Source organism: Cyprinodon tularosa, unplaced genomic scaffold (genome assembly GCF_016077235.1).
Source record: "Cyprinodon tularosa strain WSP-4 unplaced genomic scaffold, ASM1607723v1 ctg783, whole genome shotgun sequence".
Taxonomy (NCBI): Eukaryota; Metazoa; Chordata; class Actinopteri; order Cyprinodontiformes; family Cyprinodontidae; genus Cyprinodon; species Cyprinodon tularosa.
Genome location: NW_024039544.1, coordinates 172315 through 236241, shown reverse-complemented (window position 1 = coordinate 236241; position 63927 = coordinate 172315). Strand labels below are relative to the sequence as shown.

Sequence of the window (63927 nt, the reverse complement as noted above, 5' to 3'; positions counted from 1 at the left end):
AAAAAAAATTAAACAACCAAAACCAAGACTGCTTAAATTGAAAAAAATAAATAATAATTTAAATTATTATTAATAATAATTTATATTAATAATTTTTTACATTAAATTTATTTTTAAAATTTCCCAGAAAAAAAGTGACCAAATTTCATTTCCAAACGGCAAATTATGAACATGGAAATGTATTAACAAAAAAAAAAAACACAGTTTGGATGATTTATAGGTCATTTTATTCACAAGTTAAAAAGAAATCTATGATTTTGAAAAGAAACAGCATTTCTGTTAATAAATTCCAATTTTCAAACATTTGCGTTCGAAAATGAAACACGACTGAAACAAGCTTTATTGTTGTTTTGTACACACAGAGGGTATACAAAACGAAATTTTGTTGCATACAGCTCACAACAGTGTAAAGATATTGCAGATAAAGTAGATAAACATAATACATTTTGCAGGGAAATGTTTTAAACATTTAATCTAAAACATTATTTAATTGATCATTTTAATTAATTCACAAACTGAGCAGTTCTCAAAGAGGAAACCAAAACTTCAGCTTGGGTGATTTATTATTTTATTTGATTAATTATTATTATTATTATTATAAGTCTAAAAATGCAGATTTCTTTTTTTTTTTTTTATGAAAAAGCATTTCTAATAATCCATTTAAATCAGAAAACTTGGACAGATTTGCTTCAATTATCCTGTTAGAAAATAATCCTAATGTTGGAAACATGAAAGCTGTAATGGTTACCGATGCATCTTTAAACTCCAGGATTAATTTATCCTGAAGTGGAAATAACATAATTTAAACACAGATCGGCCATGTGCAGGTGCTCCCTTAAAGTTTCTTTAAAAAGAGTCCAAATACTGAAAAAAACATGTTAAAGAACCAAGACAGCGTGCAAATAACTGAATGTAGTGTACATAATTAAGGACAGGTCATTTTAACATTTAGACATTTCTACAAATTTTCAAAAACAGCAAATGCTATGAGACTCGAAGCCAAAGATCCTCCGAACATGATGATTATACCTCATGTTTGGAGGGAGAACAGTTTAAAACCAATCATCCAAAATATAGTCTAGAACTGGGAGAGGTTTTATAGTTGAGGAAACAAGGATGGACAAATATGCTGCAGTATTCTTGATAAATATATATGAATATATGAAACAAGTAATAATAATAATGCACTTTATTTATAAAGCGCTTTACATTTGTAAAAAAGAAATAAAAAATAAGATTTCAAATTGCTACAAATGAAAACTGAAAGCAGACACACACAGTGTTACAGTATGACACATTCAATGGAACACATGCAGTGTAACAACAATACAACCTATTGATATCATAATAAAACCTCACTGATAGACTTTTATACATAAAAATTGTTTAAAAAAATGTTTAAATGTTTTACAATTTATTGATTTCAGGAAAATAAATGCAAATCCCTGGAGTGGCCTAGAATCTGACTTATAACAAATTGAAAATCCATTAATAAGGACCTTCCAGATTTGAAAACCGTTGCTTCCCAGACTCCAACAAAGTCCCACTTCCTCATTGCAAAATATATCTTAAAGGTGCATAGTCACATTATATGCCTGTACAAAAAATAAATAAATAATTGTTACTGAAAAAATAATATCACATACACAAACATCCGTCCTAATGATGTTTAAAATAGTGCTTTTAAGCCTAAATAGAATTTCAGCTCTGGGGCAATGAGCTGACATAAACAGATGAGCCACCTGCTGGTAGTAATGCTGAACTACCAGAGAGCCAGATAGGGACATTAAAGGAATAGTACACCCAAAACATGATTAGCCTTCATTTTCTACTCACCCCCATGCTGAACAACACTCTGGAGTACTTTTTTGATATCTCAAATGCATCTGGAGATCTGGGAGGCTTCTTGCTGTCTTCCTGCAATCCTTTCACTTTTACAATCCTTGTCAAAACTGACAGCTCATTATGGAAGACCAGCAGACATTTATAAAATACAATTATCTACAGAAACTCTAGTGAAACATTCTTGTGAATCCTCCCAAAAGCCTAAAATAAAGCAATAAGATACAAATCAATCAATCAATCCACCGATCAATCAATCATACTAATAGACCGTAGAGATTAATAGTGTGTTAAAACCAAATGTGAAACATGCAAAAAAAATCACCAATTACATGGGCTTTGGCTCTTTGCACAGAAGGTACATTTGCACAGTGGGCAAAAGGCTCCAACATGTCATTAAATTATAAATTCAGATGGGTGATCTTTAATAAAACATATTTGTGTGATGTGACAAACTAAGAGGACTGATTGATTTCTACTATACATGGTATTTAATCCTGACACTGGGACAGTATTCTCCAAAAACACAGGGGGCAGTACAACACAACCAGTGAAAAGGTAGTGGGAGAGAGAAGAAATCATTCACACACACCAGTAGATTTTAGACTGAGGGCGTTTCTCAATATGCGTTCTTGAGCGTTCTCGTTTACTCGTGACACGTCATCAGCCTCAGCCCGAGTACCGTTCCAATTCTCGAGAACGCCAGATCGAGAACGCACCAAATCCCCGGATGTTGTTCTCGCCCCGCCCTTTTTATCGAGCATGCATCAGAGCAGACTTGTGCGTTCTTCATACTGACCGCTTCCCCAGAATGCACCGCGTCCGCAGCTTGATTCGAGACAGCACTCACAGTGTTAAGTTAAACATTCCCTTTTCTGCTGCTGTTGTTCTTCAAAAGTACGTTTTGAAATCGTTTGAGGCAATAACATTATACATTGAAGCCTCCCTGTGTGGCCTGTTTACAGAGTTAGTGCGAAATAAAAAAAAAAAGTCAGACGTTGAGCGGACCAGAGTGACCAGCAGACCTCCGAGGGTAACCGCAGCCAGGGCTAATGTTACCCCGTCTGTAGTGCACTTCTCTCGGTCTAGTTATGTGTGAACTACCGCTCGTTCTGATGGCGGTTTTTTGCGGTTCGGTAATTTTTTTAAAATGTTTTTTAAGCTTTAGAAATTAAAAATTTTGTTTTCAAAATGTTTTGTGTAGGGAATAAATAGTTTTGACTGTTAAAGAAATGCTAAAGAACGTTGCATTTGATGACGTCACGAGTACGCTTCTGTTCCAATACACATACGTGCTTGCGTGCTCGCGTTCTCGTCAAGTCCGATCTTCCTGCGTTCTCGCCAAGAACGGACTTCACGAGAATGCGAGTACATACTCGCATTCTCGTGAATTGAGAAACGCCTTGAAAGTAAAACCATAAGTAAAACCACCATTGGACCTCTTTGTAAAGGATATAAAACTTCAGACTTTAATTAGTATGTACAATCTAACATTATATAGCTCACACTTGTATGATTCACCTACATTTCTTTGTTTGTCATTTTGTTTTTGTTCTGTTTTAAAAGTAACTAGTTATTTGAGTGTGAAACGTCTTCATCTCATTCATCTAAAAGGAGAAGTGTGCATGTGGTCTGTAGTGAGTAAAATACAAAATCACTAACGCGCACACAGTTGGCATGGAGCATAAGCCAGGCTTTAGATACAGAGGTGTAAAGAGCTGGTGTGAAGTTGTTTTTTGGACGGGGTTGATCCTTCAGGTCAAAAGAAAATACCTCTTCCACAGCAAGAGTCTTATGATATGTGTCCTTATGATAAAGGGAAGCCTGTCCCCAGAATGTTTCTATAATGACACAGATGAGCTAGTTTAGAACAGAGGCTGTGAGCTCATCAGTGTCTGACCTCATCAATCCTCTTTGAAAATCAGTCAACTTTTTAAAGGAAAAGTCCGGTCAGTAAGGGATGATTAGTGGATTATCTATAACTAATACGTTTGTGGTAATTTAATTAATTTAGTATTAATCAGTAAAAAAATACATAATACATTTCGTTGCGATCCCAGAGTCTAGGAGCGGCCATTTTTGCCCAAATATAGTAACCCCTCCCTCCTGCCATCTTCCGGTGTAGGTACCAGATTGACTCGGGCTGCCAGATTGACTCGGGGGCCTGCGCCTTTTGATGACGTCATAATATGGCAACGCCACTCGTAACGATATGGCAACTCCACTCAAACAAACTACATTGCGCCCGCGGTGTATATTTGTCACAAATGTATTTTATTTAGCCAATAAACGGTAATCGTTTGGCACTGTCCGTTAATTGACCAAATACCTATAATACATTAAAACATACATTTTTCATAATTTTTTTTACAGATTACAGGAAATGGGTATATATTTTTTTCAGTTCAAACTTTATTCTCATGAATTTAATGTCGTTACAAATGCAGACCGTGGGCTCAATGTAGTTTGTTTGAGTGGCGTTGCCATAATGTGACGTCATCGGGAGGCGCAAGGCCCACGGCGAATTCGGTGACGTCATCGGAAGGCGCAGGGACCATGGAGAATTTCTTCGTAAAATTGTCCGTTTACAAACCGCAATCCCGCTTTCGAATAAAACCTACACCCCGCTATAATTACTTTAGTAAGCTGTCCAGACCAATCAAAATGTTTTGCGCAATTGTGCAAACGTTAAAACAATTATGTATTGTGACGTCATCAAAAGGCGCAGGCCCCCGAGTCAATCTGGCAGCCCGAGTCAATCTGGTACCTACACCGGCAGTGACGTCACGGTGCGGTAAGCCTAGCACCATTCTCCCCGCTTTACAAGCAAAATTAATGGGAACTACTAAACACATCTGCAATCAACAACAATTATTATAGATTTCGAGAGGACTTGTCCGTTGGATGTTGCAATACATCGGGTCTTGAAGATGGGAAACCAAAAAAACACGTAATATGTATTTCGAAAAAGAATGTTTTCAAGATGACTTGGATAATAGCGCGTTGTGACAAACATCAGATACAGAACTGGGACATGCTCAACAGCCGATACCGCACCGTGACGTCACTAACCGGTAGGTGGCAGTAGTGTTCTTAGACAAACATGGATGCCTCCAGTAAAGCACATTCAAATGAAAATTACTCATAATTAAAAACACTTATCATTCATTGAACAGTATGTAATAATTTTAATTTAAAGTACTTTCAGAAGTTTGAATTCTGAATATGATCAGACTTTTCCTTTAAACCATCCCAGATGATTAGAAGCTGCTATGAGCTACAGAATGCAGACTAACTGCTTGTTAACAGATGGACATTTGTGTGTAAAGCTGTCTAAATATGCATGTTACAGCTTGTTTCTGCTGCCCCCTAGTGGCTACATATGTTTTGCAACTCAATTATATTTGAATTAATAGTACAACAAAAAAAAAAAAAAAAACAGGAAGAACATTCAGCTGTTTGGTTTAAAGTAATCTTTACTAACATAACTTATTAATCTTTAGGACCGGAACCCAAGTTCCTCTTTTCACGTCTTTTATTTACTATTCTCAGCACATTTATTTGTGCCTCTTCATTTAGCAAATGTGAAACATGTTTTAAACCTTCTTATCATTTAATAAACATATATTTTATCAGGGTTAAGACAGGAGTTCAGAAAAAATAAAAGATACAGGGTCTGAGTTATGGTTCTATGGATTTAGTGGAATTGATGTTTTCTGTGCACTTTAGAGCCCCAACGGAGCTGAGCCTTTTTATTATGATAAAGATTTTATTTTTAATCATTACAGGTGACCAGACACTTTTGATATGAATGTGTGAGTCCCACAGAATATTTTTTTTCTTACTGCTTCTATATCTGGAAACTGCATGTTATATAAAACTGAGTTTATTAAGCCAGAACATTTTTCTTTGTTTCACTGAATAACCTCAGCAAAGAATTAACATTATCTGCACTTTATGTATTTCACCATGTAAGTTGAGGATTCAAATAAATCCTCAGTTGGAGTAGTGGTTGGATTGACAGTTGAATTACGTAAGGGTTTTTATTTTAAATGGTTTTTCGTTGTTGTTAAAAGTTGTTTCTGTTTCTTTAATACGTTTTTTTTTTTTTAGCCTCTTGCGCTTTAATGTTTTTTGTCTGCAGTGCAGCTCTGACAGCAAAGCTTGTAAAAGTAATCATGTCTCTTTCACTTTCCTTTATTTTGGTAACGTTACAAACACAAAGTTCACATTTTTTTGAAAGGACACAGTAAGAAGTTTCTGCTAGAGGTGGGATGAAAAAAATTAAAAGAAAATTATTACGGTAAAAGAGAACAGTTTATCTCACAGTGGAGGGAAGCTGGAGTACCCAGAGAGATCCCCCATATGCACGGAGACAACATGTTAACTCCTGCAAGAAACACCACAGGCTGATATTTGAAGCTTTGACCTTCTTCTTGTCCAAAAGATGCATGGCCTCCCTGGTAGAAAACATGTTTAGCTTTGAGCAGACTGTCAAAATAAAGGGATATGTTTAATCTGATCTATTCAACTGATGTTGATCTACCCTGCAACCAGGTCGTCTCTTCAGGGATGAAGTGGCTGTTTCTATCCTCTATCGAACAGTTCTTGCAATTCAGTTTTAATTAATTTTTGATATATATATATGGCTAATTCCAAACATGTTATCTCAAGGTGCTTAATGGAGACACTTCAATTAAATCATGCACAACGATTGGTTAAAAGTTTTCTTAAGTTCCAATTATATGGTCAGACTTTGTCAGGACCATATAATAAATATATATATATATATATTATATGGTCAGACTTCATCAGGACCACTAATCTCTATTTATCCACTGGAAAAAAGCAGAAAAAAGCTGAAGTCACCTGCCGCCATCTTGGTACTCCCCACTCTCACGAGTTGCACCATAAAAATGACTGTAATATAATTACAATAACAATGTAATTAATAAAATTCATATACATCATTAATTTAGCACTTTTGGAACATCAGACAGTGACGATGTATATAATATATATATATATATGACTACAGAATAATGCTGCATTACCAAACTAACTTTGTTTTGGATTTTTTTATGTTAACTTACATGATTTATAGACTTCATTCTGAATATGCAGTGACGTGCCTGTTTTTTGTTTTTAACATAAATTACCATAATTTACAGATGCTATGAAACAGCGTGTGTCAAAGTGATGACTTTATCTCCAAGTCTTAAGCCCTCCTGAACATGAGATCCTCATCACTGTTCGATGTTGTAGCGCACGTATTGTTTACATTGCGACCGGTCTAAGTAGGGAGTACCAATATGGCGGCCAGCGCCATGTATTACCAACGACCTATCAGCAATGCAGTGAATAAATAGAGACCAGTTGTCATTATTACTAAAAAATGCAGTTTAGTTCAGTTTGTTGCCCCCCCTGCATGGACAGCCAGCATGTTTGTAGGAACTGGTTCAACAAAACCTTGAATCTTTAATGAGGTATTTAGGCAGCCATGATAGAAAGCATTTACTTTCTGTTTTTATAATAATAACTTGTCTGTTGGAGCTCAAATGGGGAAGCGTGTTTTGTTTGAGATGTTCTCCCAACCATCACTTCCTGCTTACCCAGTAAGCTCTGCTGCTTTCTTAGGATCAATAAAACACTCAATAAAAAAAAAAAAATGTAATTTCATGTGGTTAATAATTTATTTTTGCATGAACATATTGCAACATACCATCACAAACATCAGCACAACATGGGAGCATGTCTGTGACAAAAACAGGCTCTTTTACTTTACATTTCCTGTAAAACGATGAAGGGCACAGAAGAAGAAACGAACAGTGAGGAGACAGGTCGTGTTTCTCCGCTGATGGCACACAAAGGAACTAAAACGAAGCTAAAAGGGTCAAACCAAAACCAGGCAGCAGCGTTCCTTTTTCCCCATCCAGTTACAGCAGACCGGAGAAACGCTGAACTCCTAATGCCCGTCTCAAAACCAAAACAAGCAGGGAAAAAAAGCATTTGTGCGTCTCACAGTTCCTTATTAGTAATCAATAAAGGTACAACCAAAGACCCCAGAGACGGATCCTAAAAATGTGCTGCTGCAGCACACAGAGCCACACATGCTAAAATATTCTGTAATTTTTATATTTTAAAATAAGAAAATAAAAGTTTTCTTCATCATTTGTCCTTTTTATCTAGTTTTAATTCAGTGCATAAGCAGGAAGTATTCAGACTTTAACGTTTATTGTCAGCGTTTTGTTCATTATCTTTACAGAGGAAGCGCAGTAACTGTTTATTCTTATTCAGTTTCAAACTGATCAAAGTTTAAGCTAAATTATTCAAGATGATAGACTATATTTTGACTGTAACATTCAATTAGAGTTCTGCTGACTGAGAAATTTGCTGTGTTTAAATACTGTTGAGATTTAAAAACCGTAAAGAGAGAAAGGAAACAGGAGTCCCCATCAGAAGGAGAGGAGAAGCAGGTTTGGAGCAGAGAGGCGACGCTGCTTCCTGTGGATACAGTAACCAGAGGGAGTGTGGACAGGAGCCCCTTCTACTGGACTTTGGTGACGGCCTCGTGGATAGCCTGGGAGACGTAGTCGATGTTCTTGGAGGTGAGGCCGCACATGTTGATGCGGCCGCTGGCCATCAGGTACACGTGCTTCTCTTTGATCATGTACTCCACCTGTTTGGCTGCAGCACAAACAAACAAAAAGGGTTAGAAGAAGAAATCTGAGGTCGACGAAGGAAGACGAGAAGCTAACGTTCAGCAGTGACGAAGTGGAAGCTGGTTCGATTCGAAAAGGTCGTCAACATTTGCTCCTGCAGCAACCTTTTAATCAGGCTGAGGTCGGACCTTTGAGCCGTTGCACCACATTAATCAGCCTTTCTGCTGTGATTGACGACATTCCCAGCATGACCCGATATCAGCCTAGATTCACACAGATGACCTCACTGCACCCTTTAAAACACCATTTCACTGCTAATTCAGAAACCCAGGTGTGACTTCCACAGATCGGCCCAAAAATAGAGATTAAAGGTGCAGTAGATCTTTCCTGACACATTTTTTTACCAAGTGGCTTAAAGGTATACTATGCAACCGGTGTCGATTTTCCAGCGAGGCTCCCCCCAGAGGGCGAAAGTAAAAGTGCACTGTCGTAAATATGCTCAGCTGCTCTCCTGGTTTCTCCGTCAAGCCAGGCGCGGTTGTTTTGAGCTTAGCAGACAGGCGAACGCAACGAATCACCACGTCTACTGCGGTAAGTGATTATTTTGTTCCGATTTTTGAGTTTGAAAATTCTCGCTGGTTCCGTCATGATAACTGCACAAATATCGCCACTGCGCTAGCAACGAACATGCCTTTCACTGGGGGCGTGTAGCAGTTCTCGCCGTAAAGCAAGACCGACTCTCGCGATGCACGAGACTTCTGAGCCTGTGGGTGCGGGCCGAGGCCTCCTGCAATTGCAAGTACGGTATTTCCCCTACAGACCACCAGGGCGGCCGAGAAAACCTTTGTTCGACCTGAAATGACTCGTTTAATCATCCAAAACGTTATGGATGAGATTAATTAACTGAAAAATGTTGCATAGTATGCCTTCAAAGATCTCCCCACAGCCGCTTAGCAAGCAGTGAAATAGAAGGTCTGGAAGTGGAGCTAAAACAAATGGTCGCCGCTACAGTGAGAAATCAATGAATAACCCCAACCAATCACAAAAGACGGTCCGTTGTACTCGATTGGTTCCTGATACGTCAATTATGGTCGTCTGCTTGTCCCTCCCCCTGTGTGCGTACCCTGACACATGAACGAATCGACCCCCCAATGCTCAGTGCAGGATGGCATGGCTGGAAGCTAACGTTCACACCTAAAGCAACAAGAGCAGCAAAAACGCGCGTGCTAATTCATTTTTGATGCTTGTAAAAGTTTAGTTCTGACGCAATTGAGTTTTGCTCTTTTTATTTTTCTGACTTTAACTAGCCCCGCAGTTTTCAACCAATTTCAACAATTTTGGTAGCAAAACTTTGAGCTTGTTCAGGAGAATTCTGCTATGTCTTTTTGTAAAGATATTTTTGTAGTTTTCGCAATATTCAGCCTTTTCTGCTTTTTTTTGTCCCATTGAAATGCATGTAGAATTCTCAGATTTCAGCTAAAACTTCACCATCTTTAAACTTCAGCACCTTCACCTACTTCAGCATACATTCATCTAGAAACACCATTCAACTTTTAAAATGTTAAAAGATTCAGCTATTCCAGGGTTCCTACAGCATAAGGCAAATTAAATTCAAGAGTATTTAATGCCAATTGAAATTATATAAAAAATTTAAGACCAAATTAACAAGAAACTCAAGAAAAACCTGCTTGCGACAACTTTACCCAAAGGTTTATTTTAACATAAACCACTGCACTAATGTTTCAAATTTGGAAAAGCTTCCCATACAGGAAGAAAGCTAAAAACACACAAATGACAGATATATTTGAACAATTATTTAACTGAATTCACAAACTTTGTTTTAGCAGGGGACAAAACAAAACAGTTTTAAAGCCCCAACATAACCAGTGCTAAGTCTTTTTGCAGCTATTTTTCTTTGCATCGTTTTCTTTGTATGTTTGATTTGGTGATAAGTGGAGGCGTTGCTGAGACAAGGGTGGAACTAAACTGAGAAATACCGGCTGTTTCTCTGTAACCCCATTTTGACGCTTTGTGTTTCGTGCTTCGCATGTGCGACTCCACTGCCTTAATTCCCATCGTTCTGAGCTTGAATCGCTTCTTGTACAAAATCCACTGAGCCTCATGTATGTTCCCTGGTTTTAGCCATGGAGAAAACTCTTGGCTGGAGACAATTTTGGTTACATTTACACTTGCTCATATTTTCCAGACAAAAAGTTAATGGTGCATCTCCCAAATGTCCCGGCCGCAAAAACGCTTTTAGTGGTTCCGCTATCGGGACGGAAACAATAATGCCGAGACGTTAATTTCTTTTTATAAAAATAAAAAATGTCACTTTTAAAGTTTTATTTAGATTACAAAAATAAATCATAATAAAAATAATCCTATTTATGATGTTTTAAAAATTAAGACCTACGAAAGACAGATTTAAGACATTTTAATACCAATTAAGGCCTTAGTTTTATTTTGAAGAATTCAATGCTTTTTGAGACTTTTTAAGGACCCGCGGGAACCCTGTATTAGGGATGGGAATCGAAAACCGGTTCCTGTTCAGAACCGGTTCCGTATTTTCCGATTCCATGGCATCGTTTGGCAGCTCGCTGAACGATTCTTTTTTCGATTCCCGCAGCACCAGAGCCTAGAGCGCCGGCTCTGGGGAGCACGACTTACGTCACGTTTTTTATGTAAGTTACGTAAGTTACGCAAGTTGGAAGAACTATTCGAGGAGGAAGACAACGAGCTGCGGTCACTTTGTGAATCAAAGCCCCGTCTTTCCTTAGCCCAGAGGGTAGATCAGGAAATCCAGCTCTATAAAAGCTTGCCCTCCATCCCCTGCAGGGATAGCGCCACACTGTGGTGCTGGAACAAGCAAGATACGCTGCCCTTGCTATCTGGACTGGCTGAAAACTACCTCTGTGTGCAGGCTTCCTCCACCCCATCTGAGAGGGTGTCCTCCATGGCTGGAGACACCATAAGCCCTGAAAGATCCCGTATCCTTCCAGAAAAAGCAGATATGCTCATCTTTCTGCAAAATAACTGTTAATTTTCCCTACTACTGTTTTATAATTAGTATTTTTTGTTATTTAAAATAGGTTATTATCCCATCATTTGTTATTAGACATTGTTGGTTATTAAGTTTGTTCTTGTATTCATTTTTCATTTAAACACAGATGTTACTCCAGTTTCACATTTCCTGTGGACATCTTGATCTTGTTGTGTTTGTAAGATTGTGCAATAGTTAAGTAAACAAAGTTGATGCTGATAATCAAACTGTTTGTTCTCCTTTTTTCCCCAAATTGGAATCGAAAAAAGAATCAAATCGTTTCATAGAATCGAAAAGGGAATCGGAATCGTGAAAATCTTTTCAATTCCCAACCCTACCCTGTATTCTGATTTAGCTCAGCTTATATCTTTTATTTTTTTTTATTAAATTGGGATTAAAACTTTACACTATCCGTCATGAATTAAACGGTGCAAGAATTACATCGGTACGAATCATTATGCCAGTTACAGGAATTTGCACATGACTGCTTCTCCCCAACTGTTTGATGTACAAACAAGAAACTTTGGCAAATCCCAATGTAATTTCCAATTGGGAAGCTTCTAGCACTATGTTGCTAACTGGTTAGCAAGATGCCACAGAGTAAAGACACTACTAAGTCAGGGAGAATAATAATTTAGCCAAAAATCAAAATTGTGATTATTTTGAACCGATATTGCAATTTTATTATATTATTTTATTAGCTCAAGCATGTAGATCCATGTGTCAGTTTTTTTAATGTCCTTGAAAGCTTGCTGTTCCAGAGTTAATGCAGGACTTTACGGCCACAACAATCCCGCCCCCTTGCTAAACGACCAATTACATTCACTTTATCACTTGTGTAAAGTCGGGCACCACTCAGGAGAATTTGGAAATGCAGCGGTTGAACAGCCGCTTCTCTACGACTTTAAAGAAAGCTCCATATAAATGTGTTTTTGGCTGCTTGTTCTTTAAAGTGGACCTGGAGGCAGGCTTCACAACAGGAAAAACATCACAGCTTAGAACAAAAAAGCCTCTAACAAGAAAAGTAGTAACATGAAGCAGGCAAAGAAGAGTTTCGTTATAAGTGTTTTTTCCCCCCTTCTTGTTTGGATGAATAAAGCGTGTTTAGAAATGCAGCCTCTTGGGATCAGAACGGGACTCACGGTTCAGGCCGGTGAAACTGAACATCCCGATCTGCTGGGTGATGTGGTCCCAGGTTCCTGGAGTGCCCAGAGCCAGCAGCTTGCTCTTCAGCTGATCCCTCATCAGCAGGACCCGGTCTGCCATGGTCTTCACATTGCCCTTCCTGAGTGGGTGGGGGAGGGGGGGGACAAATGAATGAAAATGACCTAATATTGTGACCTGATGGAGAACAGCTAAAGGTCCAGTTATGAACGAACCATTCTGCAAACAGCTCAGGACTGTTGAGGGTCTTGCTGACGATTCGGGCACCCTGAGACGGAGGATTGGACCAGGTGGTCCTCACAATCTTCTCCATCTGGGACAGAACCCGGGTCAGGGTCTCGTTGTCCTTAGAAACCACCGTCAGGTTACCAACCCTCTCATCTACAGAAGACCGCAAAGGAGAACTGGTTAAAATATAAGTTCTCTAAACCTTGGGTCCATCGCACACAGTGAGAGAGCTTGAAGTCTACTCACTATAGAGGCCAAAGTTTTTGGAGAAGGACTGAGCGATGAGGAGCTCGAAGCCCTCTGAGACGAAGAAGCGGATCGCCCAGGCGTCCTTCTCCAGGTTGCCAGATGCAAAACCCTGGTAAGCCGAGTCAAAGAACGGAAACAACTTCCTCCTCTGGAAAAACAAGAACAAACAGACCCAGTCTTCAATATACGAACTAAAAAAAACAGTCTTCATCTGAATCAGCATCATGGCAGCTCACCTTCATGATCTCCGCAATGGTCTTCCACTCCTCCTGGGTGGGGTCTGTGCCGGTTGGGTTGTGTGCACAAGCGTGAAGGATGAAGATGGAATGTTCTGGAGCTTTCTGTTGAGATCAATTGATTTTGGTCAAATCTGTGATTCCTTTGACTGATTTCCACTGAGTAGCTGCAGTTAGGTTTGAATTTGAAAGTTCTAGTTCAAAGATCAAGTTACACAATAACTTTATTCAATATCAACATTCCCCTTTAACTCTGATCTTAATAAACATTAGTTGCTATAACTACGCAGACAACACTCAGCTGTATATTACCATGTCACCAGGTGACTATGAACCTATTCCAGCTCTGGGGAAATGCAAAAAAGATTTAAATCCATGAATCAGGAAAAAATATCTTCAGTTGAATCAAATCAAAACTGAAGTTATAAATTAAAAATTTAAAAGTTAGCACCCAGCTTCAGTTAATCTAGCTCAGGGGTTGACGTTAAGGATTTTTACCATCTGCCCTACGGGCTAGTGACTTTCACATTTCATTTGCCCAGAAACAATTTTTACTTGCCCAGTATAATGTTTGATAAATATAGTTCCTAATATTCATTTTTGTATATATATCAATGAAACATGTTTTTTTTTTTTTTTATGTTTTTTGTAATTCAGTATCTTTTAAGTTTTCAGTTTCCTGGTGTGTATCTGCATGCGTCAGATAATGAACTCAAGCCTACATTACTGTGTTAACATGCTTTTCAATCCTTCCTGCACATTCTTTTTAAACTAAACTTTGCTTTAAACTGTTGTGTGCTTGGGAAAATATAAATTGTAATGTTAAAAAGCTAAAAAAAAAACTTGAGAGGTTAAAAACTTAAGATAAATCACAAGACAGAAGTAGGGATGGGAATCAAAAACCGGTTCCTGTTCAGAACCGGTTCCGTATTTTCCGATTCCATGGCATCGTTTGGCAGCTCACTGAGCCTAGAGCGTCGGCTCTGGGGAGCACGACTTACGTCACGTTTTTTACGTAAGTTACGCAAGTTACGCAAGTTGGAAGAACTATTCGAGGAGGAAGACAACGAGCTGCGGTCACTTTGTGAATCAAAGCCCCGTCTTTCCTTAGCCCAGAGGGTAGATCAGGAAATCCAGCTCTATAAAAGCTTGCCCTCCATCCCCTGCAGGGATAGCGCCACACTGTGGTGGTGGAACAAGCAAGATACGCTGCCCTTGCTATCTGACTGGCTGAAAACTACCTCTGTGTGCAGGCTTCCTCCACCCCATCTGAGAGGGTGTTCTCCACGGCTGGAGACACCTTAAAGGAATAGTACACCCAAAACATGATTAGCCTTCATTTTCTACTCACCCCCATGCTGAACAACACTCTTGAGTACTTTTTTGATATCTCAAATGCATCTGGAGATCTGGGAGGCTTCTTGCTCTCTGCTGACATTCAAATAATGGAGGTCTATGGCGCCCGAGGCAGAAAGGTCCATAAAAGTCCACAAAAAACGTGTCAATATTCCTCCATACTGCTCGTCCAATGTAATCCAAGTGTCCTGAGTGGGTAGCATCCAAAATTTAGTCGAAACGAAGTCATTTAGAATGTTTTTAGAGCATAAACAGTAGTGTATAGGATTTCCTGAAAGCGCGCACCTGCGCAATCACGACGCTACGGAAGCCGGCAGACCAAACCAGATGAAAGTGCGCATTCAGCGTCTGCTCTGCCGATAATGCAAGCGTAGAAGAAGAAATGTGCTGTTTACCTGTGCAAAGAAAGAAACAACGAAAGAAAAATGTCTGAGGACTTCAGTGTTGAGGAAGAGCATGAGTTCTTTGCCGAGCTGAATGCGCTGGTTTGGTCTGCCGGCTTCCGTAGCGTCGGGATCGCGCATGTGCGCGCTTTCAGGAAATCCTATACACTACTGTTTATGCTCTAAAAACATTCTAAATGACTTCGTTTCGAGTAAATTCTGCAGATGCATTTGAGATATCAAAAAAGTACTCCAGAGTGTTGTTCAGCATGGGGGTGAGTAGAAAATGAAGGCTAATCATGTTTTGGGTGTACTATTCCTTTAAGCGCTGAAAGACCCTGTATCCTTCCAGAAAAAGCAGATATGCTCATCTTTCTGCAAAAGAACTGTTAATTTTCCCTACTACTGTTTTATAATTAGTATTTTTTGTTATTTAAAATAGGTTATTATCCCATAATTTGTTATTAGACATTGTTGGTTATTAAGTTTGTTCTTGTATTCATTTTTCATTTAAACACAGAGGTTACTCCAGTTTCACATTTCCTGTGGACATCTTGATCTTGTTGAGTTTGTAAGATTGTGCAATAGTTAAGTAAACAAAGTTGATGCTGATAATCAAACTGTTCTCCTTTTTTCCCCAAATTGGAATCGAAAAAAGAATCGATAAAGAATCGAATCATTTCATAGAATCGAAAAGGGAATCGGAATCGTGAAAATCTTTTCAATTCCCAACCCTAGACAGAAGTCAATTTCACAATTGAACAACTTTTATTTTAGAGTCACGGTATGTTTATACAAGATAATACTATTAATATAATGTGACTTTTCTAGAGAATCATTATACATAGTTATTTTATACAGGGTTTCCACAGTCTTACCTTTCCCTAATCCCTGACATATCATTTTTAATCTAGGGTTATCTGGGCGGTGGGTGAAATGGGTGGAGGGTAAAATAGGTGGTGGTTGTGTTAATGTACATAAATTTTTTTTGAGTTGTGGTTGTTTTTTAGCCTACAAAGCCAAAAAAAATGTGTCTGATTCACGCCAATTCCCGGACAAAAATCACGCCATCTGGCTCAAAATCACGCAGCTAATGCAATGAAATTTGTATCCTCCCGACAATAAAAACGACTTGCCCCGGGAGATCAGGCGATGGTTCACATCGAGCCCTGTAGCTAGAAACCAGCAATCAGGCTCCAAGTCTGGGTGTAGTGATGGACCCAAACCTGAACCTTCAGAGACTCAGAAAGACAGGAACAAAGTCGGCCTTCTATCACCTAAAGAACATCATCAGGATTAAAGGACCTTTAATGACTAATTCCTGCTTCATTCATCTTCAGTAGAACTGATCCCTGCAAGGGTGTCTTCACAGGTCTGCCTGCGTCCTCACTAGAACTAAGAAAGTGGAGAACATCAGACCTAGCCTGATATACAAGACTAAATGTGAGATTAAATCTGTAATTTAGTCTGACCCCGATGAATGAGACATCGGAAGATAGTTGATGAAAACAACCCGTTGTTCTTCAAACTATGTCTGTGCCTATTGGGCAAGGCTATTGGCCAAGGGAGTGAAAACAAACAGCCTGGTGGTAAAACGGCGAGTACGTCCTTCCTAAAAATTAATGAGCGTAGTCTCTTCCTGCTCACGTTTCAACAAAAAACCCCAAGTGTAATCCTTCCAAAACTGATTCCAAAGCCGAGTAAAACGAAAACTGTTGAATAGTTGTTGCCATCTTCCTTGTTGTGCTTTCTCCAGCGTCGCGCAGCTTTATCATCACGCCCTCAAAACCTTGCCCACTTTGCATCCAGAAATTCAAAACACATCTCTGCGTTGTGATTGGCCCACCAGTTATAGAGCCTGGGTCATTTATCAAGGCCAAACCACTCACAGGCAAAAATGGTTTTGGTCGCCGGCGGGTGGGGCTAGTTTACTAGGCTACATCAGCCCAGTTCTACAGTCCAGACGTTAAAATACTTTTGCTAGTCTATAAATCAATGAATGGCTTCGCTCCAAATACTACAGATTGCCAGCAGTGGATCAACAGCCAGACCTTTCCTATTGTCCGGATCAAATCAACTCTTCTTACAGAACCAAACAGGTAGAAGCAGTTTTTAGTTCTTATGCTCTAATAATCTGCAATTAACTCCCAGAAAATTATAAAAGAACTAAAGCCATCAGTTGCTTTAAATCAATGTTAAAACTCGAATCATTTTTGCATTTGAATGTTTTTTTACAATCTTAAATTAAACATTTATTCTAGTCTGCATTCCAACTTTCATTTATTATGCCTCTGTGATGTACGTTGCTGCTTTTTTATTATGCAAAGCAATTCTGGGAAACATCCAACAATACATTAAACAGTTAATCCTATAAAAAAAAACTGCTTCTTTCAATACAACTTATCTGCTAATAAATTTGCATGATGAGATCACAAGGTTCAAAGCAGACCAGGAGGCAGCAGCACTAAAAACATGTGAGGACTTTCAGCCTCTAAATAGCAGGACACAAAAAGATCCTCGAAATTTTCCATGACATTGTTAACATTTATGTTTAGTTTCGCCGTTGGGGAAAGGTCAGGTTTGATAACTTTCCATGTAGAGAAACCAACATGTGATAACCTGAATGGTTGTTAAAATAGTGCTTAAAAACTCTTTTCTGACTCCAAAAGCTGAGATAACTAGAAAAAGCTGTTTCGGAGAAACAGCAAGTGGGAATGCTTTTGCTGAATGAATAAAGCTGAAATTAACTGCAGAACATATGAAAATGTGATAGGAAGTCATCAGAAACTTCAAACTGCAGAAAACAATTGAATCATCTGAAGATTTTTGTAGGGTAGAATTATTTGGCACTAAAATGGCAGAAAGAAACTCATCTTAAAAGCTGCACAGCCAAACCATACATAATATCAAAAATGTCATTAGTATGTGCACTAGAAGGGTCTTAATATAATGTCTATCAAGTTTCTAGAAAAATTTCTAAAGAAATTTTGAAGTGGGGCCACCTACTGCCCAGAAACATGTCAGGCATGTTATGAATTAGCAGCAAACAGAAAAGCTTAATTCCTGTCCAGAAAAAGAGCAAAATTAAGCCAAGGTTCACAGCATAGGCTGAAAAATATTAAATTAGCTGAATCAGAAAAGAAATTACAAAGAAAAAATTGAATCTTATCTGGTTGAAGAAAATATGAGTAGCTCAAGGATGGGAAGTAAAATGTTGAGGAAGATGGTATTGAATAAGTATCAAAATTTTGAAATTGTGGAAATGTCAAGACTTGGCACAACAATTTGAAATGATTTAAAATGTGTTGGTTGATCAGCATAAAGAAAACAGTGTCATCCTTAGAGGATTGAAAATCTACAAACCTATGTGCAAGACTGACCATGAGAAGCAGAGGAAGGACAGAGAGAGAAGCTTATAGAAAGAGAGTTAATACCACTTAAGGAGCTGAATTTATAAAAAAAAAAACTAACCTGCATGTTACGAGCCGCTGCAGTGATGAAAGCACCGTTGGCAGGCTTAGGCTGCATGTTATGAGGTTAGCAGATGCTGTATCTCAGTGTAAATCTTAGAACCTGGTTAAGAAATATGCTCTGAGGTCTGTGGTCAACAGGCCTTGGTAGTGTAATTTGAAGAAATTGGTTGAATTTGGGTCATAGCTACAAGCCACACGGCACAATGAATGAGTGTGTGTAAGGAAGAGGCTTTTATTTTGTAGAGTCCCTTTAGTCTTATTTTGAAAGTCTATCATGGATGTGTGTCAAGGGAAGGGTCATGCCCAGCAGTTATATAGAATCCATTTCTAAATATGAAATCACTGGTTTTCCATGTCATTGGGTTAATAGATGCTGTATTAGAGCGTAAATGGGAGACTTTTATTGTAAAATTCACTCCGGGGTATGTTTTGAAAAGGTCCCTAGAGTCTAATAGAAACAAACTGGTAGAGTTTGGGTCATAATGCTGGGCCATTTGCATCAATTAATCACTTTCGTTCCTTAGTTCTCAGGCTTTTTTGAATGGGATTAACAGCTCCGAACAAACGAGTGCTGAAGACAAACCGTAAATGGTATCTAAAAAATTCTTTCAGTCTTTCGCTGCACAGCCAAACCATACATAATATCAAAAATGTCATTAGTATGTGCACTAGAAGGGTCTTAATATAATGTCTATCAAGTTTCTAGAAAAATTTCTAAAGAAATTTTGAAGTGGGGCCACCTACTGCCCAGAAACATGTCAGGCATGTTATGAATTAGCAGCAAACAGAAAAGCTTAATTCCTGTCCAAAAAGAGCAAAATTAAGCCAAGGTTCACAGCATAGGCTGAAAAATATTAAATTAGCTGAATCAGAAAAGAAATTACAAAGAAAAAATTGAATCTTATCTGGTTGAAGAAAATATGAGTAGCTCAAGGATGGGAAGTAAAATGTTGAGGAAGATGGTATTGAATAAGTATCAAAATTTTGAAATTGTGGAAATGTCAAGACTTGGCACAACAATTTGAAATGATTTAAAATGTGTTGGTTGATCAGCATAAAGAAAACAGTGTCATCCTTAGAGGATTGAAAATCTACAAACCTATGTGCAAGACTGACCATGAGAAGCAGAGGAAGGACAGAGAGAGAAGCTTATAGAAAGAGAGTTAATACCACTTAAGGAGCTGAATTTATAAAAAAAAAACTAACCTGCATGTTACGAGCCGCTGCAGTGATGAAAGCACCGTTGGCAGGCTTAGGCTGCATGTTATGAGGTTAGCAGATGCTGTATCTCAGTGTAAATCTTAGAACCTGGTTAAGAAATATGCTCTGAGGTCTGTGGTCAACAGGCCTTGGTAGTGTAATTTGAAGAAATTGGTTGAATTTGGGTCATAGCTACAAGCCACACGGCACAATGAATGAGTGTGTGTAAGGAAGAGGCTTTTATTTTGTAGAGTCCCTTTAGTCTTATTTTGAAAGTCTATCATGGATGTGTGTCAAGGGAAGGGTCATGCCCAGCAGTTATATAGAATCCATTTCTAAATATGAAATCACTGGTTTTCCATGTCATTGGGTGAATAGATGCTGTATTAGAGCGTAAATGGGAGACTTTTATTGTGAAATTCACTCCGGGGTATGTTTTGAAAAGGTCCCTAGAGTCTAATAGAAACAAACTGGTAGAGTTTGGGTCATAATGCTGGGCCATTTGCATCAATTAATCACTTTCGTTCCTTAGTTCTCAGGCTTTTTTGAATGGGATTATCAGCTCCGAACAAACGAGTGCTGAAGACAAACCGTAAATGGTATCTAAAAAATTCTTTCAGTCTAAGCGACAGCTATCCTTTGTCTCCAATTGGGGTAACTTTCATGGCTGTAGCTCATTCACAACCTTAATGGGAAGGAGGAATAAAAAGGTTTGAGAAATCCTGCTGGTCTCATTGAATAACATGCAGTCACATGGTAGAGCAGAACTCTCAAAAGCAAAACTTTCCCTCCGAACAAACGAGCGGTGAGCCAAAACCGTATTAGGTATTCAAAAAATTCTTTCACCGTGAGCGTCAGCCATCTTTGGACTACAACTGGTGTAACTTTCATATTTCTACAATATTTCGTCTAGGCGTGGTGACGATGTAAAAAAGTGTATAATTGTCAAAATCTTGATTTTGGGGTTCGGACAGATTTGTTACCCCCGAACAAACCTTTTTCCTAGCTAAACGATAAAAGATATCGACACACTTCCTTCAATGTGAGTGCTAGGAAGGTCTGAGGAACAACTTCCACAAGGCTCGTGTTGCTACGTCGAACGGTTCCCGAATGGGAGCGATACGAAAAAGTCTGTTTTTTTGAATTTTCAGTTCGGATTTTCAGAGAGCTCTCATTGGATTTCTATTGGGGAAGTGTGGACTTCTTCGTGGTCTGGGCCAAACTGTCGGAAAACCGTAAATGCCACACAAATGAGGGTTACATTTCCTGAATCCTGACAAAAATCCCTACGTTTTGATGTAAAATTTATCTAGATAGGGTAAAAAATGAGCGAGTGAGTTGAAGCTGTTCGGCATGAGTGAAATGTTTGAAAACGCTAGAGTGGCACACTCTAGCAGCTGAACATTCCGTCCATAGACTTCCATTATAAATTTGAAAATCTGTAAAAATTGTTTAAAAGTTTGAAGCTTCACTGAAGCAAAACTGTAAAAGTTAGCTGAAAGCCGAGTTAAACAGTAATAGCAGAAAGATACGGAAACATTTTAAAAGTTGAATGGTGTTTCTAGCTGAAAGTATGCTGAAGTAGTTAAAGGGCAAAGTAGCTGAAGATTTAGTGGAATTTTTGAAGTTTTACATGCATTTCAATGGGACAAAAAAAGTCATAAAAAGCTAAATATTTAAAAAAGTATAATAGCTGAAGTTACCAAAAGATACAGCAGGATGGACCAGAAGAAGCTGAACGTTTTGATACCAAATTTGTTGAAATCGGCTGAAGTATGGGGAACTAGTTAGAGACGGAAAAACGTACGGAAAGTATAATAATAATAACTAGAAAAAGCTGTTTCGGAGAAACATCAAAGTGGGAATGCTTTTGCTGAATGAAAAAAGCTGAAATTACCTGAAGAACATATGAAAATGTGATTGGAAGTCATCAGAAACTTCAAACTGCAGAAAACAATTGAATCATCTGAAGATTTTGTAGGGTAGAATCATTTGGCAGTAAAATGGCAGAAACAGACTCATCTTAAAAGCTGCACAGCCAAACCATACATGATATTAAAAAATGTCTTGAATGTGGGCACTAGAAGGGTCTTAATATAATGTCTCCCAAGTTTCTAGAAAAATGTATAAAGAAATTTTGAAGTGGGGTTTACCTACTTTCCAGAAACATGTCAGGCGTGTTATGAATTAGCAGCAAACAGAAAAGCTTAATTCCTGTCCAGAAAGAGAGCAGAATGAAGCCAAAGTTCTCAACATAGGCTGAAAAGTATGAAATTAGCTGAAGTAGAAAAGAAAGTACAAAGAAAAACTTTAATCTTATCTGGTTGAAGAAAAAATGAGTAGCTCAAGGATGGGCAGTAAAATGTTGAGGAAGATGGTATTGAATAAGTATCAAAATTTAGAAATTGTGGAAATGTCAAGACTTGGCAAAACAATTGGAAAATTATTTAAAATGTGTCGGTTGATCAGCATAAAGAAAACAGTGTCATCCTTAGAGGATTGAAAATCTACAAACCTATGTGCAAGACTGACCATGAGAAGCAGAGGAAGGACAGAGAGAGAAGCTTATAGAAAGAGAGCTAATACCACTTAAGGAGCTGAATTTATCAAAAAATTGAACCTGCATGTTACGAGCCGCTGTGTTGATGACAGCACCGTTGGCAGGCTTAGGCTGCATGTTACGAGGTTAGCAGATGCTTTATTACAGTGTAAATCTTAGAACCTGATTAAGAAATATGCACTGAGGTGTGTCGTCAACAGGCCTTGGTAGTGTAATTTGAAGAAATTGGTTGAGTTTGGGTCATAGCTACGAACCATACGGCACAATGAATGAGTGTATGTAAGAAAGAGGCTTTTATTTTGTAGAGTCCCTTTAGTCTTATTCCGAAAGTCTATCATGGATGTGTGTCAAGGGAGGGTTCATGCCCAGCAGTGATATAGAATCCATTTCCAAATATGAAATCACTGGTTTTCCATGTTATTGGGTGAATAGATGCTGTATTAGAGCGTAAATGGGAGACTTTTATTGTGAAATTCACTCTGGGGTATGTTTTGAAAAGGTCCCTAGAGTCTAATAGAAACAAGCTGGTAGAGTTTGGGTTATAATGCTGGGCCTTTTGCATCAATTAATACACGAGTAAAGTATGGAGGCTTTTATTTTGAAGAGTCCCTGGAGTCTTATTTTGAAAGTCTAGCAGGGTCGTGTGTTGAGAAAAGGGTCAGACCCAGCAGTGATACTTGATGACGTTCTAATCGTTAAATCACTCTTTTCCCCTGTTATTAGGGCAGTAGATAAAGTGGCAATGGGAGGCTTTTATTTTGAAATTTTCTGTGGGGTGTGTTTTGAAAACCCCCCAGAGTCTCATTTTTAAAAATGTGGTTGAGTTTGGGTCATAATGTTGAGCCATATGCTGGGAAAAAAATATGAGTTTAATTTAGGGGCTTTTATTTTGAAGGGTCCCCGGAGTCTTATTTTGAAAGTCTATCAGGGTTGCGTGTGAAGGGAAGGGTCATGGCCAGTAGTCATATTGTATCCACTTCCTAATGTTAAATCAGTGTTGTCTCCCTCCATTAGATTAAAATGTGCTGTTTAAAGTGGTGGAGGTAAAATCCTTTGAAGCTCGGTTACCTTGACGACGTTAACGAGCCTGTCAGTGAGAGAGAGACATGCGCATCACTTTCGTTCCTTAGTTCTCAGGCTTTTTTGAATGGGATTATCAGCTCCGAACAAACAAGTGCTGAAGACAAACCGTAAATGGTATCTAAAAAATTCTTTCAGTCTAAGCGAGAGCTATCCTTTGTCTCCGATTGGGGTAACTTTCATGGCTGTAGCTCATTCACAACCTTAATGGGAAGGAGGAATATAAAGGTTTGAGAAATCCTGCTGGTCTCATTGATTAACATGCAGCACAATGGTAGAGCAGAACTCTCAAAAGCAAAACTTTCCCTCCGAACAAACGAGCGGTGAGCCAAAACCGTATTAGGTATTCAAAAAATTCTTTCACCGTGAGCGTCAGCCATCTTTGGACTACAACTGGTGTGACTTTCATATTTCTACAATATTTCGTCTAGGCGTGGTGACGATGTAAAAAAGTGTATAATTGTCAAAATCTTGATTTTGGGGTTCGGACATATTTGTTACCCCCGAACAAACCTTTTTCCTAGCTAAACGATAAAAGATATCGACACACTTCCTTCAATGTGAGTGCTAGGAAGGTCTGAGGAACAACTTCCACAAGGCTCGTGTTGCTACGTCGAACAGTTTCCGAATGGGAGCGATACGAAAAAGTCTGTTTTTTTGAATTTTCAGTTCGGATTTTCAGAGAGCTCTCATTGGATTTCTATTGGAGAAGTGTGGACTTCTTCGTGGTCTGGGCCAAACTGTCGGAAAACCGTAAATGCCACACAGATGAGGGTTACATTTCCTGAATCCTGACAAAAATCCCTACGTTTTGATGTAAAATTTATCTAGATAGAGTAAAAAATGAGCGAGTGAGTTGAAGCTGTTCGGCATGAGTGAAATGTTTGAAAACGCTAGAGTGGCACACTCTAGCAGCTGAACATTCCGTCCATAGACTTCCATTATAAATCTGAAAATCTTTAAAAATTGTTTAAAAGTTTGAAGCTTCACTGAAGCAAAACTGTAAAAGTTAGCTGAAAGCCGAGTTAAACAGTAATAGCAGAAAGATACGGAAACATTTTAAAAGTTGAATGGTGTTTCTAGCTGAAAGTATGCTGAAGTAGTTAAAGGGCAAAGTTGCTGAAGATTTAGTGGAATTTTTGAAGTTTTACATGCATTTCAATGGGGCCAAAAATCGCAGAAAAAGCTGAATATCGCAAAAACTACGAACAATATCTTTACCAAAAGATATAGCAGAATTCTCCTGAACAAGCTGAACGTTTTGATACCAAATTTGTTTAAATCAGCTGAAAACTGTTGAACTAGTTAAACGAAGAAAAACCTACGGAATAATAATAATAACTAGAAAAAGCTGTTTCGGAGAAACAGCAAGTGGGAATGCTTTTGCTGAATGAAACAAGCTGAAATTAATAGCAGAACATATGAAAATGTGATAGGAAGTCATCAGAAACTTCAAACTGCAGAAAACAATTGAATCATCTGAAGATTTTGTAGGGTAGAATCATTTGGCAGTAAAATGGCAGAAACAAACTCATCTTAAAAGCTACACAGCCAAACCATACATAATATAAAAAAATGTCTTGAATGTGGGCACTAGAAGGGTCTTAATATAATGTCTCCCAAGTTTCTAGAAAAATGTATAAAGAAATTTTGAAGGGGGGTTTACCTACTTTCCAGAAACATGTTAGGCTTGTTATGAATTAGCAGCAAACAGAAAAGCTTAATTCCTGTCCAGAAAGAGAGCAGAATGAAGCCAAAGTTCTCAGCATAGGCTGAAAAGTATTAAATTAGCTGAATCAGAAAATAAATTACAAAGAAAAACTTGAATCTTATCTGGTTGAAGAAAAAATGAGTAGCTCAAGGATGGGAAGTAAAATGTTGAGGAAGATGGTATTGAATAAGTATCAAAATTTAGAAATTGTGGAAATGTCAAGACTTTGCAAAACAATTTGAAATTATTTAAAATGTGTCGGTTGATAAGCATAAAGAAAACAGTGTCATCCTTAGAGGATTGAAAATCTAAAAACCTATGTGCAAGACCGACCATGACAAGCAGAGGAAGGACAGAGAGAGAAGCTTATAGAAAGAGAGCTAATACCACTTAAGGAGCTGAATTTATCAAAAAATGTAACCTGCATGTTAAGAGCCGCTGTGTTGATGACAGCACCGTTGGCAGGCTTAGGCTGCATGTTAAGAGGTTAGCAGATGCTTTATTACAGTGTAAATCTTAGAACCTGATTAAGAAATATGCACTGAGGTTTGTGGTCATCAGGCCTTGGTAGTGTAATTTGAAGAAATTGGTTGAGTTTGGGTCATAGGTACGAGCCATATGGCACAATGAATGAGTGTATGTAAGGAAGAGGCTTTTATTTTGTAGAGTCCCTTTAGTCTTATTTCGAAAGTCTATCATGGATGTGTGTTAAGGGAAGGGTCATGTCCTGCAGTGATATAGAATCCATTTCTAAATATGAAATCACTGGTTTTCCATGTTATTGGGTGAATAGATGCTGTATTAGAGCATAAATGGGAGACTTTTATTGTGAAATTCACTCTGGGGTATGTTTTGAAAAGGTCCCTAGAGTCTAATAGAAACAAACTGGTAGAGTTTGGGACATAATGCTGAGCCATTTGCATCAATTATTACGCGAGTATAATATAGAGGCTTTTATTTTGTAGGGTCACTGGAGTCTTATTTTGAAAGTCTAGCAGTAGTGTGTTGAGAAAAGGGTCAGACCCAGCAGTGATACTTGATGACTTTCTAATCATTAAATCACTCTTTCCCTTGTTATTAGGGCAGTAGATGAAGTGGCAATGGGAGGCTTTTATTTTGAAATTTGCTGTGGGGTGTGTTTTGAAAAACCCCTAGTCTCATTTTTTTTTTAAAAGTGGTTGAGTTTGGGTCATAATGTTGAGCCATATGCTGGGAAAAAAATATGAGTTTAATGTAGGGGCTTTTATTTTGAAGGGTCCCCGGAGTCTTATTTTGAAAGTCTATCAGGGTTGCGTGTGAAGGGAAGGGTCATGGTCAGTAGTCATATTGTATCCACTTCCTAATGTTAAATCAGTGTTGTCTCCCTCCATTAGATTAAAATGTGCTGTTTAAAGTGGTGGAGGTAAAATCCTTTGAAGCACGGTTACCTTGACAACGTTAACGAGCCTGTCAGTGAGAGAGAGACATGCGCATCACTTTCGTTCCTTAGTTCTCAGGCTTTTTTGAATGGGATTATCAGCTCCGAACAAACGAGTGCTGAAGACAAACCGTAAATGGTATCTAAAAAATTATTTCAGTCTAAGCGAGAGCTATCCTTTGTCTCCGATTGGGGTAACTTTCATGGCTGTAGCTCATTCATAACCTTAATGGGAAGGAGGAATAAAAAGGTTTGAGAAATCCTGCTGGTCTCATTGATTAACATGCAGCACAATGGTAGAGCAGAACTCTCAAAAGCAAAACTTTCCCTCCGAACAAACGAGCGGTGAGCCAAAACCGTATTAGGTATTCAAAAAATTCTTTCACCGTGAGCGTCAGCCATCTTTGGACTACAACTGGTATGACTTTCATATTTCTACAATATTTCGTCTAGGCGTGGTGACGATGTAAAAAAGTGTATAATTGTCAAAATCTTGATTTTGGGGTTCGGACAGATTTGTTACCCCCGAACAAACCTTTTTCCTAGCTAAACGATAAAAGATATCGACACACTTCCTTCAATGTGAGTGCTAGGAAGGTCTGAGGAACAACTTCACCAAGGCTCATGTTGCTACGTCGAACGGTTCCCGAATGGGAGCGATACGAAAAAGTCTGTTTTTTTGAATTTTCAGTTCGGATTTTCAGAGAGCTCTCATTGGCTTTCTATTGGGGAAGTGTGGACTTCTTCGTGGTCTGGGTCAAACTGTCGGAAAACCGTAAATGCCACACAAATGAGGGTTACATTTCCTGAATCCTGACAAAAATCCCTACGTTTTGATGTAAAATTTATCTAGATAGAGTAAAAAATGAGCGAGTGAGTTGAAGCTGTTCGGCATGAGTGAAATGTTTGAAAACGCTAGAGTGGCACACTCTAGCAGCTGAACATTCCGTCCATAGACTTCCATTATAAATTTGAAAATCTGTAAAAAATGTTTAAAAGTTTGAAGCTTCACTGAAGCAAAACTGTAAAAGTTAGCTGAAAGCCGAGTTAAACAGTAATAGCAGAAAGATACGGAAACATTTTAAAAGTTGAATGGTGTTTCTAGCTGAAAGTATGCTGAAGTAGTTAAAGGGCAAAGTAGCTGAAGATTTAGTGGAATTTTTGAAGTTTTACATGCATTTTAATGGGGCCAAAAATCGCAGAAAAAGCTGAATATCGCGAAAACTACGAACAATATCTTTACCAAAAGTCATAGCAGAATTCTCCTGAACAAGCTGAACGTTTTGATACCAAATTTGTTTAAATCAGCTGAAAACTGTTGAACTAGTTAAACGAAGAAAAACCTACGGAATAATAATAATAATAATAATAAAGAAAAACAGAAAAACAATAAGTGGGAATGCATAAGCATTCCCACTTGAATATAAACAGAAAAACAATAAGTGGGAATGCATAAGCATTCCCACTTGACTACAAGTTTCCATCTCATCTAAGTTTTCTTCAAGCAAAGCATCAGTTTTATTTAGAATGACTGATTGATTACAGACTTTGAATCAGGATAGAGAAACTAGATTGGTTGAAGCTAAAACTGCCTCAGTTATCACCTCTATTTCTGTTGTGATCCTTCTGGACCGGACCGCCTCCTTTGATCCAACTGACCACTTTATCGAAACTTCAACATCTTGTTGGGATTAAATGTCTCCTTTAATCTGTTCTTGTTTACATTAATCCATCTGTTGAAATGTCCAGAAAATGTTAAGAAACAACACATCCAGTTTTTATGCTGATAACACTCAGCTCTTTTCCGCTTTAAATCATGAGGATGTTTGGTTTTTTTCCACATTGTAACAAACTGAAAATAAATAGAGTTGGGCATCGAGAATCAAGAATCAATCAGAACTGGTTACAACCTTTCAATTCTCCATGGATCGTTCAAATTTTGGATCATTTCAAAAGACAACTTGGAACAAGAAATGTGGAATTAACCATTTTTGATGGATTACCATTAAAGAAAACCTGAGATTAAAAAAATCCCAAAGTTATCGGTTATATTGCATAGTAACAGGTAGCTAAGGAAACAGCCATCTTAAGTATTGTTTTAGTTATTTAACTAGTGGAAAGGGAGCTTAAATAGTGATATTAGGTTAAAGGGGCTTAAACAACCTGGCTTCAAATTATGCAAACCCTCTTTTTTGAGAAAGCTTTAACGATCATCAAACCTCAGACCCTCCTCACCTCCAGGTCATCCAGGAGCCCAGTTAAATCCAGGCCTCTTTTAGCAGCATCCCAGTAGTGGTATGGACGGATGTCTTTAAATCCAGCATCAGCAAACACTCCATTGTGGTTCTCTGGATTCAGGCAGGAACATAGAGGAAAAGTTTAAAAGAACACTGAAAGCACTGACTTCATCTTAAAAAATAAATGATCATAACAGCTTTCTTTGTAACATTAAGAGAAAGGGGGGAAAAAGGAAACATTAAGGGAAAGATGAGAAAACAACTGACCCCAGGTGGGCGCTGATACATAAACAGGTGTGGCTGTGTTATTGACGCCGTTGTACCACCGTCGCAAGAAATCTGCCCCAATCCTCAATGCTCCAGTTCCCCCCAGAGCCTGGACCGCTCCCACCTGGAGGTGGACAGACACCAGGACAAGAGTCTTTATGCTCACCTCATAAGATAAACATACCAAACTCAGATGTACTCATTAAGCAGTGCTGGTAACATGTAGGTTTGTCAGTGTTTGGATCTCACCCTGTTCTCCTTGATGGCAGCGCTGTCGTCTCCCAGGGCAACCTTTGATGCAGCTGAGCGGAACTCGGGCAGTCCGAGGATGGGCAGGTACTCGTGGTTCAGGCTATCGTCCTCCACAAGAAGCCGCTCCACCTTCTTCACTACAGGCAGCACCCATGGCTGGCAGTCATCAGTGCGGTAAGCTGGCGAGGACAAAGTGTATTTAACAGCCCCAACGCCAGGACAGATGACACACAGCCGCCCACAGTGTGTAGATGTAATAACAGCTGTCAGCATCTCTGAAATTATATGTTGTTGACAGTAGGGATGGGAATCGAAAACCGGTTCCAATTCCATGGCACCGTTTTGCATTCGCTTAACGATTCTAGGCAGCACCAGAGCCTAGCGCTGAGCAGCACGACTTACATCACGTTTTTTATGCAAGTTACGCACACGGCATTTAGTAAGCAAGTACGACATGACCAGGCATAGGTCTAGAAAAGCAAAACAAAAGCGCTCAAACTGATTGAAAGTTTGGCTTCATTATAAGGAAGAGAAAGATAGCAACAAGACGCTTTGCAATCATTGCAAAGTGGCGATTACATCTAGCCTGACGTAGTCCTACTCAATTCTAGTCAGAATATGAGTCTGATGCTGCTCCATAGAGCTGTGATTATGGGGCGTGTTTCGAACGAACCAGGAAAAAAAATGCCTCTGCACTCAATTGGATAGACCTACAACCAATAAGAGCAACGGAGTGCGTGACGTATGTTAAGCGAGGCATAGTTGTTGTCCACAAAAATCAAAGCGTGCAGTTTCACGCCTAGAATAAGAAGATGAGCCTTGATCGCGTTTCTCTGTTCCTCTTTTAAAATTAATTTGCTGTCGATATCTTCTAGAACAGACCTAATAGCAGAATCTACTCACCCAAACTCTCCAGCGGCAGCCATTATTGTTGTCACCCAAGCGCGCTTTGGTCACGTGGTTGATTAAGTTACTCTTGATCATCTGTACATCATCGTATAAAGCCCGCCCTGACAATTTGATTGGATCGCCTGACAGTGGGCGATAATACTCGCGCTACTATGGAGCAGAGCCAGACCGAACTTCCCGACCTCAAACCTTGTGGGCGGGACTAAGTTCGGACTGGCACCCAGGCTAGATTACATCCGCAGGAGGAAATACATCCAACATTCAGAAACACCTGCACACAACATGGCATACATTTTAGCGAATGCTGTGTTTTTTATGCTTCCGGACAGAAGCTAAAGTTACGACCGGCATGGAAGGCAACTCTGGTGGTAAGTAGCTAGTTTTATATCACTGGCTGTGCTTAATGTGGTTCCCATTAAATCATATGCATCATTTCTGGAAATAAACCAATTTCCTACCTCTCTTTGGGGTTATTAAACATGCTGTTGGCGACAGTCAAAACAACTAAGTCGCCGAGCGGCTGATTAGGGGAATCCTTGTTGACGCGCTCAAAAAGGTTCAGTCCAATATGCTGTTCAGATTCTTTTATTGATCTTCAAAAAAAACATGCAGGCAGCATACAAACAAATCCACAGGTTGGAGCCGTGATCAGGCGCAACAATAATCTCCAAAACTTAAAGCGGTCAGCAAAATGTAGACATCCCCCATCACCCACTCTCTGACACCAACACCAGGTGAACAGAACAGGTGATTTTACCAATCACCGCTGACACCACGTGATCAAAGCTATGCCCATTCACCACATTCCGGCCCCTAATTATTACTTCACTACAAGGTAATAATTACACATCCAACACACATATGCTGAGATATACATTATATCAGAACACTGAATGAGACATTGTACGTTCAAAGAGTCCATAGACGTCATTTCCTCCTTTCTTCTTTTGTCCATATAGAGTAGTCAGTCAGTCATAGGCCAGAGGTTACCAGCACTTAGCCTTATAGTCAGTCTGTGATGTACATCAAGTAGTATTAAGGTCAAGTCAAAGAGTCAAGTCAAACTAGGTACAAAAGTGTCTTCATTGGTCGGAACTTTCCTGAAGAAGGCATATCTTTGTGATAGGTCTGCATAGATGGCTGGTTGGAGTCTTAATCCAGACCTGGCGTACAAGCCCCCTTTTGTCTGGTATAGTTTCTGTGATTCTGCCAATGATCCAAGAACCACGAGGTGAAGAGTCGTCCACTATAAGGACCACGTCTCCAGGAACAAAGTTGCGTTTCATTTCCATCCATTTTTGGCGTTGTTGAAGCAGTGGCAAATATTCTTTAATCCATCATTTCCAAAACAGATCAGATATGTATTGGACTTGTCTCCATCGTTTGCGTGCATAAAGGTCACCTTTCTGGAATAAACCAGGTGGTAAGCATGGGTTAGACTTGAGCAGAAGGAGATGGTTCGGTGTTAGAGCTTCCAGATCATTTGGATCAGTAGATTCCAATGTAATAGGTCTACCATTGAGGATCGATTCCACTTCACAGAGAGTAGTTTGAAGTCCTTCCTCGTCCAAATGCTGTGTCTGCAGGGTGAAATTAAGGACCTTTCTGATGGAACGAATCAATCTCTCCCATGCCCCACCATGGTGCGATCCAGCTGGAGGATTGAAGATCCATTTCACTCCCTTCAACAACAGTGTATCAGAGATCTTTTCCTGATTCCACTTTTCTATGGCTTGTCTCAGCTCGCGCTCTGCACCAACAAAGTTGGTCCCATTATCAGATCGCAGCTCTTGAACTTGACCTCGCCTTGCAATAAAACGGCGTAAGGCGTTAATGAAAGAGTCTGTGTCAAGAGATGAGGCGACCTCAATATGCACAGCTCTAACTGCTAAACACGTGAAGAGAACTCCATACCTCTTCACAAGACTTCTCCCACGCTTGACTTCGAATGGACCAAAATAATCTACTCCAACAAAACTAAAAGGGGGTTTCTCAGGGGTTACTCTGCTGTCAGGTAAGTCGGCCATTTGCTGCTGGCCTGTAGCTCCATGGAGCCGTCTGCAGGTCACACACCTCGACAGAATGGTTCTAATCAATGCTCCAGCACCAGGAATCCAATATTTCTGATGCAGCTTTGAGAGTATGTAGTTCCTACCCCCATGACCCACACTTTTATGGATATGCTGAAGAATGAGATCAGCAATGTGAAGGTCCTTAGGAATTATGATAGGATGTTTGGAATCTTCAGACATGACAGCCTTGCTGAGACGTCCTCCAACACGCAGCACATTATCCTCCAGAACAGGATTCAACTTGTATATGTGACTGCTTCGCTTCACGCTCTCTCCCTTTTGGAGACAGGAGATCTCTTCGGCATATCTTTTCCTTTGACAAAACTTAATTATTTGCATCTCAGCATCCTTAATCTCTCCCAATGAGAGAAAGTTATTACAGAACTCAACCCTAGGATGAGCACTTTTAGACTGAGTTGTATTAGATGCAGTCTGGAAATGTGTCTTGTTCTTTTTGCAACGTAAGAGCAATGTTTTGAACCGCAAAATCCAACTCATCACCCTGATAAGACGAGTCCAGGATGAGGTATGATGAATCAAGGAATCCAAAGGATGATCATGATCATGTGTAGGTGAGACAACCACAGAGGCACACATCTTGACTTCCTGGTCTTCATATGAAAGTTCCTGCAAGTTATCTGGGTTAACAGGCCAATCTGTCTCTGGCTGTGTAAGAAATGCAGGACCAGATAACCATTTAGTGTCACGCAGAAAAGGTTTTACCTTCATACCTCTGGAGGCAAGATCTGCGGGGTTATGTGTTGTGTTCACGTACCTCCACTGTGAGACTCCAGAAGACTTGAGAATCTCAGACACTCTGTTGACCACAAAAACACGAAACCTAGTAGTCTTGTTATTGATGTATTTCAATACTGAGGTGCTGTCCGTCCAAAACACTGAGTCCAAAAGATTTATCCTCAGCTCTCTTCTCCAAAGCCCGTCCATGCGAACTGCTAGCACAGCCGCTGTCAACTCCATACGGGGAATTGTGACTGATTTTAAAGGTGCCACCCTGGACTTCCCCATTATGAAAGAACTGTGTGCCTGTGAGAGACTGTTGTGTAGCAGCAAATAGGTAACAACCCCATAACCCTTGTCACTTGCATCTGCAAAGTGGTGTAACTGAGCAGAAGTTATTTCTCCAAATTCAGTAGGTTTGAAGCATCGTCTGATGCTGATGTTGTCCAACAGATGCAGTTCTTCCACCCACCTTGTCCACTCTTCAGCAATATCTGATGAAATAGCATCATCCCATCCAATCCCCCTCTGACACAGATCTTGAAGTATCCTTTTAGCTGTGAAGATAACAGGAGCAAGGAATCCCAGAGGGTCGTAGAATGAGCTGACCATAGAAAGAATTCCTCTCCGGGTCAATGGCCTGTTTGGGATGGAAATAGAGAACTTAAATGCATCTGACTGTAAACACCACCAAACTCCCAATGCTCGTTCAGCAGGCAAGAGGTCACAATCCAAATCTAGATTTTTTAATTCCTTGGCTCTCTCCTTCTCAGGTATTACTGCCAGGACCCTGCGGCTGTTACTTATCCACTTTGTTAAATGGAAGCCTCCCTTGGCACAGATGTGTCTGAGGTCTGTATAAAGAGCGATTGCTTCCTCTTCAGTGCTTACTGAAGCAAGGCAATCATCCACGCAGAAATTGTGTAGAATGGTGTCAATCACCTGCTGGTTGAAATGTGCTTTGTTGTCTTCTGCACATTTCTGCAGCGCAAAGTTAGCACAACTCGGAGAGGACGTTGCTCCAAACAAATGAACACCCATTCTATACTCCTGCATGCTCTGATTGAAGTCACCTCCAGGCCACCAGAGAAACCTCAACAGGTCCACATCTTCCTCTGGTACGTACACCTGATGGAACATGGCTTCAATATCAGACATCAAAACAACATGCTCTTTTCTGAATCTAGTCAGCACACCAACCAAATTATTTGTTAGGTCGGGACCACTCAGGAGCTGTGCATTAAGAGAAATGCCCTGGAATGATGCTGCACAGTCAAATACGACCCGGATATTCCCTTTGGTAGGATGGTAAACCCCATGATGAGGGATATACCACACCTTCCCATCATGTCGCTCCAAGTCTGCAATTGGCACTCTTTTTGCATAACCTCTGGATAGAAGATCTTTCATGAAGGCAGTGTAGTCTTTGTGGAAGTCTTTATCTCTGATGAACCTCTTTTTCAAGCTTAAGGCACGTTGTTCAGCAATTACACGGTTATCAGGCATTTTTATTTCTCTGTCTTTCAAAGGCAGGGCTATGCTGTAATGTCCATCCTTTAAGGTCACTGTCTTATTAACTAACTCCAGAAACTCAGAGTCTTCCTGTGACATCCCCACGTGCTCATCATAGCTGCTCTCAGGGAAGTCAATCTTGAACTGTTGCTTCCATAACTTGTCCAATGTAATAGCAGAAATCCTATTGGTAGTAACTGTTGACAGACAATTTGGTTTTCCACAGCATTCTTGTTCGAGTGGCCCATTCACTGTCCAACCGAGCATCGTTTTAATGGCAAAGGGTCCATCACATTCACTTCTGATGACCTCCAAAGGTTCTAAAGCTTTGGGCATGTTTAGGCCAATCAGAAGCTCCACCTGAGCTTTTATCTCAGGCAAATGAACACGCTTCAAATGTGGCCATTTATCCAAGTCGCGTTGCTTTGGGATGTTACCTTGGTCTACAGGCATTCTGTGCTGAGTGAAGAGGTCAGGCATGTCACAATACATATTGCTGTCCAATCCAGCAATTTCAAGTTCAGGCACAATAAAGCTGTCCATCACTTTCTCTTGTCCCATGGTGCACAAAAGAATCTTTGTTTTCCTCCCAGTGAGATTCAACTTGTCCATAAGACCCACTGTACAAAAGGATGCTGAACTCCCTTGGTCCAGAAAGGCATAGGTTTCCACTATTATTTGACCTTTCTTTGATTTCACTTTGACTGGCACAATTGAGAGCTTACAATCTTGTTCCCCGGCCCCAGTAAGACCACTAGTCTGGACTGTGACAGGAGTGTTGTCTGCCTCAGTGTCAAGTTTGACCCGGTTCTTCTTGTCGTGGATATGAAGTATACTTGGATGTCTAAAACCACAGATTTTGCATGAAAGGCGATTTCTGCATTCCTTGCTGATGTGTCCTGTGCCCAAGCAACCAAAACAGACATTATTCTTCATAAAATATGAAATCTTCTCATTATGAGGTTTATTACCAAACAGAGAACATAAATCCAATGTGTGTCCACCTTTGCAAAACAAACAAATCTTCACAGCAGTCTGATGTTCTTGAGCCTCTGAAAAATTATTTCTCCCCACAGCAGATATGGTTGTACCAAAGCTACTCCCTCGAGTTCTTAGACGAGGAGAACGTTTCTCACCATCACTATTCTTGACTGTTAAGTATGTTGGAGCATCACATAGATTTCCAAAGACAGGATCTGTAATAATTTTAACTTGACGTTCAAGGAAGAAAACAATGTCAGTAAATGTACACTATATTGCCAAAAGTATTTGCTCACCCATCCAAATTATTGGAATCAGGTGTTCCAATCACTTCCATGGCCACAGGTGTATAAATTCAAGCACCTAGGCATGCAGACTGTTTTTACAAACATTTGTGAAAGAATGGGTCGCTCTCAGGAGCTCAGTGAATTCCAGCGTGGAACTGTGATAGGATGCCACCTGTGCAACAAATCCAGTCGTGAAATTTCCTCGCTCCTAAATATTCCACAGTCAACTGTCAGCTGTATTATAAGAAAATGGAAGTGTTTGGGAACGACAGCAACTCAGCCACGAAGTGGTAGGCCACGTAAACTGACGGAGCGGGGTCAGCGGATGCTGAAGCGCATAGTGCGAAGAGGTCGCCAACTTTCTGCAGAGTCAATCACTACAGACCTCCAAACTTCATGTGGCCTTCAGATTAGCTCAAGAACAGTGCGCAGAGAGCTTCATGGAATGGGTTTCCATGGTCGAGCAGCTGCATCCAAGCCATACATCACCAAGTGCAATGCAAAGCGTCGGATGCGGTGGTGTAAAGCACGCCGCCACTGGACTCTAGAGCAGTGGAGACGCGTTCTCTGGAGTGACGAATCGCGCTTCTCCATCTGGCAATCTGATGGACGGGTCTGGGTTTGGCGGTTGCCAGGAGAACGGTACTTGTCTGACTGCATTGTGCCAAGTGTAAAGTTTGGTGGAGGGGGGATTATGGTGTGGGGTTGTTTTTCAGGAGCTGGGCTTGGCCCCTTAGTTCCAGTGAAAGGAACTCTGAATGCTTCAGCATACCAAGACATTTTGGACAATTCCATGCTCCCAACTTTGTGGGAACAGTTTGGAGCTGGCCCCTTCCTCTTCCAACATGACTGTGCACCAGTGCACAAAGCAAGGTCCATAAAGACATGGATGACAGAGTCTGGTGTGGATGAACTTGACTGGCCTGCACAGAGTCCTGACCTCAACCCGATAGAACACCTTTGGGATGAATTAGAGCGGAGACTGAGAGCCAGGCCTTCTCGTCCAACATCAGTGTGCGACCTCACAAATGCGCTTCTGGAAGAATGGTCAAAAATTCCCATAAACACACTCCTAAACCTTGTGGACAGCCTTCCCAGAAGAGTTGAAGCTGTTCTAGCTGCAAAGGGTGGACCGACGTCATATTGAACCCTATGGATTAGGAACGGGATGTCACTTAAGCTCATATGTGAGTCAAGGCAGGTGAGCAAATACTTTTGGCAATATAGTGTAGCTCTGCGATGCTGCTTCTCTTGGATGTCGCATGCTGCTGTGCGCCATTTATCTTTCAACTTATAAGGCAATCTTCTAATTACAGCAAGCATATTGGCAGGTGTATTTAATTCTGAAAGATCATAAACATCCTCCATCGCATTGCAACATCCACGTAAGAACAAACAGTATGCCTGAAGTGCTTTTCCATCTTCTGATTTAATCAAAGGCCATGAGTGTATTTTATTCAGATAAGCAGATGCAATGACATGTCCATTTCCAAAGTGCTCATACAACATAGTCTTTGCTTTTATATATCCAGCACCATCAGACATATGTTGACAGCTTTTGACAAGTTGGCAGGGCTGACCCCTAGTGTACTGTGCAAGATAATGCAGGCAATCATCAGGATTATCGGTCTTTGCTTCAATAACCTGTTCAAATGTACGCATAAAAGCCTGGAAGTGAAGAGGATCACCATCAAAAGGTTGAATGTCTCTTCTAGGTAGAGAAGAAAGGCTTTGTTGACGTACTAACATACAAGTTAATTCATTTTGTTTGTCCATGATGGACAACAGGGTTTCATTGGCTACTGGTTGAGCAGCTTCCTGGAGAGGCATATATGAAGATTTCTTTGTTAGATGATCGGAAGGCCTCGTAAAAAGAGGTGTAGTTTTTTCCCTTGTCGCATTCTGTTGCATTGTTTTTACTTGCAGCTCTGCATTTCCAAAAACTGTATTTCTCTTTGGAAGTGTCTGTGGAACAAAAGTCTTTGCGTCTGCTTTAAGAATCTCAAGAGCTTTTCCTTTTGTTTTGAAATATGATTCCATTCCATTGGATTTCTGTGAAGCTGTGCTTTGCACTGCAGATCCAGTTTTCAGCACATTTACTTTTGCAGCAGTTGAAGCTATTTCTGCTTCAAGTTGAAGCTGTTCTTTCCTTTTCCTCAGTTGCTCCTCTTGTTCTTCCAGAGCATGTTTTTCTTTCAGCATATTTTGACGTGTGAGCAAGGCGGCCATTTCAGCTTCAGCCCTGAGACGTGCAGATGCAGTGGATGATACTTTGGAGCTTGACCTGCTCCCTTGATTTGAAATACTATCAGATGGCAACACATCCTCCTGGTTATCATGCTGGGGATTAACAGACTTTCTATGTTCCATGTGCTGTTGAACCTCCACCTTTCCTCCTACAGGAGATTTCTCTGACTGTAGCATGTCGGAGGATGGCCTGCTTGAGCATTTATTGATTTCAGAAAGCCATATTTCAACATCCTCAGTAAACCCCTTTATTGTATTTTGTGATGCTTGAGAACCATGTGTTTTGCTGATGTTTTTCATCAGATGGAATTAAAGTCAACAGAGATTCATGCAATGCATTGGCATCCTTAGAGAGGTGCCTTAACTCATCCAACTGTAACTTTACTTGTGAGTAATTTTCATCACCTTTCATTAGATCTTTGAGAGAAGCAATTAGACCTTTCATTTTATTTACATGCCTTTTCCGTTCTGTTTGGATAGTTTCAATTTTATTTGCAAGAGCCTTCTCAGTGAGAACGATAGTTCTTTTATCCTTTTCAGGTTTTTCACCAACAGATACAGTAGATGATCCACTCATTTTGCGTCATTTAGTTGCCAAAAAATCCAAATCACAGGAAACTTCAAAGCACCAGCTTGCAGAGATTACGCAGAGCCACACACACACGCGCGCATCAAATCCTGCAGCCTGAGTCCAACAGCAAACATAGCAGGGGGCGTGTCACGACAGCTTCACCAAACAGAAGCAAACTGGGTTTAAACAGCACAAACATGCCGATTACATACCCCCATCGTCTTCTCCTTCTTTATGAAGTTATCAATTTCCGTAGGTGTAGTGTGGGCTCGCGTCCGTTCCTGTGTGCTAGAAGCTCCGTTGCTGTCGTTTCTTTATCCAATTTTGCTGACAATTGTTGGCGACAGTCAAAACAACTAAGTCGCAGAGCGGCTGATTAGGGGAATCCTTGTTGACGCGCTCAAAAAGGTTCAGTCCAATATGCTGTTCAGATCCTTTTATTGATCTTCAAAAAAAACATGCAGGCAGCATACAAACAAATCCACAGGTTGGAGCCGTGATCAGGCGCAACAATAATCTCCAAAACTTAAAGCGGTCAGCAAAATGTAGACATCCCCCATCACCCACTCTCTGACACCAACACCAGGTGAACAGAACAGGTGATTTTACCAATCACCGCTGACACCACGTGATCAAAGCTATGCCCATTCACCACACATGCTACGAAGTTTCTCCGCAGTTCAGGGAGCGAGAGAAAGGTGACACTCGTTTATTTAAATCGGGGAGAGATGTGTTTATTTCCTGAAATTGTTCAGTAATGCTTTTACATTAAACGGACACCTTCTCCATTAGATTTAGACGACTGTGACGAGACGGGTAACCTGGCTGAGAGGCTGGCAGCTCCCGTTCACTGCCTTCTGTTTCCGCCGAGGCAGGCAGAAATAGAATGTCCCAGGCGAAGGTAGACCAATGTCACTGTGCACTTACCAAGTTCATCGTTAACAGATTCGATGAGAGAACTGGAATCGTGAAAATCGTATCAATTCCAAACCCTAGTTGACAGTAAGATGACAAAAACAGAGCAGAACTGTGTTTTTGATGAGCAGTGACTGCTGTGCTGGAAAGCAGCCTGTATGACTGAGTATTTAGAGCCCAGATGACAATATTAAAATCGGATAAAATCCAACATCAGCGTCCAGAATGCAGACTGGGCGTTTATTCATTAAAATCAATTAAGTGAATTTTCTGTTGATGATTGAATTTAGGAAAAATCCAGATATTTTTCCATCTACTAATGCACTTCTTGGGAAACCATAGTACAGGGTGACATCACTTGATCACTTTTTGTTCTTAAATGTGTCTGTATACCTTATAAACTAGCTCATTGTGATACTAACGTCTGCTGACATTTAACATGTTTGTTGTGAAACATTGTTTAACAAGCATTTCACAGCTTGAATGTCGGTACCCTTTAAATTAAGGTCATCTCCCTAATGGGACGACTGAAATAATAGTTTTTGAAAGCAATGTTATGTGTGTTATTTTCATTATAAAACATAAAAGCTGGGGGGAAAAAAAGGAAATGGATAAATTGGATTTGGTAGGAAAAAAATCTGGGATTAGAGTTTTAAGCCATATCGTCCAGCCTTACCAGCCTGCTATTGGATATGTATCTGATTTAGTACAACAAATGGAAGTAGAAAAAAAAAAAATCTCCTTTTTTTGGAGGTGAAAAGATCGAAAATGGCCGCCGCTCTGACTGACATAAAAAACTGGGATATAAGGCACTATTGGGCAATAAAATAAAAACAGAAAGGATTTGGGTCTCATTAACAAGCAGTGTGAAAGTAGCTTTAGATTTCAGTTAGTCATAATTTATAGTATGCATGTTACCCTTACACTAACACTTAGAAACACTACTTAGAAAAAAGACAAAGCTGGTCTATTGGGACATATCCTTAGCTAGTATTGTGTTAGAAAAAAAACAACTAAATTCTAAATAAATTCTCATTTAAATCTCTAAATATCTATTAATATAATAAAAGATCAATTAAAAATATTTATGTTCTACTGCCCTCACAGACATCATTAACTACAATGACTTTATTAATTTGCTGTTTAATTTTAATATGATAAGTTATTAACACAGTCATGTAATTCAAGTAACGCTAACTAGAGGTTCACAAAACATGAAATTACAGTTAACAGCTTAGTTTTTTTAAGCATTTTATTAGAAGATTTTATTTAGATTAAATGCCTGATGCTTGTTGAATATTGCATTTTTTGTTGTTATATTTAAACGAATGTAAATAATCGTGTTAGATGGGCAGATTAGATTGCATAAAACTGATACCAGACTTTATGATATTGGCACTGATTGTCACTCAGACAAATCAATATAACATCGTGTTATGATTTAGATGGCGATTAACACCATAAATATGCATCACAATCCTAACAACACAAAAATATTAAAGATCACATTATTATTTTGTTTATTACTATATTAATATAACAGCCACATTAGAGTCATATTTTAAGAAACAAAAAAAATATTTTTTTTATTGAATCAAACTGTGAGAAACTCACAGGCCAATAATAATAAAAAAATTAAATTAAATAAAAAGACTGGAGACCACCCCCCAAGTTACATAGAAATACTTCTATGAATATGAAGTAATAACATTCATTTTAAAAAGATATACATATACTATTTAAATGTACTTGTAGTTATTGAATGATACATTAAATTATTTAATGGCAATTGTTTTTATTATTTAATGTTTTCGTCATGTCTGAATAATGCATTTCATAAATAATTAAAAGTTATATCTAGGGTGGTCCTATTCTTTGCTCCTGTTCATGCATATCTATTAAATCTAACTCAGTGCTGTTTATTTGTTTTTTTAATATAAGTTTTTGAATTTGTATATATATATATATATATATATATATATATATATATATATATATATATATATATATATATATGTTTTTTTTTCTAATTGTCTTTTCTCTTTGTGTGAGTTTTTAAGATTGAAATGTGTTTTAAAAAGTTTTAGCTGAGTTCGATACTCCAAGGTGAAATATTGGTATTGTATTGGAAAAAGTTAAATTAGCACACTGATGCTTACATTTACCTATTTTAAAGTATATTAATAAATTTCATTGGAATTTTCATTTATATTTTTAAAATGTGTTTATATATTGTGTCATAAATCCCTGCGATTAAATCCCAATAAGTGTAAATAAAACAATAAACTATATAATTTTCAATTAATGTTTAATGTTATGATATGTTAGCATTTTTAATTAATTGGATGTTTATTGAACAAACAGAAGAAATAACTCCTGAGAAAAGTTCTAGGAGTTTATAAAACTTCTGACAGACTGGAGGTTAGTTAGGTAACGAAGCAGTCACGAGACGAGGCTAAGATTTGCTAAAGAGAATGTTTTTACAATGATACTTTACAATCTAAATTCCTATTCATAACGACAAAAAACCCAAAGGTGCAAAGGCTGAAAGATGGAGAGCAGCTAGCTTGTTATGAAGGTGCAGAAGGTGCTAAAGAAGGTCAAAGCGAGGAGAGAAGCTCCAGCATGCTAGCATGGTGACATCATTACCGCACGAGCTCAGAGAAAAAGCGGCTCTCTGAAGTTTCTCCTAAGCTCACTCACAAACAGCACACAGCCATGACAAGTTATGCTAGCTTTAGCTTAGCTTTAGCCTCAGCTGACAGCTGCCTGCTCTTACCTCCAACTCCCAAGTTCACCTTCTGAGGGTGACTGTCCTCTCTAAAGTCAGCGGTCAGTTTAAAGACGGCTACAGGCGGGGCCTGCGGGACATCGCTGAACAGGGACATGGCTCAGGCCGAAAGGAATAATCCCGGTGTGCGACGAGGAGAGAGCCGATAAAAGCCAATGACAGAGACAGAGCGGGTTCACCTTCAGTCCTCTGTTTCAGGACATGAGCGTAATCTGCGTCAATCCAACTACCAATAGAAAGGCGCGTTCTAGACGTCAGCCCCCAAAGCAGCCAATCAGAGTGAAGAACGCTTCTCCAAAGTAAAGCATGGAGTTTTATTGATACTGGATTCACTAAGAAATCAGTTTAATTTAGTCCAACTTACTTTTGAACAGATAAATGAATTGGTTAATTTGAAGTATTTAAAAATGAGAACATATTGTAAAGCAATTAACATGAAAAAAGAGTTAGCGTTCAGAAATGCATAATTAAATCAATGCAACACGGTCCAGTCAGAGAAAGGTTGAAATATTTCAAAACAGAATTAATTAAATGTAAACAGCTGGTAAAGAGTTATTTTTTTTTGGAGGAACAGGAGAGTGGGTGGAGTGGTTGACCTTGCTGCAATCCCTTCTCCTTGCCAGGCATGTAGAAATGCCCCCCCTCCCTTTTAAGAAGAAGAACCTCTTAAAGAACCAACGCCTTGAAGGGAGAGGCAAGAGAAGCCAAATAAAAATAAAATAAAACACAGGGGGAAAATCTTCCATTCAAGTCAAATAAAAACAACATTATTGACCCCCAATGGGAAAATAAAAATTGCTGTGACTCATTGTTAATACTGTTTTTGTTTTGTTTTTCAACGAGTTATTGTAGATGTTGACAGCTGTAGGCAGGAGGGCAAGGGGTAACTTTCTCTGACTAGGAAAAGTCTACAGAGTTAGGCTACTTGTAGAGTTAATTTCTCAACCAAATCAGATGTTTGTGCTTCCACCTGTCTTTCTCTGGAAGTCAGATGAAAAGGCATCTGGAGAGGCTGAATTATAAGTCACCGGTTCCAGATTCACTCACAGAAATAATTCACCCAGTTTTTTTTATTTATTATATAACATATTCCATTTACCTTTTTTTTTTTGACACAAATCTATTAAATAAACCTTAAATGATCCATATTCATTAGTTTAATATAGCGTATTTTAGTGCTTGAATTGCATAAAGGTAGCCTGAATGTTATGGAATTCCAACAAATAAACTTTATGTATTGGAAATAAAAACCATGATTAGCAATAATCTTGAGCTATCTTTATAGTTATGCTGCTATAGGTTTAGACGTTTGGAGGACATAGGGACCCCTATTTCATCATTGTGCTTCATTCTATTTCTATTCTCCCACTCTGCAGAATCTGTTAGTTCTAACGTTCTGCTCTCTCTGCTTTTTGTCACAGTAGTTTCGCCTTGTCTGTTCCTGTCTGGCTGTATCTCCATCCTGGAGAGAAATATCAGCTGTGCTGCTGCCATCAACACCTTTGTTTATAGATGTTGGAGATCAGCCTGTTTTCCAGTGTAGTCCTGTTTCTCTGACTGTGACTAGCTGGATGTGCTTTCTTCATCCTCTGTGAGTTTTTTTGACATGTTTCATACTAAAGTGGTTTTACTTCTAAACTTGTAGTATTTGAAATGTACTTTAGGGTAAAAAAAATGTGATGCTATTTTTTCTGCCTATTGGAAAATTGCTGTTAGGATTTTAATAAAAACACCTCTTACATATTAATTAGGTTAAATTTACTAGAGTAACTTACTTTAAAGAATGGTTTTATTGTCCAATACATTTTACTTCACTCTGGCTGTATACCGCTTTGAAAATGTCACTAAATTATTTGATTAGAGGCGGACAAAATAAGATTTGATCTTCTTTCTGCTCCCTTTTGCTCATGGGTAAATGTATAACAAAAGGTTTTAGGAATTAGAATCAGTTGAAAATCAGAATTTGAAAGAAAAAAAAATCTGAGTAATATTTTTTATAAAATATATTTTTTCTTACTTGGAGTACGTTTTGAATTACTTAATTACTACTGAGTAAAAAACAAGCTTTTTCAAAATAGAATAGAATAGAATAGAAAATCTCTTTATTGTCTTGCAATGGGGAAATTCTGGTGCAAAAGTATTATAGAAAAAGTGGTCAGAAAAATGTGGACCTTAGAAAAATGTATAAGAATAACATAATAGTGAAAAGTTAAAAGATAAACAATAAAATACTGTACTATAAAGTGTTTTAACCATTTAAAAATGTGCACACAGATAATAAAAGGACATTTTTACAGTAATGGATATTTGAAAATAGCTGCAGCATTAAAGATGTGCAAAACATGACAGAAGCATGTTATTTAACTAAGATAGAAGCTGTGCATCATCATTTTTAAGCAAAAGAGCTCCAGGAAAAACAAAAAACACACAGTTAATGTTTATGTTCAAATTAGGGTTTTCTTCATTATTTTAAACAAGTTTACTTTAAATCAGGTGATCCTATCATATATCATAATGTCATTGGAGGTATTTACACTGTTCTAACCTGTACATTACCTCCAGGAAAGGCTTTTCTCATAAGCTATGTTGAACAAAAATTATCTAGGAAAGTGTTTCTTCTGTCTGGATTTTTTATTCTTTAATTTACATCATTCGTCTGTTTTAATTATTATATTGTAATTCATTAAATGTACCAGAATTAGCACTTAACTTTACATATTGTCTTGGAACATTTAACATTGTAAACCTGATGCTATGATGAGTTATTCATTACTTTTTTAGGCTTTTTACAAAACAGACTACTTGTTTAACATTACTCTTTCTTAAGTCGCTTCTCCGGTGGATACTATTGACTCTCAAGGAAAAATATGATGAAGCAGTAAGTGCAATGGTTGGGTGATTTTTTTAGATATATGACAGCCTCAAATCTAATATGTATGTTGTACTTCATTATGGCCACAAGGGGTCAGTGTGGTCTTTTGAAAAAGCAACAGTCTTTCTTGCTTTAAAACTTGATAGGAGCTACAGCTACAAAGGAGTGACGCTGTAAATACTTTTAGCATATATAAATAGTTTCAGTATTTTATCTACTTAGTGCGCAAAGGCACATCCTATATCTTATCTATCACTTTCTCACAAAAATATCCACTGTCTCTGTCCAGGTGTATTTCAGTTTGCTTTAAAACCCTGAAAGGTTCCTTACAAAATATGAATCATTCTAGTTTATTGTCCCTGAGGATGTTTGACCCAAACAAGGAGGGGTAATAAATGTTTATATTTTAAACTTAATCTTATAATTACAAGCTTGAGATTGATGATTCCTAAGTCGTTCTGTTTGCAGATGTTTTATGTATATATATATATATATATATATATATATATATATATATATATATATATATATATATATATATATATATATATATATATATATATATATATATAAAATATATATATATATATATATATATTTTTTTTTTTTTTTTTTTTTTTTTTTTTTACTGTGCATCCAGAAGTGGTGACGGACTCATAATTTTTATGGATAGATTGATATATCAACTGTAAAAAAAATGTATTTACTTATATAATTTTTAAATAGTGTGAATGTCATTAAAATATTGCCTGAAAGAAAATCAATGCAATGTTGGAAAAGGATAACACAAGAACACAAATATATATTTAAGTTCCTTTAAAGTTAGTGCAGGGAGAAAGTGCGCAGCTTTGAAATGAGATCCAACAGCCTTATCTGAAGGATATTCTGTGTCATTAAACTACATGCAGCCATGTGCAGAGGCGGCTCTAGACCAAATTTACCAGGGGTGCAGGATGAGGCCTGTTGCTCTTCATGGGAGCACAAGAATAATAATAAAAAACAAAAAAAATCTAGAAAAAAATAAAAATGTTCTTAAAGTCGTAGGCAGGCGGCTGTTCCACTGTTGCATTTCTGAATTCTCCCGAGTGGTGCACGACTTTACACGAGTGAATAAAGTGAATGTGATTGGTCGATTATCAAAGCGGAATTGTTGTGGCGGAAGGTTCGCAAGCACGTTTGGTTGTGGCTGGTTTCTTTGAAGCATCTTGCTAACCAGTTAGCAACTTAGTGCTAGCAGGTTCCCAATGGGAAATTCCATTGGGACCAAGTAGCACTAAATTGGTGACTTAGAAACGACGCTGTCAAGGAACGCTATGGACAGCGGAAACATGCAAGAGGAGGAGAGTTTAGTGTCGGAGGTCGTGGATGACTCTCCTCCGACATCCATTTTTCATTTAGAGGAGGAAAGCGGGGAGGAAGATGCAAAACCTTGGTTTGGTGTAGAAGGCTTCCAGCCGTACATGTTTGAGCCCTTGCCTCGCAACGCTGCCAGTTCTGTTAGCTCTACGCCTGCCGAAGACACAGACGTCCATCCCCGTGAACACTGGGACGGAACTCAATGGGAAAGGAAATTATTCTTATTTCAACCGTTGCATATATTAGCTGCGACATATGAATCAAGATGCTATGACTGAAAAAATTGGATTGACAGATGATCGTTGATACACTATATTGCCAAAAGTATTTGCTCACCTGCCTTGACTCACATATGAGCTTAAGTGACATCCCGTTCCTAATCCATAGGGTTCAATATGACGTCGGTCCACCCTTTGCAGCTAGAACAGCTTCAACTCTTCTGGGAAGGCTGTCCACAAGGTTTAGGAGTGTGTTTATGGGAATTTTTGACCATTCTTCCAGAAGCGCATTTGTGAGGTCGCACACTGATGTTGGACGAGAAGGCCTGGCTCTCAGTCTCCGCTCTAATTCATCCCAAAGGTGTTCTATCGGGTTGAGGTCAGGACTCTGTGCAGGCCAGTCAAGTTCATCCACACCAGACTCTGTCATCCATGTCTTTATGGACCTTGCTTTGTGCACTGGTGCACAGTCATGTTGGAAGAGGAAGGGGCCAGCTCCAAACTGTTCCCACAAAGTTGGGAGCATGGAATTGTCCAAAATGTCTTGGTATGCTGAAGCATTCAGAGTTCCTTTCACTGGAACTAAGGGGCCAAGCCCAGCTCCTGAAAAACAACCCCACACCATAATCCCCCCTCCAACAAACTTTACACTTGGCACAATGCAGTCAGACAAGTACCGTTCTCCTGGCAACCGCCAAACCCAGACCCGTCCATCAGATTGCCAGATGGAGAAGCGCGATTCGTCACTCCAGAGAACGCGTCTCCACTGCTCTAGAGTCCAGTGGCGGCGTGCTTTACACCACCGCATCCGACGCTTTGCATTGCACTTGGTGATGTATGGCTTGGATGCAGCTGCTCGACCATGGAAACCCATTCCATGAAGCTCTCTGCGCACTGTTCTTGAGCTAATCTGAAGGCCACATGAAGTTTGGAGGTCTGTAGTGATTGACTCTGCAGAAAGTTGGCGACCTCTTCGCACTATGCGCATCAGCATCCGCTGACCCCGCTCCGTCAGTTTACGTGGCCTACCACTTCGTGGCTGAGTTGCTGTCGTTCCCAAACACTTCCATTTTCTTATAATACAGCTGACAGTTGACTGTGGAATATTTAGGAGCGAGGAAATTTCACGACTGGATTTGTTGCACAGGTGGCATCCTATCACAGTTCCACGCTGGAATTCACTGAGCTCCTGAGAGCGACCCATTCTTTCACAAATGTTTGTAAAAACAGTCTGCATGCCTAGGTGCTTGAATTTATACACCTGTGGCCATGGAAGTGATTGGAACACCTGATTCCAATAATTTGGATGGGTGAGCAAATACTTTTGGCAATATAGTGTATATGATTGGCCGAGTTTAGGTGTTCAGGCTGAAGTAGAACTAACTGACCTACATAAGATAACGAAAAAACACCCACAGATTTTAAGACAGGATTTTTTTATTTTTTTTTAATTGAAATGTTACTTTTGGGACAATATGGTCTGATAAAGAGTACATTTATATACATGTTTAAGCCAGATTGATTTGACATTTAAATATGATTTCCCTACGATTATAAAGGAATAAAAAATACCAAAGGAAGAAGTATTTTTATTTTCTTATTTTACACATAAATCATCTTAGTCCATCTCCAAATTGTCTTTCCTTCTTAAATCAGGGGAAACTACACTTACTTCAAGAAATATTGTGCTACTTGCCAAAAGCAACAACTTTTGCTGTGAGTGTTTTCAGTACAGGGGCCATAGCAGGGTCCAGGACCAGTTCTAGAGGGGTACTGGCCCCTGATTACAAATATCACCGAATTAAAGTCTATCTATTGTTTTCATTTTAAAATAGAAACTGATGTAGAAAAACTGCTTCAGCAGCACTCTGATAAAATGTAGATTCCATAGACATTTGAAAGTTAATTAGAAAAAGCTTTCTATGTCTAACTGTCACAAACACAGCCAAGAAGAATTTTTAAACCTTTTTCGGGACTTTAACCGGAACACCGTGCTTTGATCAGATGGGAGTTTGGTTTCCAGCATCACTCAGAAGCAGCCTGGTGAATGATCTGTTATGCTGCGAACCTGTTTTTCCTCCAAAGGGAAAAGACGTGATAAATCTAACAGACTTTAGTGTGCTGAGCGCTGCTCTTCTCTGGGACTTTCAGCTGGATAATGATCTAAAGCGTCTGGCCCCATCAACACGGAAACTGTTCAATGTTCAGAAAATCCTCCTCCTTCCACGGACCGCTCAGTCCCCAGACCACCTGTGGGCTGCACCGCAGAGAGGAGAACATCAGAGAAGAATCCACAGAGATCCGTCTCTTGGTATGCTGTGAAATGTCACACTTTGGGTTTCCCCACGTCTGCATTGGTTCACATCCTTCTATTCATATCCATTAATTGCTTGTGCAGCCATAAACTGGGATCAGTTTAAATCAGGTAAAATCCTGCATTCCCTCCCACTGTTTGCTGATAATAGATGCAGAGATCTGTTGGGATGTTGCTGCTTCTCTCCATCATTCAGTTGGAAGACTTTGATGAACAGCCTTGGCCTTATACTCTGCAGCAGGATCCACTTCAGATTTTTACTCAAACATCTTCTTGAACCTGTTAAAGGCAGATAGGTAGTCGAAGCCAGTTAGGACTTTTCTTTTTAAAAATGTCATCCTTGATTGAACGAACCTCCAGGTTGTTCACCGGCAGAGCTTAAATCTTTTATTTTTTTTTTTTTTTAACAGAACACAAACACACTCACTCCACTTGCCACACATCATCCTGTGATGGCCACAGATGACAAACAAGACCTCCATTTCTTTTCTTCTTTTTTGGCTTTTCCGTCTGCCTCTCCAGACACACTCCGCTGAACCATCAACAGTTTTAGGTTTCAAAGGACCGAGGGGCTCATGCTTCTGCATGTAGCCGATTGAGTCAATTTGTCGACATGATGGATGTTTTGTGGCCTCAGCTCCTGCTCCCCTGCAGACTGCAGAGCGTGAAAGAATCATAAAACTGCTGTGAATCCTTAAAACAGGTTATGAAACCTGTTACCGTTCTGCTTTGACACCAAATCCATTTTACTTTCATTTTTCTGAAGAAAGCGTAAAACTGCATGCTGGAAAATCCTTAAATGTAGCTCGAAGGATGTTTTCCATACATAACAGAATCACCTTCAGCAGCTGTAACAGTAGAAACCTACATGACCTACATGAATTTAGTCATAACAGGCAGAAACACATGCTTCCCCTGCAGTGCGTGTGAATGAGGCAGCAGAAGCAGTTAAACAGGTGGAGCCATCACGCTGTCTTTACTATGCTTATGCACAGTGATAAATTGCTCATTGTTTTAAGCTCTGCTGCGTTTCCCACTGAAAGCAATTGAAAACTAAGAGCCGTCCACACACGGAAGTGATAATAATAATTAGTTCAAGCCAAGCAGTCAGATTATCTGACTTCCAGCAGCTGGAGAAACAAGAGATGCTACAGTTGGATATTCTCATTCAGCAGCTGTTATCCCGCTCCAAGGACAGCAATGGCCGACGGTGTGTGAATCCATTAGGCTCATACAGCCACCAACGCACCAATATTCTGACAATGTTTTTCCTTTAAGGTTTAGAAAATAGCATTGTAAGTTTATTGTGTTATGACAAAATAAACAAAAACTAAAGAAAAGACATTTATAGATGTACATTCAATATAATCAGATTTAATTAAACTGAAAAATTAACAGAAAGATCCCCAGAAGTCATCATATCCAACATGGCCGCCTCAGAACCCCAGCTGATTTACATCTCAATTCATTTTTCACAAACCTCCATATGCTACTGCTCCCACCCACCTTTCGCTATTATGTTGATCTCTTAAACTCAAATTTAATCACAGTTAAGTTTTTGATGGTTTATTTTCCCAGAATTCACCTGTGGAGGTCAACAGCCATCATTAAAGGACCCACAGTTAGTTGTAACAATTAACTTCCATTGAGAAATATTTATTTTTAGTGCAAAAACACTAAAAGACTGTAACCTCTTTAAATTTAAAATAATATTGTCACCACACTGTAAAGTCCAATAGCTGTCCAAACATAACAGTTAACTTACTAGGTTAGCAACAACATGCTATTATTGCTTATATTTATGAGGGTATTGTCACTTGTATGGAGGATAAAAAGTGCCAAAATTAAACAAATAAATACAGCATTAAATAAATAATGTGTCAATAATTAATTAAATGTGGAATTAAATAAATAAACCATTAAAAGAATCTGTCAAACTCACCCATCAAAGTTGGGGGGCGGGGTTAACGCGAATCAAGTCTCTGTAATCGATTTGCTTCGCCTTAATGTGCAGGGTGACCAATCAGGTGTTAGATAACCGCCCCCTAACTTTGATGGGTGAGTTTGACAGATTCTTTTAATGGTTTCGATGCACTGCGACACAGGACCATGAAATAATTAAATGCAAACTGAAATAATTATATATATTTTTTAAAATAAAATGAAGACAAATTTTATTAAATTAATGACGCATTTATATATTTAATTCCTTATTTATTTAATGAATTACACATTTAATTAATTGTTTATCGCTTTATTTATTTATTTAATTGTGGCACTTTATATTATTGACGTGGTTTTAATTAATGAATGACACATTTATTTATTTAATTCCAAATTTAATTAATTATTGACACATTTAATTATTTATTTAATGCTGTATTTATTTATTGAGTTTTGGCACTTTTTATCCTCCATACACTTGCACTGTGACAAATTCATAATACAAAGAAATCAAGGGGAAGATTACTTTATTTAGAGTTAAGCTAGCTAACACAAGACGTCACTCCCACTACACTCCAGTTCAGAGGTTGGCATCAATGTACATTAAAAAGTTGTTTGCTAACTGTGTGTTTGTTGTGTTTCTTAGCAAAAGTTGTGAGCTGGTTTAAATTTACCTTTTGTATCTATGCTTCTTTTTCTATGTCTGCTTCTGTCTCCTTGAACCCCAGTCGGCCTCGGCAGATGGCCGCTCACACTGAGCCTGGTTCCGCTGGAGGTTTCTTCCTGTTAAAAGGGAGTTTTTCCTCTCCACTGTCGCTACAAGCATGCTTAGTGTGAGGGATTGCCTTCCAGTCGATGAGTCGATGCAACCAACTGGTTTTCCTTAGATAGAAAACTTTAAGTCAATTTGACTGGATGATCTAGTTGAATTGTAAAATACCTTGAGATGACTTGTGTTGTGAATTGGCCTGTAGCTACATAAATACCTAAAACATCAAATAAAGCTATTATTTGGAATATTCGGTAAATATACATTCATAATTTAGGAATTGTACATATTTCCAACTTAATTTAAGTTAAAATTACAGTGTTATATAAAATCAGAATGAGAACTAAAAAAAACTTAAAAATTCAGCTGTATAAATAAGAGTATTTGTTTTTATTTGCTTTGAATTAAATTTAGTAGATGAAAACTGGGATCCTATTTCAATACCACTGAAGCTATCACCTCTTTGTCTGTAAATAATTAAAAAACAGAATTTTTTAAAAGAAAAAATAAAATAGATCCAAAGTCTGTCCCAGCGCATATCATCATTAGAATTTCTTTCATTATTATATCCTCGGTACAGGGTCCAGAACAGGGGCCAGAACATAATCTACAGGGGTTGGCCCCTGTCTAGAACCACCCAAGGCAAGAGAAGAGGGGAGAGTTGACTGAAGAGGTTGGTGTTAGCGGGGCTGCTGCTTGGAAATGCCATCCCAGATGGAAGTTATGCTACTCAGAGCTCTACTTTATAACTGAGGCTTTTAGCTGTTAGCATCAGGGAGCAAAACATTTTCACACTTATATTGGAAAGATGAATTACCACAACTGAATAATGCTTCACTGTCAGTTTAAACATTCATTTATGCCCATTTGATTTTGTTTAGCTCTAGCTAATGTAGTTAGCTTCAGCTAATGTATCACAAAGTTGATCACAAGCCAAAGACATTTGTTATTTTCATCAGATACCTCATGTATAGCATAGTCAGATCTAATCGCATCATCTACCCAGCATGCATTGCACAGGTGTAAACATGGCCACCTTCATCGGTGAAAAATAATCGAAGGTATAGATCCATCCACGATAACAAAGTTAATAGGAAGATTACAACATATTTAGGTCTGCGTATTTACAGCGATGGGACTAACGGCGTTGAAAGTAATGGCGTTACTAACGCAGCTACCTTGTTTAGTAACGAGTAATCAAAATGATTACTCTTACTGTAACTATAACGCAGTTACAATTGCCGACACCCCTACTGCACGTTACTCAGGTCACACAATGAACCTTTTTTTTTAATGATAGGACTCGTGTGCGCGTCATGAGAGAGGGGAGGATGGAGAGTGAGGAGGACTCCAGCGGCAAAACAGCGTTTTCCAGATGGAAATACTGGTGTTAGGTCGAGCTGCGTTTCCCCATCAGATACGGTTTCCCCTGCATCTCCGCACAGCGCGGCGGCACGATTGACCACGCAAGCGACAGGAAACGCGCATGCTCGCTAAAGGCGCGCAACAGCCGCCCACAGGGGAACTACGGAGAGCGTGAACGATCATTAGCCTATATGGAGAAAGGGAGAAATATGGATGGATGGATGGATGGATGGATGGATGGATGGATTGATGGATGGATGGATGGATGGATGGATGGATGGATGGATGGATGGATGGATGGATGGATGGATGGATGGATGGATGGATGGATGGATGGATATAGCTACATGTTGTAGTATCTATAACAACCCAAACACAGGATTTCAGAATTAGACATCCCCAGTTATTAATTTCATACACTCGCAAAAGTAACTCAATAGTTACTTTTACTACTAACTAGTTACTTTTATTGTGGAGTAACTCAGTTACTAACTCAGTTACTTTTTGGGAGAAGTAACTAGTAAGTATAACTAATTACTTTTTCAAAGTAACGTGCCCAACACTGCGTATTTACCTGGTTGTAAATCTCTTGAAATGTTCAGTACTGCAGTTTTTTTCTCAATGAAACCTTCCTGAAGTTAAGTTTCTTCACATATACCGTTAAAGTAGCACTAAAGGAAGCCCGGGGAACCCTTGATTTTCTCAGAATAATGGCACCAGATGGTTTTATCCTTAATTTGTTTCATGTGGAAACAAACTCTTGAAATATTTGGTTTTATGTGAGTGTGTGTTCAGGTGAGGTCTAAAGTGAGTTTCATCCACTGTTTGACTCGTTGGGCAATGAGAGGTTGCCTGTAGGGGAGGTCTGAGACAGGGGGAGACACTGTTTGGGGGATCAGGGAGATTCCTTGTCAGGTCAGTAATTATCAGATTTGTCTAGCCCCCAGCAGGAGCAGGATACACACACACGGACGAGCTCCCAAACACACACACATTCATCTAAAACACCCGTGGTCCTGGCAGTGTGAGTCCGAGAGAGGAGAGGGCCCCGGTGGAAAGAGTTGACAGGCAGACCCCCCGGGGAAGACGAAACACAGAGCTCCTCTTGACAGCTGATTAGTGCTTCATTCTTCCTGCTCCTGCTCAGAGATGCACGCTAGAACAGGTTCTGATATGTGCATGGGTAAACATCACTGAGCAGTTAAACAGCTCAACGAAACCTACAAATGTTTGTCAAAAAAGATGCAAACAGTGCTTCAATCCATGGAACACTAAATTTCTAGACACTTCTATTAACTATCATGAGGATGTAAAAAAAATCGGATTCATTCGTCCTGTTGGTTAAGAAACTGAAAACATGCAGCAGAAAAATTCAACGGACCCAAACAGACAGATGAAGAGCAGAAAAACTGAACAAAATGAGCCCAAATTCGTAGAAGTGATGACCTTAAAAATATATGCTTCTCTCTACATAAGGTTTTCAGTGGTTCCCAGTCTAAGGGGCCCCATGTAGAGCTCAGGATGGGCCCCTGGGTTTAATGACAATGAGAATATCAGCATGTTTAACGCCTGATGAAAAAATCACTCCTTACTACCTCACTTCTTTACATGATGCTTTTATGTGTGATTTATTTAAGGATATTTGTGGAATTTTAATCAATAAAGAAAAAAAATATATTTTTTGGACTCCGCTAAAATAAAAACCAAGATTTTCTTTCCTATATGTTCTTACTTATGGTGAAAAAAGGGAAGATGCAGCTTGAATCAAGATCTATTATTACAAGATCTATCTGTGCAGAAAGGCAACAGTGCAAACTGTAATGAGTCAAACTCCCAAAAAAATGTTTATTGAAATAAATCTCATGGTTGTCATTTTTTATTGCAGTTAAGATCACTGCACTTTAAGAGAAACGTAACATTCAGCTGATGCTGCTGACGACTCCATCAGGTCTTCTCCAGTCACCATCTTGTACTCAAGCATTTAAAAAATTGCAGGAATATCTATGGAAGTAAATCTGTGTCGCTGGGATTTGAATTAAAAATGCCACTGAAATTTAAATGTTGTATGTTTGTACTTACTGTTTCAGTGTTAAAATATATTCAGAACTAATTTTTGACCTAAAAAAATCCATTGTCGTTATTTTTACACAGTTGAAATTTCATTTGTTATTTTCTCTTCAAGCTAAAAATTCACATTACTATTTCAAAGTGATTACATTTTCAATACTTATTTTTCAGTTTAATTTTTGAGTGTTAAAAAAATCTGCATATAAAAAAATTCAAGCTTTCAAAATTCAAACTCAATATTTTCAGCCTCCTGAGATTCAACTGGCTCTATTTCACCGTCCTAAATTCAGCGTCTAAATTCAGTGTAAAAAAGGGAAGGGGTTACTTCAGGTCAAAGACATTAGCAATGGATTGTGGCGTCCAACACCCAGCCAATCCCGTTACGTTTTCTTAGTCACGTGACATACAGAAGGAAAACCAGCATGCAACATTTAAATTTCAGGAAATTCTACATTCATAAATGTAAGTTTACACATTCCAAAATATCTTTTATTGCTTTTAACAATGAGGTCAAGCAATATGTCAACGCGATAAAGTATTCTCTTAACCTCTTACACCCTCAGGGAGTATAAATAAATTTCTGCCTGACAAAAACACACAAAAGTAAATCACTTATAGCCTCACAGCTATTTGATTTAAGGAGAAACTTTTGGTACCTCTGTAAAGGTAAGATGTCATAGAATGGTTTTCTGGTGTCAGCACCATTGTAGCTTTGACCCTGCCTGAAATATTAGGGACAAAATACAAAATATTTTGCATTTTTTGAACCTTGCCAACATTTTCTTTGAAATAAACATTGCAAAACACTACCAAAATATTATTTATAGCACAAAAAAGTAGTACAGACTTTTAAATCTAAATGTTGTATAAAAATATACCAAATTTGGACTCAATCAGATGAATCATATTTATTTTAGAATGGTATTAGTAAGAAATTTCTTAGGCGGAGGGGCCATTTTGGCACATTTATCCAAAAAGGTCACCAAACTGTGCCAAATGTGTTTTTTACATCAATACTGGGGGTTTGTTAAAATTACGAGGTCACGTAGCAGCTGGACCCACCGGTGGGTCCGTAGGGTTCTAGGGGTTAATCAAAAGGCAACAAAAACTGTAAATGTGTGTAAACAATTTAATATCTTTTTGCAAATTGTGCTTTCCCTGGCAAAATGTGATGTTTTTCATTTTTGTTTTTAGTTTTATGTCAAAACACCAGCAATGTTGGATACTGCACAGTGTAATATTTTCTCAATGGAGACGAATGTTCGTGTATTTTTGTAAAGTGTGCAATTGTAGAATAAAAAAAAAAAAAAACATTTCAATTTCAGTGGCATTTTTAATTCAAATCCCAGCGACACAGATTTACTTCCATAGAGAAGCAAATAAAAATCTAATCCAATCCACTTTATTTATATAGCACGGTTTAAATAAACACAAGGTTTCCAAAGTGCTGCACAAAAAGATAAAATAACTAAAATAAATAAAAGTAAATAAAATAAAAGCACTGCCCGCACAAAAATGTATCACGACATCATGGCATCCAAAAAGAGGTTTTTTTCTGTCAGTGTGTGAGACAGATATATGGACAGGATTAAATGGTGAGTTCAAATATGAACCATCTTTAAAAAACTTTCAAAAGAGAAGCTGAAGGATGGGTGTATGCAAGGCCAAAAATTCTATGTTGGATATTATTACGTGTAAATAATCTCACATCATCTTACATTTCTCTCTGATTTTACTTGTTATTGTCTGTTTCAAATAAAAAACATAAATTTCTTCCTTATTTTGCAAAGATTACATGCGATGAGTTGATTTTGATTGTTTGGCCTCTTGGCTCAAACATGGAAGGAAATCATGAGTCTTGATCAAACTAAAATCACTCTTCACGGCTTCCTGCTGACAGATACTTTAGAGAAAATAAATATTGAAAACACTGAAAGTTTTCTAATGTTTCTTACCGACAGATCTGGATAAACACAGCATGTTGGAAATGGTCGAATTAATCCACAGACACAAAGAAACGCATCGGTTACCTACGCCAGAAAAATGTTCTGCTGCAGAAAGATTCCAAAGCCGATGAGACAAATCTTTGCCTTAACCCGTCAGCGGTTGTGTGATCCCCTTGGTTATGGTAAAGCTTTTTATCACATATCAGTTACTAAAACAGCTAATAATCATTTGCACTAATAGAGGGAAGGATTGCTTTCTAAATACGGGGATTTTCTGGGATTTCTTTGCATTTTTAAAGCTTTATTCCCTCGTCTCATTGGAGTGTTGAACCACAGGCCCATTAGACCTAAGAAAGTTAATCTATTTCAGTGCCTCAGTTCATTAAATGATTGATTTCATAAAGACCGATGTTTACACGTCCTTCTGTCAATTATGGCTTTCACTTAATAAAAGCACTTTTGGGATTAGAAAAGTACGTTAAACTAATGAAAACACAACTGTGGGCTTAAAAAAAGAATGTTTAATAGCTGCTTAAAAGGTTGTGTTCAAAAGCAGAGGTGTCAAAACTAAGTACAAATACTTAGTTACTTTACTGAAGCAGCCTTTTTCTGTCTGTACTTTACTTTTGAATTTCTAAGTGAAATGTTAAATCGGTCCAGGAGAAAAACCAGTACAGTCTCTTCTGTCAGCACATGTCATCACAATAAATTTATTTAATATCGCAGTGCAAAAACCGATGTTAAAAAGTAAAATAGTTCTTAAAATAACTGTATTTGACTTGAGTTTGAGCAGGTAAATAAGTTGATCTACCAAAAAATTTGTATTTCTGACATTATATTATAGTATTTGTTGCCATAGGACAGCCCAATTCATCACCCCATACAGTCACCTGCGGAGTGCCTCAAGGGTCGGTCCTTGGGCCGACCCTTTTCACCATCTACATGCTCCCACTCGGTCAGATAATCAAAAAACACAAGGTCTCTTTTCATTGTTATGCAGATGACACCCAGTTGTACATAAAAATGGACTCCACTTCTCCCACAGTTCTGCCATCTGCTTTTCACTGCTGCCTGGGGGAGATAAAGACATGGATGGCTGAAAACTTTCTACAGCTCAACAGCAGCAAAACAGAAGCCATTCTCATTGGCACCCCAAACCAAACCAAGTCCTTCTCCCTAAACAGTATCCCTATCTTCGGTCAAAACATCCCTCTGTCCTCATCTGTTACAAACCTTGGTGTCAAATTGGATCCACATCTCACGTTCGACTCCCACATACGTCACCTCTGCAAGGTCTCTTTCCTCCACCTCAGAAACATCGCAAAACTCCGCCCCTCCCTTTCCCAACCCGACGCAGAAAAGTTAATCCATGCCTTTATCTCCTCCAGATTGGACTACTGTAATGCCCTCCTCGTCGGGGTCCCTGGCAAAAGTCTACAAAAGCTGCAGCACATCCAGAACTGTGCTTCCCGGGTCCTGACGAGGAGGCGCAAACACGAACACATCACTCCAGTCGTCAGGTCCCTTCATTGGCTGCCCATCCAACACAGAATACATTACAAACTTTGCCTCCTCACTCACCAGTGCATACATGGAACTGCCCCTGCTTACCTCAAGGAACTCCTCACACCTCACACCGCCTCCAGAACCCTCCGCTCCACCACCTCCACCCACCGACTGCTCCAGCCAAGAGTCAATGGGAGATAGGGCCTTCCAGGCAGTTGCCCCACAACTCTGGAATGGCCTCCCAGAGTCCCTTAGGGTCCCACAGAGTGTGGAGGCGTTCAAGAAAGGCCTCAAGACATTTTTATTTAAAATGGCCTTTGAACATTAGTTAGTATTTTATCTGTGTGGTTTTATGGTTATTTTACTGTTTTGTTTTTACAACGTATGTTATTTTATTGTAATGTCTCATTTTAACTATGTATGCTGTTTTTATTGTACGGTTTTCTTTTAACTATGAATTTTGTAGCACTTTGAGAATTTTTTTAAATGTAAAGTGCAATACAAATAAAATGTATTATTATTATTAGTATACACTGGAAATAATCAAAATCTAGATAAGTCATTTTTTTCTTGAAATAAGTGCATTTGCTCTTGGATTAAGGAAGTAAAAGAGACATCTTGCCAATGGAACCAGACAACTTACACTTAGAATTAGAAAACACAATAACATTGTTTATTTTCAAGTGCATATTATCTAATTATCTTATTTATCAGAGTAAAAATATTCATTCCTTTGGCAAACTATCTCATTTACCTACTCAAATTAAGGGGAAATACACTTAATTTAAGACATTTTTACTTATTTCTGGATCGTTTTTCCAGTGTAATAGGATAAATAGATATGATGCATTTGAAATAATTTATTCCGTTGGCAAATTGTCTTAACAAGCCGCTCAAATTAAGGGAAAATTAAACTTATTGAACAAGAAAATAAATGACTTACTTAGGCTTCTGTTTTTGCAGTGTACACTGGAAAAACGATCTAGAACTAAGTAAAAATGTCTTAAATCAAGTGTATTTCCCCTTAATTTGAGTAGGTTAATGAGATAGTTTGCCAACGGAATGAGTATTTTTACTCTGATAAATAAGATAATTAGATAATATGCACTTGAAATTAAACAATGCTATTCTGTTTTCTTATTCTAAGTGTAAATCGCCTTGTTCCATTGGCAAGATGTCTCTTTTATTACCTTAATCCAAGGGCAAATGCACTTATTTTAAGAAAAAAATGACTCGTCTAGATTTTGATTTTTTCCAGTGTATGTTTTCATGTTTGGCTCTTTTCTACAAACGTCATGCCTGCTTTTTGAACAGAGCTTCTTTTAAGGTTGCTTTGGATGGACCCTGAAAACTTAAAAGATATATGTTCCTGAGATGCTAAGATGAGTCCGAAGTGAAAGGAACACACAGCTTATTGGGCAAAACTTATTCTTGGACCAAAAACAACAAAAGACAAATCTGTGTGGGGCTGCAAAAATGTAAAAGTCTTATATAAGCCTTATATAGCAACACAGGCTCTAAGTGTGTTAGCCCACTATAAAAAGGACTATGTTGGCTTATATATATATAATAAGTATTCATGATTAAATGTTTATCCTGGTGCGAATGTCACATGATGGCACTCTTGTGCTGTACAATATTCAGTGCTTTAAGTTTAAATTCTTTTGCAATATTGATTTATTAAATTTTGTTGCACTGAAGAAATTATAGAAACTAGGGATGCACGATGACATAACGATGACATATAGCAATATTTCATTAGTAAAAGAGATTGATATGGTGTTTTTAAATGGCAATATATCAGCATATGAAGATATTGTGATATTTTAATGTATCAATATTTTTTCCCTCGTCTTTTGAAATATTGAAGTCTGTAAATAAGAAGTTTTTGAGGAAGAAGAAGAAGTAGTTTTTTAATTTTTGTTTGAGACTTTAGAAACTCAGAAGCTGATCAAATATCGGGTTAAATATCGGTGGGTTGGCCGATGTCCGATATTCAGTTTTAAGGCCGATACCGATAGGGGGCCCATTATATCGTGCATCCCTAATAGAAACATAATAAAGAAATCTGATTTCTTATTGTTATTTATTATAATTATTTTTTTGTTGAGGATTTGGGGGAAAAATGGAGGAAAGTTCACATCCCTGCATAAGAGATGCTTGCAACCAAACTAGCAACAGTAGTGGAGTTTGAAGATTCCATCCACTTCTTAAATCTTTCTTTGCTCTCCTCTAATTTATCCAGAAGTTCTGCAATCACACATTTTCTCTCGCTTCCAACTTGGTGGTCTGCTGCAAATTTAGCATTCCATCTCTGGAAAATGCATTTCCAAACTACTCTTTATATTACTTGGCAGGTTCTCATTTCAAAGCAAACATGCAGGCAATCCTTCCACATTGGTAATGAAACCAAATGATTTAGTCCATGCCTCTTTGAATCCTCTGTTCTCATCAGTTATCTTGCTGTATTTTCCCTTTGGGATCCATGGCCTGAGACACACCCTTTGTTTACAACAGCCTGGAACGGCTCTGTGCTCACTGCAAAAACGATCTTGAAATAAGTAAATATTTCTTAAATTAAGTGTATTTATCCTTATTTTAAGTAGGTAAATGAGATAGTTTGCCAGTGGAATGGGTATTTTTACTCTTAAAATAAGATAATTAGATAAAATGCACTTGAAATAAGATAATGCAATTGTGTTTTCTTATTTTAAATGTAAATTGTCTTGTTCCACTGGCAAAATGTCTCTTTTACCTCCTCAATTCAAGAACAAATGCACTTATTTAAAGAAAAAATTACTTATCTAGATTTCCATTTTCTCCAGTGAAACGCGTTTCAGACGATGACGCAAATCTTCATTGACAGAAATGTTTATTGTTTAAATGTATTTATTATACAAATTTGTACAGAAATGGAAAACATAATGAATGTTTTTTTGACCTCCTGCACACCATATTAAAACAAACAAACCTTTTTCCATTTTCATACATTTTTTGAAAAGCTCCAGGGAGCTGCAAGGGCGGCATTGAAGAGCTTCATGCGGCTTGAGTGCACCCGGACTCTGTGTCAATTTTCAATGTAGTTCTATATCGAAGTACCAAACAGAACTTTATGGCATCTGTCGTAATGATCTGCTTGCAAAAGCAAAGCTGTCGTGCTATCATCTAGCTCTGGGACATCTATTTTCATTATTCTACTGGCAAAACAGGACACACTCACTCTCTTACCTAGATGGTTCAGGCCCCAAGGGCATGAGAATCAGAAGAAAAGTTGGATGGAGTTCTTTAAAATAAGCCTCCTTTTCTCATTGGTTAATCTGCCCTGAGGGTGTGGTCACAGACTCAGCTGTTAAAGGAGCACAGTTAATTGGTATATCTTCTAAACATTTGACCCTGAGATTCAAGATTGAGATTTAAGATCTATATATTGAATGCAAGCTTTAAATACAAGATATAGATATACATTTAAGATTAAGAGATAAGTGTAACATTCATAGATATCTGATGTAGAAATAGCTTTAAATCTAGATATAATATTTAAACATAGATGTAACATCTATATATTAAATGTAAGCTTTAAATATAAGATACAGATTTAGATATACATGTTAAAAAATAAATGTAACAAGACAAAGAAATAAATGTAACATTCATATATAGATATTTAATGTAGAAATACCTTTAAATCCACGTTGCAAAAACCATCAAAAAATGAAAAAAATATGCCTTAAATTAAGTGTATTTACCATTGATTTAAATCTAGATATAATATTTAAACATAGATTTAAGATCTATATAGTATATTGAATGCAAGCTTTAAATAAGATAGATTAGATTAGATTAGATGAGCTTTATTGATCTCACAGCGGAGAAATTCACTTGTCACATATTGGCATAGAAGTCAAAGAAGGTGCAAACAAGGAGAAAAATGGTGCATTAAGAATAAACAATAAACAATATATTTTTAGTATTTTAGTATATATTTTTAGTATTTTTAGTCTTAAAATAAGATAATTAGATAATATGCACTTGAAATAAGACAATGCAATTGTGTTTTCTTATTTTAAATGTAAATTGTCTTGTTCAATTGGCAAAGTGTCTCAATTACCTCCTCAATTCAAGAAAAAAATGCACTTATTGCAAGAAAAAAACGACCTATGTAGATTTCATTTTTTTGCAGTGCAGATATAATATTTAAACATAGATTTAAGATTTATATCCAGCGTTTTGTCATTAATTGTGTGACAAAAAGCCCCAAATTTGTAGAAAGTGTGACAAATACCAGAAGTATGTAGAGACATGTTTTGGCTGTATATTTAGATTCTGCATATCACAGTTTTTCTTTGTGCGTGCATTAGTTGTAAAATAACAGGCAGCACTGAATGATTTAGATTAAGCGTGAAGCAGGTTATCTGCACACTGCCGCTGTCTCATACATTACCTGTAAGTAACATCTTAATGCTCCCACATGAATCTTATTTAGTGTTTGCTGAAAATATTAAAACCTGACATCCTTGTTAAAGCAAAATTTAAGAGGAGATATTCCTTCAGAAAAGATAAATGATCTTATTGTGATCTAATCACCCTCCCCCCTACAGAGATATCTTCCGAGGATTTGCACTCCAACCTCAACAGTTTCTTCCATATTAGATTAGATTAGATTCTTTATTGTCATTACACAGGTACAGGTACAAGGCAGCGAAATGCAGTTTAGGTCTAACCAGAAGTGCAATAGCAGTAAGTGCAGGATAAATAATGGTTCCATAAATACAGGACTCAGGATTCTACTGAATGAGTATAGAGATGAATACTATTATAAATAATGAATATAATATATAGGCAGAGATGGGAAGTAACAAAGTACAAATACTTCGTTACTGTACTCAAGTAGATTTTTCTGATATTTTTACTTTACTTTACTACTTATTTTTATGGCGACTTTTTACTTCTACTCCTTACATTTTTCACAAATATCTGTACTTTCTACTCCTTACATTTTAAAAAATTGACTCATTACTTTAGTTTTGAATCATTTCAATGGAGTTACCGTTATTATTTTCACGTCATCAATACCAAATTCAATCTAATTGGATGGGAATCTACGTTGCATTTGACGCACCACTACAAGATGAATCGACAGATTCGGCGGTATTCATTCACGGCAAATCATTGCAGCTTGGTGGCGGTGGC

General features: G+C 38.4%; 1 protein-coding gene across 1 annotated transcript; it reads right to left on the bottom strand.

Annotated features, from left to right (window-relative positions):
- Positions 1–7513: 7513 nt before the first annotated feature.
- Positions 7514–42592, bottom strand: LOC119773780 (aspartate aminotransferase, cytoplasmic-like). The gene is made up of 9 exons (XM_038270912.1): positions 42369–42592; positions 29355–29536; positions 29106–29229; positions 28837–28949; positions 13422–13526; positions 13183–13333; positions 12924–13089; positions 12687–12829; positions 7514–8529 (listed from the first exon to the last, which is right to left on the bottom strand). The coding sequence occupies exons 1-9, from the start codon at positions 42475–42477 to the stop codon at positions 8390–8392; spliced, it is 1233 nt and encodes a 410-aa protein (XP_038126840.1). The 5' UTR covers positions 42478–42592; the 3' UTR covers positions 7514–8389.
- Positions 42593–63927: the final 21335 nt, after the last annotated feature.

Bases quoted from the DNA above. Each gene is read 5' to 3' on its own strand.
- LOC119773780 (XM_038270912.1), bottom strand. From the start codon at position 42,477: ATGTCCCTGTTCAGCGATGTCCCGCAGGCCCCGCCTGTAGCCGTCTTT. The intron at 29,537-42,368 runs GTAAGAGCAGGC...TGTCCTCGCCAG, and splicing joins GGTGAACTTGGGAGTTGGAG to CTTACCGCACTGATGACTGC. The intron at 13,527-28,836 runs GTGAGGAGGGTC...TGATCTCAACAG, and splicing joins GGCTCCTGGATGACCTGGAG to AAAGCTCCAGAACATTCCAT.